Source organism: Brachycentrus maculatus, unplaced genomic scaffold (genome assembly GCF_059751285.1).
Source record: "Brachycentrus maculatus isolate JH-2025_06_01 unplaced genomic scaffold, ASM5975128v1 h1tg000126l, whole genome shotgun sequence".
NCBI lineage: Eukaryota > Metazoa > Arthropoda > Insecta > Trichoptera > Brachycentridae > Brachycentrus > Brachycentrus maculatus.
In genome coordinates this window covers 1,429,126-1,501,214 of record NW_028280879.1, presented here as the reverse complement: position 1 = coordinate 1,501,214, position 72,089 = coordinate 1,429,126, and the positions used below count along the sequence as shown (strand labels likewise).

The 72,089-nt window shown below is 32.6% G+C and overlaps 2 protein-coding genes across 2 annotated transcripts; one reads left to right on the top strand and one right to left on the bottom strand.

Annotated features, from left to right (window-relative positions):
- The first annotated feature begins 15,052 nt into the window (after nucleotides 1-15,052).
- t (C45 family peptidase tan) lies at nucleotides 15,053-60,407 on the top strand. The gene is made up of 8 exons (XM_088260167.1): nucleotides 15,053-15,199; nucleotides 41,038-41,235; nucleotides 45,415-45,522; nucleotides 46,913-47,014; nucleotides 49,869-50,001; nucleotides 57,044-57,275; nucleotides 58,349-58,545; nucleotides 59,787-60,407. Exons 1-8 carry the CDS (start codon nucleotides 15,107-15,109, stop codon nucleotides 59,882-59,884), a joined length of 1,161 nt encoding a protein of 386 aa, XP_088116293.1. The 5' UTR covers nucleotides 15,053-15,106; the 3' UTR covers nucleotides 59,885-60,407.
- A 2,193-nt stretch (nucleotides 60,408-62,600) lies between these two features.
- On the bottom strand, nucleotides 62,601-66,714 carry LOC148309383 (selenoprotein K-like). The gene is made up of 4 exons (XM_088260168.1): nucleotides 66,544-66,714; nucleotides 66,358-66,442; nucleotides 65,495-65,572; nucleotides 62,601-63,973 (listed from the first exon to the last, which is right to left on the bottom strand). The coding sequence occupies exons 1-4, from the start codon at nucleotides 66,560-66,562 to the stop codon at nucleotides 63,886-63,888; spliced, it is 270 nt and encodes an 89-aa protein (XP_088116294.1). The 5' UTR covers nucleotides 66,563-66,714; the 3' UTR covers nucleotides 62,601-63,885.
- Between the last annotated feature and the right edge of the window lie 5,375 nt (nucleotides 66,715-72,089).

Here is a 72,089-nt window from a genome sequence, read left to right as displayed (position 1 = left end):
TACATGCATATATTTAATAAAACATTATTATTTTTAGAAGTTATCATTTATTCAGACATGTACATAATTATTTATGTGTAAATACTGATTAAAATTCAAGTAAAAACTACTTATCAGTTACGTTTTGAATATTGAAAGCATTAACTTTGTGGATCATATTGATATATTATTTTGAGAAATAAAAAGACTTTTTTTTTATCCACTCACATTTTTATTAACCAACTAGTTTGGGCAACAACCTGTTGCCTTCTTCAGGGTTTAATTTATAAATTACCCTTCCCTTACCAAAAACTTCCACGCACTCTGTACACCATATGAAAATACGATTTAAAAAATATGATTAAAAAAATAGTATTTAACTCGTAAATGTTGTTTTTATTGTGTATTGCGTAGCGAAAACGTCAACTCCAAAACAAATTATCTGCGAAAAACATTAAAGAAATAATAAATAATATATTATTTTAAAAATCCTCACCTTTGTTTTACATGTTCCCGTTATTCTCAAACTCCACCCCAAACTCACCCCTCCTCTCATTAACGGCACAGATAATTAATCCAGATAATTGATAAGATAATTGATTAATATAATCCTTTTATTGCTTTAGTTTATATTCAAACTCGTAGATGGAAGCATCTGTAGCTTTCGAAACTAGTCGTTAAAAATAAAAATAGTACTCATGTGGTAAAAAAAACAGTGTTTTCGTTTACAATTTAAATATATCGTAGTCATACAGGAGAAAGTGACCAACTGCAGTTTTTACCAAAACGTGATTATTAACTATTTGACATCTTACTAGCTTCATACTGCCCTGAAAAAAATCCCAGAGCGATTTTGAACTTGGAAGTATAATATTTTGACTTGTTAAAAATGACTGACTGCATTGATGTTTATTTTCTTTACAAGCAAAAGTGACCAAGTGACAGTTGGACATTATTGCTTGTTGTAACAATTTTCAGCGTCATGAAGTTAGTTAAAGTTCTGTATGAAACATTTGACATTTAAATGTTTTCACACAAAAATAATCACATTCGTGAATACATTATTTCTTTGTTTTTAATTGATGACAAAAGTGTAAAAACGGTTAAATGGCCCTCCTGAACATTTTACGTTTTGTCAGTTGGTCACTTTCTCCTGTACGAGTACGATATTTCAAATGACGTCGAAATTCAGTGCAGGCTGCAGCGCCGGGGATCCTTGCCTAGATGATTCTGCATCAGATCCGGGAATGCAGTTAGGACAGCTTTCAGTGTAGCGCTGGGACAGTCTCTCGAGACATCGCAGCAATTCCTGGTCAAACCTCGACGAAGGAATTTCTAGCGAGATACGTGTCAACGTCGTTAGAACATTCTTTCGCCCAGGCTGAACCAGCGAAAATTTATCAGTCCAACACCATCCGCCTTTGGTCACCTGCAAACGTCACCACTTTAGACAATGGATCACTTCCGTTCCAACACCGCGAAATGGACAAAACAGATAATTTAAAGCCTTCAAGCGAAAGGCCTACTCCTGATTACACAAATCAGTAACTAGAAGCCGCACGCTTCGAGCGAAGAATCTTCTCGCTCATATTTACCCGCTATAGGGCAGAAAGTGTTGTTTTTGCATTTTGAAGATTTTGATTTTTTTTTAAATAAACTAAATATTTTTCAAATGGCGATAAAACCTTCAGGTTTTACCTAAAAAGATCTGTTGCAATGTAAAAAGTTTAATAAGTGCCTTGATATTTGTTTTCAATACATTGTATTACATTTTAAAACTTTGAAAACGTTCTCCTGAAAAATCAAGTTTTTTGATTTATGACGTTCTTGAAAGGACTCACTCCTTTCACGATACGTGTACATAAGATTAAAAATAAGTATTTATTCCTTATTATACCCTTGGTCTTCGTCAGGACAAGAAATACCATAACTATCAGATGAAGTCCCCATTTAGTGTTGGTTGGAGTGCCGATGCTCCCCGCCCAGACGTATCTGTACCAGATCCGGAAATGCAGTTGGGACAGCTTTCAGTGTACTCCGGGGCAGTCCTTCCAGCCATCGCTGCAATTCTGGTCAAACCTGGACGACAGAATTTCTAACGAGATACGTGTCAACGTCGTTAGAACATTCTGTCGCCCAGGCTGGACCAGCGAAAACGGCTTGGTCCAACACCATTTTCCCTCGGTTACCTGCAAACATTTATTTTTGTATTTTTTATTTTTATTTATTTCAAACATATTACATACATAAGTCATATAGTCATAAGTCATATAGTTATATACATATAATATTCCCGATGAGTAATTTCTATTTCTCATTTTGGGACATGGGATTAAGGTTAACAAGACTGGAACACAAATAATAAAATAACCTTTTTTTTAAGTAACTAAAACTAATACTAATATATGGCAAAATATTAAAACAATAAACAGGTATAATAAATAGGCACAAGAAGCATATTTAAAAGAAATAAATGAGAAAAACGTAAGGTAAGAAGCATATTTAAAATAAACAAAAGAGAAAATACAACAAATGAGAAAATGTAAAAAACGTTTAAAAATGTAAGTTAAGAACAAAATAAGAAAATATGACTAATCACTACATATATATCTTTTCATAAAGTACCTTCTCAGATCATTTATTTTGGATCCCTGAATGGGTTTTATTTTATATCTGTTAGGCAGCTGGTTAATTGGGTATTGGCAATATAATTTAAGGAGCTTACTCCAAATTTAGTAGTGTTCATCGGCTCCACATATATTTTGTTATGTCCTCGTGTAACATCACTTTAGACAGAGGAACACTTCGCTCACTGCTTTCAAGAACATCATAAATCAAAAAAACTTGATTTTTCAGGAGATCGTTTTTAAAGTTTAAGAATATAATAAATTGAATTAAAAATAAATATTAAGCTTTTGAAGTTTTTACTGTGCAACAGATCTTTTAAGGTAAAACCTAAAGGTTTTTTCTCCATTTGAAAAATGTTAAGTTTATCAAAAAAAAATAATTAAACAATACCTTTTCTTCAAAATGCAAAAACAACACTTTCTGCCCTGTAGCGGGTAAATATTAAGTTTAAAATATGCATCTTTTCTTGGGATATAGTACATTTTCTGAGCATTCTGAAAACATGCACAACTGAAAATTGTCGATTTTTGAATTATGACGTTCTTGAAAGGAGTGAGCGACTTGCATTCCAACACCGCGAAATGGGCGAAATAGAATTTCATAGACAGGTATTTTGTGCTGGATAAGTAGTACAAACGACTTATTAATCAATACAAAAACGGTGTTTTAATAAAAAAATTAATTACGTTAAATATTACTTAAGTTTAATGAATATTAAATCGCGGACTATTGATAACTGGGCCATAACAACATAATTAAAAAAATATTTTTTATTAAAAAAATAAAAACGGAGTATGATCATGTTTCTAAGTCTGTCTGTGTCAGTTCGTGTGGAGTTGTATTGTCTGAAGGCTGGTTGCAAACACAAAATGAAAGCATATTGAAAAAGTATTACGGAATAGGCATACTAGAGATGTCGCTCACTCCTTTCAAGAACGTCATAAATCAAAAATCGTCAATTTTCAGATGTGGATGTTTTCGGATTGCTCAGAAAATGTGCTATATCCCAGCAAAAGAGGTATATTTTTAACTTAATATTTACCCGTTACAGGACAGAAAATGTTGTTTTTGCATTTTGAAGAAAATATATCGTTTAATTATTTTTTTAAATATAGTACATATTTTTCAAATTGAGAAAAAACCTTCAGGTTTTACCTAAAAAGATATATTGCACAGTAAAAATTTCAATAAGTGTCTTGATATTTATTTTTAATACACTGTGTCATATTTTTTAACTTAAAAAACGTCCTCCTGAAAAATAAGGTTTTTTGATTTATGACGTTCTTGAAAGGAGTGAGCGATGTCTGAAAACTTATTTCATTTTCACACGGCTGATTCGTTTTGTGCAACGTCGGCCACATCTGGCACACGAATTTGATATTCGATTCGAAAAGTTATATACTTACATTATACGATACGAATATGTGTGGCGTAATCTGAGAAAAAATTATTAAATCATTGATATCTCAACATACGTAAAGAATATTATGGAAGGCTGGGAATTTACAGGGCTTGTAGACGGTCATGATCAGGTTTTTATAATCATTTTATACACGTGTGACATTATTTTTTGACATCTCATCAAAGATGAAGAAGAATATGGAAGTCTGGGCATTTACGGGGCTGACGGCCGTCATAGGCTGGTTTAATTGATCACTTTACACACGTTCACCAATTCTACCCATTATTGACAACCACACTACTCAAGTTCTTGGAAGTTCTATATATATGAACCAATTTTGAAACATTATTATTGAATCACTAGAACACTAAAACTATAGACATCTATTGGTGAGATGTAAAGAAGCTTTTTATTAAGCAGAAACTTTCATATTAGTATGTGAAGTCCGAATTATGAGATTATTATACACACATGAGAAACGCCAGAAAATATCTTTTTCATTTTTATTATTTAAGCTTATAATTTGACCAGGTAATTTATTTACAACATTTTGAGTGTGTCCAAATACTTGTTCACAAAATCTGCATTATCTCCAATTACAGGAGTTAGTTAAGATGAGATGTCGAATATAATATGAAAATAGCTCCTGTAATTGGAGATAATCCAGATTTTGTGAACAAGTATTTGGACGCACTCAAAATTTTGTAAAGAAAACAACACTACTCGAATTTCGTTGAATTTGTGCTTTGATGATAACTTCTTTGCTCTTTATCTTGGCTTTGGACAAGAAAAACACTTTAAAACGACTTCACCATTCAGTCCAGGCTGCAGCGTTGGGATCCTCGCCTGGATGTTTCTGTATCATATCCGGGAATGCAGTAGGGACAGTTTTCAGCGTAGCTCTGGAGCAGTCCTTCCAGCCAACGCTGTAATTCCTGGTCAAGCCTGGACGACAGAATTTCTAACGAGATACGTGACAACGTCGTTAGAACATTCTGTCGCCCAGGCTGAACCAGCGAAAACGGCTCGGTACAACACCATCGGTCACCTGCAAACGTCACATTAGACAAAGCAACCCTTGCATTCCAACACCGCGAACGGACGAAACAGTTAATTTTCATATATTTTGCGCTGGATACGTATACACGACTAATTACTTCCTACGTATACATTTCATGAGAAAAAATCACTTATATGTATTTATTTGAACCCCCCCCCCATCCTGGGAATCGAACCCGAGACCTCCAGAACGGTAGCCGAGCGTGCTGACCATTACACTACGGAGCGGACTAAATTAATTCAATCGACAACAAATCAACAGCAATTCAACAACATAATCCGAAACAAATACAAATTCCGATACCTTGCGGGAAACCCGCCTGGCACAGCGCGGGTGTAAACTGTGCACCTTCGAGTGAAGCTTAGACTATGATGTTCTCTGCGTTAATCTTACCATGATGTTTGTGTGAAAGCACTTAAATAAAGAATTGATATGAAGTCAAGGTCCCGTAAAAAGCCAACAAAATGAGGTTGTTTTTTTTTTAAATACTTCAATAAAAAAAGTGTTTAGATGTAGATGTCATCATTCCCAGATTTTTAAATTAGTCCAACCTTTTGTGTTGATTCTACGTCTTACATTTGTTTGGTATTTTCAATTGGAGTGAAACGGGTGTTATGTGGTTCAAAATATGTTTTTCCATCAATATGTATATAAAATTAATTTAACGTAAATTTTTCAATTTTGTCTGTACCTACATTTGTAATTGAACACTCTGGTTACGATGAAGTAAGGTTTCTGAAACGCACACATATGTGCACTCCGACGCCTTATCGTTGTGTTGGAGTATGCCTGTTGAACATTTGGCGGCTTCCAGCACAGGCCCAGACTCAGGGCATTGAAGTATTTCATGAAATACAAACATTAAAAAATTAAACAGATGATTATTTGTCGATGTTATGCGAAAAAGATTGTATTTAACAATTAATGGTATATTATAAAATGACTAAAAAAGCATTTTCTTCATGGCGACGTTTGCGAAGAAAAGCCACCCCTTGAGATGGATTTTGACTAGGCAAATTCCTACACAAGATTCAAATGCAATTCACCCTAATAGCCTCAAAGGTATTCCATCAAACCATCTTAAATTCGTGTTTTAAATGTTTTCCATCTCTTCAGATATAAAATGTACTTACCATCGTGCCATCTTCTTATACAAGTGCTTGCATCATCCCACCCCTAGCGGTCGAATAGTGAAAAAAAGACTAGTGCGCACCCTTACTGTGCAGAAATATTGATCGACCGTTAGATAACGTAGGTCGATTGGCGCCTTGTTTGCGCTAATTTTAGAAGAGCGATCATAGGATATAAATAGAGAAATAGGTCGGCCTCACAAAACCTGGAAAAAGAGGCCTACATCCAGCAATGGCGAGACGGGTGACAAAGAAGAAGGTATATATATAAATATATATATATATATATATATATATATATATATATATATATATATATATATATATATATATATATATATATATATATATATATATATATATATATATATATATATATATATATATATATATATATATATATATATATATACATATATCTTTTTTACACATTTTTAATATATATCTATACCGAGATGCACAACATAATACGAAAAAGATACAATGTACTAATATCCATCTATATCCATCTAATAGCCATCTTCTCTATACAAGTTTTTGATGTATATCTCTTTTATATTGATAAATATTTCCTACGTTTTATTTAGTTCATCCCTCTAGCGGGCGAATCGAGAAAGAAAAGACTAATCCCATCCTTACTGTGTACGAAAATCGATGAGTTGTTAAGGCCAAGGTCTCGAGCGTTCAAATCACAACGCGCTCGGCCGCGTTGTATGCACACACACACACACGCACACACACACACACACACACACACACACACACACACACACACACACAAACACACACACACACACATTTTTAACAATTTATTATTATTTATTCTATCGGACACTGGATTATTCAACCTACGGAGGATGCTCAGACTTCCATATTTTTTTCATTTTAATGATGTTTTATCTCCAATTGAGAGACCTATAATATTGATATGCTATCCGTAGAGTGAATTATCCAGTGTCTGATAAAATAAATTCTCAAAAATATGCTATTGGATTCCTGTTTAAAATATAATAAAATGAAACCCTTATCCGCACCCCAATGGTGCATAGGGCACTGTGTCATATAAACGCAGTGTTGTCTTGATCGTTTACACATGAAGGAAAGGTGATCAAGTCTCCGCTTCAGGTACCAGTCATGGTAGTATTGAATAAATATTACAGTGAATAAATCACTTATATTTATTTTACCCCCCTTGGGAATCGAACCCGGGACCTCCAGAACGGTAGCCGAGCGTGCTGACCATTACACTACGGAGGCGGACAAAATTTACATCTCCTTCTTGGATTCCTGTTTACATCTCAATATTATATAACTTATATTATAATACTCTTATATTGGTCATCTTGTAAGCACTTTTTCCCGTTTTGGTTCTCTGTCTTCCTGAAATTTAGCTCATGGATGGTGGTTATAAGAGACACCTGTGTGTTTACGAAAAACGCAATGTTAGCAAATGCCGAGTTGTAACTACGTTTCTGGATCTTAATTGCCACACCTTGTATTCATATATCGCTCACTCCTTTCAACAACGTCATTTATCAAAAAACTTCAATTTTTAGGATATCGTTTTTAAAGTTTAAGAAAATAAAATGTATTAAAAATAAATATCAAGCCATGTATTGAACTTTTTACTGTGCAACAGATCTTTTTAGGTAAAACCTGAATGTTTTTTCTCCATTTGAAAAATATTTAGTACAATTAAAAAGAATAATTAAACAATACATTTTCTTAAAAAATGCAAAAACAACACTTTCTGCCCTGCAGTGAGTAAATGTTAAGTTTAAAATGTGCCGCTTTGGCTGGGATATGGTACATTTTCTGGGCTTTACGAAAACATGCCTAACTGAAAATTGTCGATTTTTGATATATGACGTTGTTGAAAAGAGTGAGCGATATGTTAGTTTGTGCAAAAAATAACGGCTTATGCAACGCCGCTTATCATGACCCTACTCAGACTTCAACTTTTTAAGTTTCATAGCCTATGCCTACTCGTGAGTGGATTTACTCTTTATGTTCAAATTTACTATAATTTCGTGTAATTCATGAGTGAAAATTCTAGGCGAAAACACTCGCCTTCGTTCTCGAATTTATAGTTACATACCTCTCAATAATCTCTACCTCTGATCGGCTGTCCAAACTCAAAACACAGTAAGAGACATTTTTTTGTAGTACGTTTTTTTTTGTATTTTTGGACTAAGTAGATTCTACTTAGTCCAAAATGCAATAAAAACGTACTATAAAAAATGTCCCTTACTGTGTTTTAAATTTAGACAGCCGTGATGTTTGCATTGAAAATGCTAACGCCATCTAGCGGTACTTCTTATAAGCGTTAATAAATGATATTTTTATATTTGAACTCCTAACATCGCTGTTCAACATTTTATAACTTAAAAAATAACTATTATAAATTTAGTATTTAACTTATTATAACATAATTACAATATCGACCGGTTTCGCGGTAGTTAGATTTCTTTCTGTACACTAAATAATAAATTTGTTCACTACTTCAATGAAACAATACATTTTAATTGCAATAGATGGCGTTGCTTTGTATAAGATAAATTCATAAAAATTATTTAATATTTTTACTATCATACTACGGGATTACTGAGTATATGTTTTGAATATTGAAAGCATTAACTTTGTGGATCATATTGATATATTATTTCGAGAAATAAAAATACTTTGTGTTCTGATCCACTCACATTTTTATTAACCAACTAGTTTCGGTAACAACCTGTTGCCCTCTTCAGGGTTTATTTATTACTGAGTATAGTTTGATAATAATTAAACACACTTGCAGACAGAAATACAAATTTGAAAAACATAAAAGGGTTTTGACTTCAAATAGGACGTTTTACAGACCAAATTGGACGCCTTACAATGCCGTTATATCGTATTTCATAATAAAAGTTACAATTAAAACAATACATTCATATAAGTACTACATACTTATACCATAAGTGTGAATACCTGCCCATATATTTTATTCTTAAGACTAGCAACTGCTTTAGTAGTCATGTTGGCAAGCCTGCACGGCGCGCTGTCATAGTCTATGCGCGCGATGTGTACAGATGTTTTCAGGCAAGATTTTCAAAACTGCTTTGAATATGAATACTGAATTTTAAAAATCCAACTTTTTTTTAAAATACAGTAAAACCTCGATATAACGGGCCTGTATTTAACGAATTTCGGATATCACGAACAAAAAAAAATAGTCAAATTTAAAAATAAATTATAAACGTACTGTTAATATTATACTTGCTTAAATTTAAGTGCCGCCGCATATAAACAATTTTTAGAGGTTATTTTTTTATAACGGACTGAATTTTTGTTTCAATTGCGACATATTGTGTTATATGACCATTCCAGATAACATACTTCATGTGATAGGTATGTTTAAAAAAACACCTATTTTCGGGTATAACGAGCAAATTCAGTCTGTCCCTTCATCCTCGTTATAATCGAGTTCGACTGTATTTACAAAAAACTTCAAATTTATTCTATTTCTGTGAGCCTAAGCGGTTCATTATTAGACATAGGTATCAAAATTGTGGTAGAGTGGGTTCGAACCGAGAAACTCTAAATCAAAAGTACGAGACACTAACCGCGAGACCACAACCCGATATTTGAAGTGAAAAACCAGTATATGATGAAAATTTGAAATGATTAGTTATGTAGTTCGGATAAAATCCGCTAGGTGTGCATGCAGAACGCGCCAAACGAAGGTATGTCAAAACTTAACCGAATCAAAACCGACATTAACTGCGACCTTAGGTATCAAAAACCGACATATCCATTTGTGGATAAAACGAGTTATTAATGCAGTTTTGTAGAGTGAAAAACTTAACATTGCACTTAAAGGTTGCTTTGAACAGATAATTGAAAATAAATCAAGATATATCGCTCACTCCTTTCAAGAATGTCATAAATAAAAAAAACTTGATTTTTCAGGAGAACGTTTTTAAGTTTAAAAATATAATACAATGTTTTAAAAATAAATATCTAGCCACTTATTGAACTTTTTACTACGCAACAGATCTTTTTAGGTAAAACCTGAAGATTTTTTCTCCATTTGAAAAATATTTAGTTTATTTAAAATAATATTTAAACAATACATTTTCTTCAAAATGCAAAAACAACACTTTCTGCCCTGTAGCGGGTAAATATTAAGTAAAAATATGCCGCTTTTGCTGGGATATAGTACATGTTCTGGGCAATCCGAAAACATGCACAACTGAAAATTTACGATTGTTGATATATGAGTTGTTGAAAGAAGTGAGTAATATGTATATGTATAAAATAAAGGTTTTTTTTAATTACCTGTACTCTGAAATCTAGCTAAGGTTTATGCAACACCCTATTTAGGCTTCAACTATTTTAAGTTTTATAGCCTGAGTGGATTTACTCTTTATGTTTAAAATTAATATCATTTCATCTCGCTAAAGGCATGAGTTTATACATTTTATTGATTCTAAGTTAACAGTGAAGTTATTTGTGTATGATTTAATTCTATAATTTAACATGTGAATTTACATAAGATGTTAGTTCCGGAAAGCCGGAATGATCGGCCGGCATGTAAGACGAGATACATGAATGTGGAAGAGACGAAGAATGTTCGCGTAGCGTTCTATTCTATTAGCCTACGGGGAAGCCATGTGTTGCTTTTTAGTTATTAAAATATCACTAAAATAGATTTGCCAGCTTTTGAAATATACAGACACGATTGAATAATGCGTTTGATACATGTATACAAATAGTTTTTAAAATGGTAATTAAATTAGGTGAATCATCATATCGCTCATTCCTTTCAACAACGCCATATATCGAAAACCGTCAATTTTCAGTTATGCATGTTTTCGTAATGCCCAGAAAATATACTATATCCCAGCAAAAGCGGCATATTTTTAACATAACATTTACCCGCTATGGGTCAGAGAGTGTTGTTTTTGCATTTTGAAGAAAGGGTATTGTTTAATTATTTTTTTTAATATACTAAATATTTTTCTAATGGAGAAAAAACATTCAGGATTTACCTAAAAAGATCTGTTGCACAGTAAAAAGTTCAATAAGTGGCTTGATATTTATTTTTAATACATTTTGTTTTATTTTCAAACTTTGAAAACGATCTTCTGAAAAATCAAGTTTTTTGATATATGACGTTGTTGAAAGGAGTGAGCGATATGTAGTCATATAACAATACTACTGCAAATTCTCGGAAAATCCTTCGATTTCATTGGCTTCAAACATTTTATTTATTTCGTTCTTTTCTTCCTCTAACTTTTTCCGCAATTAATGGTACATAGGGCACTGCACGTATTTAAGCTGTGTTATCTTGATCGTTATTCACATTAAGGCAAGGTGATCACTCCAGCGCTTCAGGCACCAGCCCAGGTTAATATTAAATAAATTTTCGAGTGTAAAATCACTGATATTTATTTTCACCCCCCCCCCCCCTGGGAATCGAACCCGGAACCTTCAGCACGGTAGCTAAAAACTCTTACCATTACACAACGGAGGCGAACAATATTTATATATTTCTTTGACATCATGCAAATTACAAATATTTCTCAATTGTTAATTCATTTGTCTTTAAAAAATAAATAATTCCAAATAACTATGTATTTTTTGACATCTCGACATAGATGAAGAAGAATATGGAAGTCTGGGTTTTAACAGGGCTTATGACCTGTCATAGGCTGGTTAAGTGATTACTTTACACACGTGCAACTTTTACTCTACCCATACTTATTATTCTACCCATGATTGAAAACCACACTAATAATTTTTTTGTAACACCCAGATATATTGACTAATCTCGTTAATCAACACACATGATTTTTTAATAGATTTATATTATCCACTGACACTTCGTGATGGAATTGCATTTTTAATTTATTATTAGATTAAAACCAATATTTTTAGCTTTTCCACTTTTTTATTTGACCGGGTTTCGTCGTTACCGACATCATCAGACTGGTGAGAGGCTATACAAATTGTTATGTTATATATAAAAGAAGGCAGGAGTTGATAACCATGATTTGATCTCATAAAATTATATCAAATCATGGTTATCAACTCCTGCCTTCTTTTATATATAACATAACAATTTGTATAGCCTCTCACCAGTCTGATGATGTCGGTAACGACGAAACCCGGTCAAATAAAAAAGTGGAAAAGCTAAAAATATTGGTTTTAATCTAATAATAAATTCAATACACATGAGTTCACAACAGCCATATATTAGATTGAGAAAAGCTTTTATGTATTTAAAAGAGACTCTTTTATTTGTATGCTAAATCTGAACTCCGGATTAAGTTCACATACTGAGACCCGCCTGAAAACATAATAATATGTATAATTTGAACAGTTATTTTATTTACAACATTTTAGGTGTATCCAAATATTTATTAAAAATCTTGATTGTCTCCACTGAGGAGCTATATTTTTTAAAAAAATGATGTTGAATAAATTCCTGTCCAAGCACAAGAGGTCACACTCTTTTTTTAAGAGGCTCAAAGCAACTAAAATTTTAAGATAGTATTAAGTTGAAATTTACATAAATTGTAATTAAAAATGAAATTTTATTAAATAAAACTTAAGTGGAAATTTTTCGGATTTTTGAACTAGTATTTGAACAGATGGTTTGGACATATGGAGCGTATGAGTGAAGAAAGAACGGTTAAACAAATTTATGGGGCGAATGTAGTTGGAAAAAGAAGCAGAGGACGACCGAGGAAAACTTGGCACAATCAGGTATGTCAAATACTTGAAAGCGGCCGGGTCAGGAGTCGTAATAATCGTCGGGTATGTATGAGGAGATGCATGAATGTAGAAGAGGCAAAGAATGTTTGCGAAGACAGAGTGGTGTGGCGTTCGATTCTCTCTGCCTACCCCTGCGGGGAAGCGGCGTGGTGGTTAGTTAGTTAGTTAGTTAGCATTTACTTTGTTGGAAGACATGTTAAAATGATTAAGGAAACACTTAATCATTTAAGTATTTGGACATTCAAAATATTGTAAATAACTGTATACAATTTTTTTTTTTTTTTTATTTTTTATTATTTTTTTTTTAACATCTCATCAAAGATGAAGAAGAATATGGAAGTCTGGGCATTTACGGGGCTGACGACCGTCATAGGCTGATCTTCTTCTTCATCTTTGATGAGATGTTAAAAAATAATATGAAAATAACTCCTGTAATTGGAGATAATCCAGATTTTGTAAACAAGTATTTGGACACACTCAAAATGTTGTAAATAAATTATCTGGTGAAATTATAAGCTTAATAATAAAAATGAAAATGGTATTTTCAGGCGTTCCTCATGTGTGTGATTATAATCCAGGATTCGGACCTCACATACTAATATAAGAGTTTCTGCTTAATAAAGCTTCTTTACATCTCACCAATAGATGTCTCTAGTGAAGTTCTAGTGATTCAAGAAAAAGGTTTCTAAATTGGTTCAACTTCCAAGAATTTGAGAAGTGTGGTTGTCAATAATGGGCAGAATTGGTGAATGTTACACGTGTGTAAAGTGATCACTTAAACCAGCCTATGACGGTCGTCAGCCCCGTAAATGCCCAGACTTCCATATTCTTCTTCATCTTTGATGAGATGTTAAAAAATAATATGAAAATAACTCCCTTAATTGGAGATAATCCAGATTTTGTGAACAAGTATTTGGACACACTCAAAATGTTGTAACTGTATACAACTTGTTTTTTAAAGAGAAATCAACATAAATTTTGTATTATGTATTTACTTAAGTATAAATATAAATAAAACTCGAGTGGGTAGCGAATTTTCATCACATTTCTTGCACTAATCGCATTAGGTTGATCCAATTATGTCCTTGTATGAGGTATAATACCGTTTGATGTTGCCTATTATCGACGTATGTTGAGACTTCTATAATTAGTAAGAACGAGAAACATTTTTTTTTTAAATAAATATATCGGAGTTTAAATTTACAGAAAAACAAACGCTAAAATTGAGTGTTCTCGGAAATATGTGACCGTTGTATTTTACCTTCAAGAAACAAAATTGGGCATCGCCTTTTGAAAGGTGGCATTATAGGTACCTAGCTGATTTTATACTAATTGGCTTTATATTTTATGCCAATCTAGTAATCGATAAATATTATATTCACGATCTATTTCAAATGATTGCAACATAATATATTTACAGTCAAACACATGCAAAAAAAATGATTCACAGCCAATTCTTTTAAGGTGAATTACGAAAATTCAGTATTAAAAGATAACGTGTTTATCAAAACATTTTATTTACATCTAAGCATAGAAGATGAAAAATATGGAAGTCAGGGCTTACGACCTTTTATTGTCTGGTTTAAGTGATCACTTTACACACGTGTAACATTCACCAATTCAACCCATGATTAAAACCACACTACTTGAATTTCGGACGTTATATTCATGTTTCAATTGACAACTTCTTTAACATACTACTTTTCATCAGAATCTTACATTCATAATTTATCACAGTCATCTTAAGCTTTAGAAGCTATTCGTAACAATATAATACTCAAGTGGTAAAAAACTAGTGTTTTATTCATAATTTAATTATGTCTTACCACAAAGTGAATGCCGAAACAATAAATAACATCTTCATACAAAGATTTTTCTTCAAAATCTTTTTCGGATTTCTTGACGTTAAATATTTCCGGAGTTCCACTGTAATATGAAATTAAAAATTCCTACTATTTTCTTACCTCCCAACTTTCTCATACCGAAGGATCTCTGCAGATAGTAAAACAGGTCGATATTAGGAAAAGTTACCCTAACTGTGAAGTTATTTGAGATTAAACTTACTATCGTGGCGTTGAAGTGTTTCTCTAACATTGTTATTTCTGTCGCGATAGTGGACGCACGAACCACTCACAGTCCACAGTCATGCAGGCCAACTCCACACAACCTCTCGGCCGGCGGCAGTCTATCCCCGTGATCTACGTCAGAGGAACGCACTACGAAGTCGGCTACGATGTGGTTCGTAACTAACTTCAAAAATATTCTGCACCATATAACAAATTTTTCTTTCAAATATTTGTGAAACGTCATTAAAATAAATGTACCCACTTATTTTGTTAATAATTAAATATAACGAGCTACTTTTAAAAATCTGATCTATTCAAAATTATTACAAGTCAAATTATAATTGATAAATATATATATATATATATATATATATATATATATATATATATATATATATATATATATATATATATATATATATATATATATATATATATATATATATATTTATATATATATATATATATATATATATATATATATATATATATATATATATATATATATATATATATATATATATATATATATATATATATATATATATATATATATATATATATATATATATATATATATATATATATATATATATATATATATATATATATATATATATATATATATATATATATATATATATATATATATATATATATATATATATATATATATATATATATATATATATATTTATAAGAAATACGTGTTATAAGATTTTAAATAAAAAAATATTAAGATACTTTTAAAACATTACATATCAAAAAATTTAAGTCAAATATATTTTGAGTGTGTCCAAATTGAATATAAAATAAAAAATGGAAAAATTCTATAAAAATGATAAATGTTTTATTTTTATCTTATTATGTGTAAAATATGGTAATTCTGTAAAAATCTTACATACACATATTTTATGAAGAATAATGTTAATTAAAAATTGCCCATACTTATTCTTCATCTTTGAAGAGTTGTCATGAAATAATATGAAAATAACTCCTATAATTGGAGATAATCTCGATATGTGAACAAGTATTTGGACTCACTCAAAAACGTTGTAAACTAAAAACCCATAATTTGAAAACAAAAAAATTGGACTCATTTGAAATGTTGTAATAATATTTAACATGCGAAGTGTGTACCTTACAAAATAAACCATACTCAGATTCATACGTTGTTTACTCAGCCAGGATAGAATTCGTAATGAATTCATTGTGGTGACACAAAAAAATACATCGCTGACTCAAAACTATTACTTAAAAAAAGATTCTCGAAATGGAACCCGTGACCCGCTATTGTCTAATTTTAACACCTACATACGTGTATAACATATCGCTCACTCCTTTCAAGAACGTCATAAATCAAAATTCGTAAATTTTCAGTTGTGCATGTCTTCGGAATGCCCAGAAAATGTACTATATCCCAGCAAAAGAGGCATATTTTTAACTTAATATTTACCCGCTACAGGGTAAAAAATTATGTTTCTGTATTTTTAAGAAAATGTATTGTTTAATTTTTATTTTTAAAAAAACTAAATATTTTTCAAATGGAGAAAAAACCTTCAGGTTTTACCTAAAAATCTGTTACACAGTACAACGTTCAATACGTGGCTTAGTATTTATTTTTAATACATTGTGTTATATTTTCATACTTTAAAAACGTTCTCCTGAAAAATCAAGTTTTTTGATTTATGACGTTCTTGAAAGGAGTGAGCGATATGTACATTAAACGTACTATTTAAACAATAATTAACATTTCGTACATGGTAGCGTCTAACTTCATATTACGCTGTTCGTTTGACGATCAAATATGTCGTAAAAATTAAATTCAACTGCTGAAAATTTAGTAATGGACCTTTGTCAGACAGGAGGAATATCTTATTTAACATACTCTACCTATAAAGGATTGTGTAAGACTCGTTTTGCGATTATAACAGCCGATACAATCAAAATTTTCATTCTTCATTTTCATCACTTTGATCATTTAAAACAGCCTATGACGGTCGTCAGCCCCGTAAATCCCCAGACTTCCATATTCATCTTCATCTTTGATGAAATATCAAAAAAAAATTTTTTGTTGCATAAATTCTAAGCATTATTTTATTAAAAAAAAATTTGCTGAAACCTACCAAGCCACCTTGTATGTATTGTTGTTGGAGTTGTTTTTTTTATTGTTTTTATCTATTTTAACTCAATATGCTCACAAAACAGAACAAAAAATAAAACTAAAAACTATTTTACAATTTTCATAGAATTAACTCTTGGTCATTTACCCATTCCTTTATTTTGCCTTTTGTTCCATATTTTATTTTGACATCATACCTCCCTCCGTCGGCAACAAATTAAAATGTTATTTTTTGACATCTCATCAAAGATGAAGAAGAATATGGAAGTCTGACTTCCATATTCTTCTTCATCTTTGATGAGATGAGATTGTCAAAAATAATATGAAAATAGCTCCTGTAATTGGAGGTAATCCAGATTTTAAGAAACAAGTATGTGGACACACTCAAAATGTTGTAAATTAAAAATGTTAGGAACGATATACTTATTGAAGTGCTCTACTCCCATATTTATTGTTTATTCTTAGGACTATCACCCCTTCGTTGTGGGTAAATCGGGTTAAAAATATATGTAAATTATTTTTGATGATTTATTTGATATCCTGGCATACATGAAGAACTGAAAACCGGTGAGAATATGGAAGACTTGGCATTTACAGGGCTTGGAACCCATCATTTTCTAGCTCATAATTGTGTTGCCCACTTTCAAAATCCGCCAAATCCATGTGGGTCGATTTTACAAAAAATTCAAAATTCTCCGGGTAACGTTTATGTTTCAAAGAGATGTCTATCTTTAGATAAAATATTATGAAATAGAGAATTTTCAATTTTTTTAGATTTTTGTTCAGTATTTAAAAAAAAAACACGAGACACAAACCAATAATGACGTCATCTTAATTTTTTACCTATCCCCGCTCTCTGATTGACCGATACGGGTCAGAAGGCAAGTTCCATGAATATAGCGGCATTTGAAATGCAACGACGTTTTTAAGTAATTTTTAGCATGGTTTTCAAGTTTATAAATATTTTAAACAATGAAACCCACAATTGGCATTCAGATAGAGTATTTATTTAAAATCTTATAAAATTGGATCTTGCGGATTTTGAAAGTAAGCGACACAATTGACGAATAAAATTCCAAAAAGTTCTATTTGGACTCCGTTGTGTACTGCCAGTTTAGTTTTCGCTGATAGGTTTTTATTTGCTATGCTTTTTCATTGTAGCATTCTATCTTCATTTTATATATGTATCAATCTTTAATGTTCCAACTGTGACGTATGGAAGTGAAGCGTGAAGTTCGCAAAAAAATTATGAAAGTAAATTGAATACAATCGAAATGTGATATCCCCGACACGTGTGTGAAGAAGGAATGCAAGGCCGAGATATGTATTTCAGATAAAATTAACCCTTACTGGTCCAATGTCGAATCTCATACGACATAGATTTTTCCTGATTTTTCCTCTTAGGTTCTATGTCGGATGTTATTGGACATTTTTTTCAATATTATTATTTATTTCAATTCCAAGCTTACATTTTTGTCACTCGTATCTATTACAACAGTATGTGGAGCAGAGGACAAAAGATTTTTCCAATTGGAATGTAACTGTCTACCTATTTGTTTTTTAATTTTGGGGGACCGGAAAGGGTTAAGAAAGGTATGTTGTGACGGTTGGGAAAGTGAAACAAAAGATTGAGGAAAAAACGACAAATGTAGTGAAACAATAGATAATAGATAGATGTGAGCAGATGAAGACCGAGGAAAACTCTGTCTTGGCATGATCATCTTCTTCTTCTTCTTCTTCTTATTGTAGGCCTTACGGCCTGTTTTTAAGAGGGATTAGCCTCGTGCGACGTCGATTCCCAGCTATCGGCCCATCTCTTTGGTGGTCTGCCCGGGAGTCGTCTACCATGGGGTTGGCCGTACAATGCGATGTGGGGGAGTCTGGATGGTTCCATTCTCCTTACATGCGCATACCATTGTCTTCTTCGTTGCCATCCCCACCTAACGACATCTTCGATCTCGCATATTTCCCTGATCTTGGCATGATCAAGTATTTTAAATACTTTAAACTGGTCTGGTCAAGAGGCAGAATAATCGGCGGATATGTATGAGGAGATCCATAAATGTGTAAAAGGCGAATATTGTTTTCAAATGTAGATTGGTGTATTGTATTCTCTCTGACTACGCCTGTAGAGAAACGGCGAGATAGTCATTTGACTGCATTCAATTTACTTTCATCCTTCTTTTGCCAACTTCATGCTTCACTTCCATTCATCACGGTTGGTACTTTAAAGATTGATACAGATGTGAAATGGAAAGTCACTAGTGCACTGAATCATTTTTAGCAAAAAAAATGTATCAGCGAAAGCTAAATTTACAGCATACAGCGATGTCCATTTATACAACTTTTTGAAATTTCATTTGTCAATTTTAAGTTATCAAATGATAGGTTACAAGCCCTGTAAATGCCAAGCCTTCTATATTCTCATACTTTTTACGGGGATACAACGAAACACATAATTCAATCAGCGGCCGACCGCCGGAGAGGTAACACGTCTTTACACTCTCGATTTTTTAAAATAATATATATCACTTTTATTTATTTTTTAACTCCTTTCCTTTCTATAAATCTTTTCTTTTCAAAACCATACAATTATTTCGAAGAAAAACATATCTTTTCAATGCAAAAACAATGTTCTAAGAAATAAATAGATTATTTAAAAACATTACTGGGATTTAGAGAAATTTCAGCTGCGACTTAACTAATACTGGGCCCTAATCTGTAAGGGAATTCCAACTAAATCTTCAGAATTTTATTAAATGTGTCTGCCCATAACTTAAGAACTTCTATCTATTATACATTGTTTTGCTACTACTACTACTACTACCATCACGCCGTTTCCCCGCAGGGGTAGGCAGAGAGGATGGAACGCCACACTCTTCTGTCCTGACATACACTCCTCGCCTCCTTCACATCCATACATCTAGTCATTCATGCCCTCCGATTACGCAGACTTTTAACACCGCCAGATTTCAGGTTCTGATTGATCTGATCGTGCCATTTTCTTCTAATTTTCGTCGTCCCATTTCGACTGCATTCGGTCTGCTTCAATCCTTCTTTTGCCAACTTCATGCTTCACTTTCATACAATACGTACAATTTGAATCTATTTTCAATGTCACGCCTGACATTATTATATTAAACCATATCCGCTTCCTAAGTGAAACATATATAGTCCTAAAACTGTCTCCAGACTTTTCTGTCGGCTGCCAGCTCCTTTGCATCCTCGCAAGTCAGATCTGCGTCCCGAAGTTCTGATGGGAACTGCCGACGAATAGTCAGCAGTGGTCGTCCTGGGCGGCGCGAACCTGATGCCTTGTAAAAGAGGCAAGCTCGATTAAGGAGGCATGCGGAGTACATGGCTAGCCAACTGAATCGCCGTTTCTTGACGACAGTTGTAGTCAAACAAGGAACATTTTATGCATCAGCAATAAAAAAAACTAGTGCTTTTTTTAGGTAGGAAGCAAAAATATTATAAACGCTTTTTTTCATAGACTGATCGTATTACACCAACCGGAGCAATGAAAAATGACGCCATATTGTTTCCTGATTGAAAGACACAAGAAGTGTTAAATAAACACTCAATTTTAAACCAAATAAAAATACTAAAACAAGTAAACAAGGAATTAAAAAGAAACTTGTTCACGAATCTGGATTATCTCCAATTATAGGAATTATTTTTCATATTATTTTTTAACATATTTATTTTCTGGCGTTTTTCATGTATGCGATTATAATCCAGGATTCGGACGTCACATGCAAATAAAATAGTTTGTGCTCAATAAAAATCATCTTTTCATCTCATCAATAGATGTCTCTAGTGAAATTCTCGTGATTCAAGAACAATGTTTCGAAATTGGATCATATACATATATAGAACTTCCAAGAATTTGATTAGTGTGGTTGTCAATCGTAAGTTGAATTGGTGGATGTTACACGTGTGTAAAATGATCACTTGAACCAGCCTTTGACATTATCCGCCTTTTCCACATTCATGCAGCTCCCTACACATACTAGCCGATTATTCTGACTCCCTCCGGACCTGACCGCTTTCAAATATTTGACACACTTGATCAAGCCAAGTTTTCCTTGGTCTTCATCTAATCCCAACTACATACGCCTCATGAATTTGTTTTACCACTCTTCCTCACTCATTCATTATTAACTACTTAATTATGTGTAAATTTGTATTTCAAGTTTTTTCAATATACTCGCGTGATAATTCTGTTCATTAAACGATTACAACAGTATTATATCGAAAACGTGATATATGTTTTTATATAAAAAACCGAATTAAAAAATACAATAATGATTTGACTAGTATAATACCCCTATTGTGACACATACATTGTTATATTGAAACCGATATAAATAAAGTTTGATTACGATATTATCTTTTATCATGCGAACATGATAAAGATATTATTTAAAACAGGATGGTAATAATAACATTGTGAATTGTGTTCATGTACGATATTTGTATTTAAAAAATCACTTTTTCTTTTTCTTTAGTATTTACGTACTACGTTTTCCTATTATCATATATCGCTCACTCCTTTCAAGAACGTCATAAATTAAAAAACGTCAATTTTCAGTTGTGCATGTTTTCGGAATGCCCAGAAAATAAACTATATCCCAGCAAAAGCGGCATATTTTAAACTCAATATTTACCCGCTACAGGGCAGAAAGTGCTGTTTTTGCATTTTGAGGAAATGTATTGTTTAATTATTTTTTTCAAAAATACTAAATATTTTTCAAATGGAGAAAAAACGTTCAGGTTTTACCTAAAAAGATCTGTTGCACAGTTAAAAGTTTAATAAGTGGCTTGATATTTATTTTTAATATATTGTGTTATATTTTTAAACTTTAAAAACGTTTTCCTGAAAAATCAAGTTTTTTGATTTATGACGTTCTTGAAAGGAGTGAGCGATATGTAAAAATATTATTTTCGCAAAAAAATGTTGTTATGCATATTATATATTTACATTTACCGTATTTACGGACTTTAAAACGCACCTTAATTTTTAAGCAATTAAAAAATATATTTCCACCTTTTCGTTCTCTAAGGTGGTATGACATGTCGCTCACTCCTTTCAGCAACAACCATTTCCTACCAAAAAACTTGATTTTTCAGGAGATCGTTTTTAATGTTTAAAAATAGAATAAAATGTATTAAAAATAAGTATCAAGCCACTTATTGAACTTCTTACAGATCTTTTTAGGTAAAACCTGAATGTTTTTTCTCCATTTGAAAAATATTTAGCATATTGAAAAAAAAACAATTAAACAATACATTTTCTTCAAAATGCAAAAACAACAATTTCTGCTCTGTAGCGGGTAAATATTAAGTTAAAAATATGCCGCTTTTGTTGGGATATAGTACATTTTCTGGGCATTCCGATAACATGCACAACTAAAAATTGACGATTTTTGATATACGACGTTGTTGAAAGGAGTGAGCGATATGTCCAAATACTTGCCCACAAATCTGGGTTTTCTCCACTCCGGGGCTCGGATCTTGCATACAAATAAAAGGGTCTCCATCCATCTCAATCCAATATAGATGGCTGTTTTGAACTCAAATGTACTGAGCAGTTACATTGAAAAAATTGTGTTTGTCAATCATAGGTAGAATGGTGAATGTTGCACGTGTGTAAAGTCATCACTTAAACCAGACAATAAAAGGTCGTAAGCCCCGACTTCCATATTTTTTTTATCTTCTATGCTGAGATGTAAATAAAATGTCTTGATAAACATGTAATTTTTTAATACTGTATTTTCGTAATTCACCTAGTCATAATCCCACCTAGCATATTCTTCTTCACCTTAAAAAAGTGGAATTTGAAAAAAAATCATACATATGCATACCAGTATTTTAATTAAAATATAAAATTACGATTTAAATCCTTAAAAAATCAGCTCGTTCAAAGACATTAATATTATGGTTTAAAATTATATACATAAATAAATAAAACTTACTTTATTTCATCTAAGATACTAATTTATAATGAATTTTAAAACTTCTTTTAAAAATTTGCACATAAGTATACATATTATGTTAATTTAAAAAAAAAATAATTAAACCATTCAAAGATTTATAAGATTAATATTAACAGATATAACTTAAAATAAGAATTAAATTTTTTACTTCACACTATAAACAAACGACTTATTCCGGTGTTTTTTTTTTATTAAATTTCTAACATAACTTTCTAAAATGCCTCAGGCGCATACATGCAAGTATGTAAATAAAAATACAAATACAATGTATAATTAATTAAATCTATAAAAGGATAACTACTTCAGACATATGAACAACGTTACTTAAATGCATTAATTTCCTGGATAGTTTTTTTTTAAATATGCAGTTTGTTTTTTAAAGATAAAGGTTTAAAAATGCTACGTTTATTATTATATCTTTTTAATGGACATGTGCAGTAGTAAATACAGAAATAAGCACGTGACATAACAAGGTCAGGATCAAATAAGCAATAATTATCATAATATTCAATAACGAATCTCATACATGACTGTTGATACATAATTTCCTATCAAATAACATATCGCTAACTCCTTTCAAGAACGTCATTAATCAAAAAAACTTGATTTTTCAGGAGACCGTTTAAAAATATAATACAATGTATTAAAAATAAATATCAAGCCACTTATTGAACTTTTTACTGTGCAACAGATCTTTTTAGATAAAACCTGAAGGTTTTTTCTTCATTTGAAAAATATTTAGTATATTTAAACAAAATAATTAAACAATACCTTTTCTTCAAAATGCAAAAACAACACATTCTGCCCTGTAGCGGGTAAATATTAAGTTAAAAATATGCCTCTTTTGCTGGGATATAGTACATTTTCTGGGCATTCGGAAAACATGCACAGCTGAAAATTTACGATTTTTGATTTATGACGTTCTTGAAAGGAGTAGGAGATATGTAAAACATAGTATATATTATTTGAAAGGAAATAAATCATAAACATATCGTAAAAAGTGCGCTAGGCACAAAAAACGTGAGTGAATACGAGTTATAGTAAATTTTTAATTGTAAATTCGACATATGAAATAAATAAATTTATTCCACCCATAAGTGATACGAGTATAGTATACGTACATCGTTGCTTAACAATGATTTTTATTGTTAGTAATTAAAATTAACACATTAAGGACGGGTATTTTTGGGACCGGACCGCTGGCGACAGGATTTTTTAAATTATGTACATATAGTTTAGACTTTAACATAGAGATTGGTAAATAGTATTCGTATGAAAACATTGGAAAATAATTTTTTTCTGCCTTTGAAATAAGGTAAAAAGACTCTTCCCGTCTTTAAGCATGAATCGACTTTGCGGGTAGAAATACCTTTCCCGTCCTTAGTGTGTTTATTTATTTCTAACCATAGGTAAATAGTAGAAACATATCGTAAATAAATAAAATAATAATAATAAAAACCCTTATCCGCACCCCAATGGTGCATAGGGGACTGCGTCATATGAACGCAGTGTTATCTTGATCGTTTACACATGAAGGAAAGGTGATCAGCCCTCCGCTTCAGGTACCAGTCCAGGGTAATATTGAATAAATATGACAGTGAAAAAATCACTTATATTTATTTGATCCCTAGTACTATAATAACTTTGTCCGCCTCCGTAGTGTAATGGTCAGCACGCTCGGCTACCGTTCTAGAGGTCCCGGGCTCGATTCCCAAGGGGGGTAAAATAAATATAAGTGATTTTTTCACTGTAATATTTATTCAATGTTACCATGGACTGGTACCTGAAGCGGAGGGCTTATCACCTTTCCTTCATGTGTAAAAACGATCAAGATAACACTGCGTTTATATGACACAGTGCCCAATGCACCATTCGGGTGCGGATAAGGGTTTTATTATTATTTATACAGTAACTTTAAACTTCATGACACTATACGCAAAGTGTCGAGTATGTAATGCGGTCAAACTCCGGTAAAAACGATGTGCAAAAAGGATTTTTTATTAGAGTTCAATAACACATCTATTGTACGTACTTACTTATCCATATGCGCTCCATATCGCTCACTCCTTTCAAGAACGTCATAAATCAAAAATTATCAATTTTCAGTTGTGCACGTTTTCTGAATACCCAGAAAATGTACTATATCCCAGCAAAAGTGGCATATTTTTAACTTAATATTTACCCGCTACAGGGCAGAAAATGTTGTTTTTTTCATTTTGAAGAAAAGGTATTGTTTAATAATTTTTTTAAATAAACTAAAAATTTTCAAATGGAGAAAAAACCTTCAGGTTTTACCTAAAAATATCTGTTGTTCAGAAAAAAATTCAATAAGTGGCTTGATATTTATTTTTCATACAGAGTTATTTGATGAGATATGTTAGGTCCGAAATGCCAAATATTTCTGGCTTCTAGCAAAAAAAGCCTGAAGGGCCAATCTTTGGGCCTTCGCAAATCCGACATTATGACAAGATTCTTAGCTGACTGTTGTCTACTTAGTTAGCCGATTGAAAATTGTATGTCATTACGAGGTAAAATTACAGTATTCTATTTGTAATTATAGAAACGTGGACTGACGTATAAATTAACATTTTTAAATACGTGAGCTGAGATCGTGAATGATTTATCTATCCATGTAGGTAAGTAAAGTCTATGAATACGAGTCTATTTCTGGACTTATATTTTTAATGGTTTTTCAAAACCATTCGGTCATCGATCTGTGTTGTTTGGAAGATTTTGTTAGAGGTATCTAAAATAAAATAAACAGAAATCAAGAAAACACTATGTTTATATGATGCAGTGCCCTATGCACCATGGTTCGGATGAGGATTTGATGATAAATTTATCATCGTTATTTATTCAATCAAGATAAAAATGTACGTATTTTATTATTTTATTAGATGCTCTTCAAAAAAAAGGCACACTTATTTTAATTAATTTACACGCTGTAAAATTATTGATAAAAATGGACGTATTTTGTTATTTTAGATGCTCTTCAAACAAAAGGCACACTTATTTTAATTAATTTTCACGCTGTGAAATTATTGATAAAAATGGACGTATTTTATTATTTTAGATGCTCTTCAAACAAAAGGCACACTTATTTTAATTAATTTACACGCTGTAAAATTATTGATAAAAGGGGACGTATTTTATTATTTTAGATGCTCTTCAAAAAAAAGGCACACTTATTTTAATTAATTTACACGCTGTAAAATTATTGATTATCGAATCGCCACCAAAGAAAATTGTTTTTTTTGTTGTTATTAACATAAATTGTAAACATTTATTTATATCACAATTTTAAACATATTTAAAAAAAATTGCAAAGACCCACTAAAAGCCACCTTGTGTGTCTTGTCGGTGGAGTTCTTTTTAAATACATTTTTTATTGTTTTTAACCATTTTAACCTAATAGACACACAAAAAGAGAGAAAAATTAAGAATGTATACATTTTACAATTTTAATAAAATTAACTCTTGATAAATTACCCATTCCTTTATTTTGCCTTTGTTCCATATTTTATTTTGACCTCTAACATCCGTCGGCAACAAATTAAAAATGTTCGGAACGATATATTGCAGTGTTCGACTCCCATATTTATTCCGAATGACTTATAACTTACAAGTCATTCGGAGTTGACGTTTTCGCTACGCAATGCACAATAAAAACAACATTTAGGAGTTTTTAAATCATATTTTTTAAATCACATTTTTTAAATCGTATTTTCATATGGTATACGGAGTGCGTGGAAGTTTTTGGTAAGAAAAAGGTAATTAACTATAAATAATATTTAATGTTTTAGAATTAGGTACATAAACCCCGATGATGACAAAGTTCTTGTCGAAATCGGTTGGATAAATTGTACCAATAAAAAGTGGTTAAAACAAAAAAAATAATAATAAAACCCTTATCCGCACCCCAATGGTGCATAGGGCACTGCGTCATATAAACGCATTGTTATCTTGATCGTTTACACATGAAGGCAACTGAAGAAAGGTGATCAGCCCTCCGCTTCAGGTACCAGTCCAGGGTAATATTGAATAAATATGACAGTGAAAAAATCACTTATATTTATTTTACCCCCCTTGGGAATCGAACCCGGGACCTCCAGAACGGTAGCCGAGCGTGCTGACCATTACACTACGGAGGCGGACAAAAAAAACTTTTTGGTTAAAGTTGTTTTATTTTATACAGTTTATAAAATGTGCCACAATTCAAGAAACATTCAAGAAATCCATATTTATTGTTTATTCATGGGACTATCAAACCTTCGTTGTGTGTAAATCGTGTATCACGGTTGTGTACTAGAAGATTTCGATATTTTTGTCTAAATCGATCTTATGTATATTGTTTATTTTTATATTTACAACTCTATAAAGTTAATCATATATCGCTCACTCCTTTCAAGAACGTCATAAATCAAAAATCGTCAATTTTCAGTTGAGCATGTTTTCGGAATGCCCAGAAAATGTACTATATCCCAGCAAAAAAAACATATTTTTAACTTAATATTTACCCGCTACGAGGCAGAAAGTGTTGTTTTTGTATTTTGAAGAAAAGGTATTGTTTAATTATTTTTTTTAAATATACTAAATATTTTTCAAATGAAGAAAAAACCTTCAGGTTTTATCTAAAAAGATCTGTTGCACAGTAAAAAGTTCAATAAGTGGCTTGAATTTTTTTTTTAATACATTGTATTATATTTTTAAACATTAAAAACGGTCTCCTTAAAAATCAAGTTTTTTTTTATTTATGACGTTCTTGAAAGGAGTGAGCGATATATTATAATGAGCTAAGCATTAATTGCTATATTGTACAGTAATTATGTACGAATGTGCTGTGCCCACGGAAAGATTCATGCTCCCTTGGCCGCTGATAAGTTAATTAGTCAGATTACGAGGAAGTCGAGTGTCCGTGACACACTTCGCATTCCAGGTATTAAAAATTATTTTTCTATTAAATAATATTATATAATTATAATTTATTTGCATATTTTGCATCATAACTAATTTATGACGGCAAACTAACTAACTTCATCGAGAATATCATTAACTAACCAATCATCAGATTTGTCCGCCTCCGTAGTGTAATGGTCAGCACGCTCGGCTACCGTTCTGGAGGTCCCGGGTTCGATTCCCAAGGGGGGTAAAATAAATATAAGTGATTTTTTCACTGTCATATTTATTCAATATTACCCTGGACTGGTACTTGAAGGGGAGGGCTGATCACCTTTCCTTCATGTGTAAACGATCAAGATAACACTGCGTTTATATGACGCAGTGCCCTATGCACCATTGGGGTGCGAATAAGGGTTTTATTTTATTATTATTATTAACTAATCATCACGCCACTTCCCCGCAGGGGTAGGCAGAGAGAATACAACGCCACAATCGTCTTTGCACACAATATTTGCCTCTTTTACATACATTTATAGATCTTCTCATACATACGCGCTGATTATTCCGACTTTTGAAGTTTTCCCTCGGTCTTCCTCTGCTTTTATCACTATACACATTCGCCTCGTAAATTTGGTTTAATTATCCTTTCTTCACTCATACGTTTCACGTGCCCAAACCATCTCAACACACCTTCCTCAATTTCTCTTCATACATACACGCAGATTCTTTCGACTCCTGAACTCACCATTTTCAAGTATTTGAAAAACTTGATTATACCAAGTTTTCCTCTGTCTTTCTTTACTTCTATTAATAATAATAATAATAAAACCCTTATCCGCACCCAAATGGTGCATAGGGCACTGCGTCATATAACGCAGTGTTACCTTGATCGTTTTTACACATGAAGGAAAGGTGATCAGCCCTCCGCTTCAGGTACCAGTCCAGGGTAATATTGAATAAATATTACAGTGGAAAATCACTTATATTTATTTGAACCCCCCTGGGAATCGAACCCGGGACCTACAGAACGGTAGCCGAGCGTGCTGACCATTACACTACGGAGGCAGACAAATATAACTTCTATTACTGAACATATTCGCCTCATAATTTTGGTTAACTATCCTTTCTTCGCTCATTTCATTCACATGCCCAAACCACCTCAACACACGATAATGCTTATCTGCGCGAAGACCTGCGTGGTCAAACGGATCTGCGATGTGAAGTTAAGGGGGAAGTGAACATGGCCGCAGTCATCTCAGGATGCCTGAATTTTCTTTATGGAAAAACCCTGACACGAAGATCGGCAGCAAAATTAAAGTACATACATAAAACTAGTGTGCGACCAATCCATCACGACATATTTTTTAAATATTTTATTTTTATTTATTTATTTATTTTTTAATCCTTTAATATATTTACATTTGATTACATGAATACATTACATTTGAATCATTTATACATACGGAGAACTTTTATATTTCGATTCGCTGTGCCTCTCCATAAAAGAGTCTGTGCTCTTGTGCTTGGAAAGGGACTTACACTCGTGGTTTAATGTTATATAATAAAAGATATAATAGTTTTTCTTTAAGATTTAAATGTATAGAGCTTTAATTTTTTTCTTCAGGATTTTTATATCATCTATTTTTTTTATTTCTATAGGGAGTTTATTGAAATGTTTGATTGCCAAATATTTGAAGTTTTGCTGAATTTGCTTGGTGTTGCATTTTGGAGTAGAAAAATCGTTTGAGAATCTCGATGATAAATTTTTTGTTAAATTTAAATAGTTGTCACCCTTTAGTATTTGAAAAACTGCCGTTTTTTTTATAAATGGATTCTATGTATATTTGGGACTTGAAATTTTTTAAATAATAATTTTGTTGGAAAAATTTTTTTTTTCAAGATGACTTTAATTATGGTTTTCTGTACTATTTTCACTGAGTTCAGTATGCTGTTGTATGAGCCTCCCCATCTTATAGCTTTAATTAGCTTATATTTCACTTATATAAACTATTATTTACATATATTTATATATATTTACATATTTTTACAGTAAACAAAATATTTATTTTTAAATTCTTTCAGACTCTTTTCATTCTTCATACATTCAGGCATCTCATCATACATTTTCAAACCCTTATAAATTAAACAATTTTTTGACTCGATTTTTTCCTACAATGGCAGTCTTATCTTATCCTTATTTCTAGTAATATGTTCATGAAAATTTTTGTTTAACACTATTTTATCCTTAAAGTATTTGGGTAATTTATTGTTTAAAAATTTATATATAAAGATCAGCATGTCTCTTTTTTTTAAATATGGGATCGAATGCAGAGCGGACACCGCAGTAACAAAAAAACCCAAACAAAAATGAAGGCGAAAAAATATGCGAGATCCAAGTCGTCATTAGGTGTTAAAGACAACGAAGAAGATCACGGTATGCGCATGTGAGGAGAATGGAACCATCCAGACTCTCCATATTGCCCTGCGCGGCCAACCCTACGGTAGACGACCACCAAAGAGATGGATAGACAGCTGGGAATTAACATAGCTGGAGGCTAATCCCTCTTTAAAACAGGCCACAAGGCCTACAGAAGAAGAAGAAGAAGAAGCTTATCTCGTTTCGCATTCTTTCCTTATACCATCATTCGAACGTCTATAAGTACAATAAAATTATAGGAACATCAATTATAAGAATATCATTGAATGCATGAAATAGTGAATGAAGATGAGGCCTGCGATAAGTAGAAACAATATTTCTAGGTATAAAATTACTTGATCTTGGTAGAATCGATAAGTACATTGTAAGGATGCTACTTTATACAGGAATAAGCTGTTGTCACGATGTTGGATTATTGGCTAATAAATTAATGTGAAAAATCACAAGAATATCGGTAATATTAATATTGAAATATGTAAGGAACTATGGGCGATATTAAATTTTAAACTTAAGTTAGATATTTGAATAAAACGAAAAACGTGCGTTCGCAAACGTCATCAAATTTCCGTCATCGAACGTTTTATGACGTCATATGGTTTATTGTCCATGGTTTATAGAGATGTTTTAGTAGTAGTATGGATTGTTTGTTTACCACTGCACTACCATTTGTGTTATACAAATATGAGGAGAGGGGGGTGGGAGGGTGGATCATAGACATCAACAAACGTCATTCATTGCCAACTTATGAAAATAACGTTTTTTCAAAGGCGAATTTCCCAAAAAAAAATGACGAATGAAAATATTAAATATCGGCTCTTATTAACACAAAACGAATCTAATACAATCCTTAATAGGTTGAGTATGTTGAATTAGATATTCCTCCCGTCTGACAAAGATCAACAATAGAGCCGCCAAAATTTAGCAATGACACCAACATTAAAATAACTACATCGTTTTTGTGACGTCATTCATTGCCAACTTACGAAAATAACGTTTTTTCGAAGGCGAATTTTCCAAAAAAAAAATTACGAATGAAAATATTAATTATATCGGCTGTTATTAACACTTCACGAGTCTTATACAATCCTTTATAGGTTGAGTATGTTGAATGAGATATTCCTCCCGTCTGACAAAGATCTATTATAGTTGCATTCGCATTGCAGTCCGTCTTTGGCCGACTACACAAGGCGCGTGATGACAGGCATGACTAACCAGTCCATGCAAAAAACACGTTGCAACGAAACCATAAATTATCGTCGCTCTCTATCCCATGTGCTTGAAACTAATGTAAGCGCAACCCAGTGTCGTGAAACTCAATGAAAATTTCAAGGAAAAAAAAACACATTAAAAATTTAATTTTGTGTCGGGTTATGGTCCCGTGGTTAGTGTCGCAGACTCTGAAGTCAGAGTTTCTCGGTTCGAACCCACTCTACCGCAATTCGATACCTAGTTATAAAAATAATAGCCTTGGCTCACAGAAATAGTATGAAATTGAAATATTTTTGTAAATAATAAAAACACATATATTTCTCTTTATTTAAAAAAAAGATTCGCTCGATTCATTATTATCTATCTTTGAATATGCCAGTCATATTTTTCTTCCTCGGTTCCAATTATAATAATTTAAAAGAATATGTACGTTGACACTTTTGTTGAGTTTATTAATGTAAACACGAATGTAAACACACGTTTTGAGAACTGATTCGGAATTGAGAACTTTACGAAAATATAAACTGTACAGTTTGTATTTTCGTAAGTTGCCTCTATCAAGTTATGTTTTGTATAAATTAAAGTGAAGTCGCAACCTGATTTTTCTTTACACCTACGTTTTACTACTAACGTTTTCGTTCTAACATTTTACTATTACATTTTTTTCTTAAAATACCGTTTTAGCATTGAAAAAATATGTTTTTCTTCGAAATAATTACACGGTTTTGAAAAAAAAGAGTTATTGAAAGGTCAGGAGTTTTACAAATTCTGTAATTTAAATATATATATATATATATATATATATATATATATATATATATATATATATATATATATATATATATATATATATATATATATATATATATATATATATATATATCTCAACAATATTCTTTAAAAATCGGGAGTGAACAGAAATGTGACCTCTCCGGTGGTCTCCGGTGGAATGGATTCTATGTTTGCGAATATCCCCTTAAGATCATCTGATATATAGCTCACTCCTTTCAACAACGTCATATATCGAAAAACTTGATTTTTCTGGAGATCGTTTTTAAAATTTATTAAAAATAAATATCAAGCCACTTATTGAACTTTTAACTATGCAACAGATCTTTTTAGATTAAACCTGATTTTTTACATTTGAAAAATATTTAGTATATTTAAAAAAATAATTAAACAATACTTTTTTTTTTCAAAATGCAAAAACAATACTTTCTGCCCTGTAGCGGGTAAATATTGAGTTAAAAATATACCGATTTTGCTGGGATATAGTACATTTTCTGGGCATTCCGAAAACATGCACCACTGAAAATTTACGATTTTTGATATTTGACGTTGTTGAAAGGAGTGAGCGATATGGCACAATATTCTTTATAAAACGTATAAATTATTTATTCATTTTATATCTTAGTTATTTGGTTTATATAATTTATATAATAAAAATAAGGATAGTAGGTGTAAAAGGGTTCTTAATCAGACATAAAAATTAATTAATTTAAATTAATTAATTAAAATTAACTAATTATTTAATCATATTCTGGTCACATGTAGAACAAGGTTAATTTTGTGTATATATTCGCGAATAAGTTGCATTCCTACTTTAACTACAAACCGACACTTCGATTAACCCATACATGCCCATGAGTCCACCAACGATCACTGCTACTTACCATAGGCTTATTTGCTAACTTACTACATCAGTATTGTGTGCCAGTCATGTTACTTACCAAATTTGTCCACTATTTGAAATAATTCTTTTGAAACAATTTTTTTTTCAAATGCACTTACAGCATTTAGATAAAGAAGAGAAGTTTCTTAAAAAAAATAATAAGATATATTTACTGAGAGAGACAAAGAGAGATAGAGGGCATCTCACTCCTTTCAACAACTTCATATTTCAAAAATCGTAAATTTTCAGTTTTACCTGTTTTCGGAATGCTCAGAAAATCTACTATATCCCAGCAAAAGCGGCATATTTTTAACTTAATATTTACCCGCTACAGGGCAGAAAGTGTTGTTTTTGCATTTTGAAGAAAAAGTTTTGTTTAATATTATTTTTAAACATACTTAATATTTTTCAAATGGAGAAAAAACATTCGGGTTTTACCTAAAAAGATCTGTTGCATAATAAAAAGTTCAATAAGTGGTTTGATATTTATTTTTTAAACATTGTACTATATTTTTAAACATGAAAAACGATCTCCTGAAAATGTTTTTTTGATATATGTGATGTTGTTGAAAGGTGGGGCGATATGTTAGAACTTCCACATTTGCAGTTTAATTTGTAGATACCACTGTAAATATGTAATATATTTTTAATTTTTGAGATTGTTTGTTTATGATGCTGAATATATCGAAACACGTGTCATAATAGATTTTAAAGAGACAAAGATTGAAAAAGTGTAATCCATTATTGTTAAACTCATGCAGACAGTATCAGAAAAATCGAAAACAAAAATAGTTTATTGTAACTGGAGACAGTTGGTACAATTAAATATTGAATTGTTGAGTAATGTATTCAAAATTACACACAGTTATTGGATTGAATTCTACTTTTTAATAAAACATTATCAAACACGCATGAGTGTCACACATTATCATAAATTTGTAAATAAAAGTAGAATTCAATCCAATAACCATGTTTTATTTTGGATATATTCTTCTTCCTTCTACTAACCCATATCCGCACCCAATGGTGCATTGCGCACTGCATAGTATAGAAGTAGTGTTATCCTGATGGTTAAATACACGAAGGAAAGGTGATCAGTCTTCCGCTTCAGGTATCAGTCCAGGGTCATGTTATATAAATATTAGACTGAAAAATCACTAATATTTATTTTGACTCTCTTCCTACCTATACCTTCAGCATGGTAGCCTAGCGTGCCAACCATTACACTATAGAGGCGGACAAAAATTCAATTATTTTTACCGTATTGGGAATCGAACCCGGGACTTCCAGCATGGTAGCCTAGCGTGTTAACCCAACAAGAAAATTAGCTTCAGGTATCAACGGGTTAATAATCCGTAATTCGAAAGAAAAATAACTGACGGTTAGTTAATATTTAACTCAGAATGATACGGAAAACCACGGAATAACGATTTTCCCATTTATCATTGACATGTACAAGGTAGTACACACTTTATAATATTATGCATATATACGTCGCAATGATTATGTATGAGAATCCACTATTACCATTTTACTTGTTTATTTATGCCATTAAAGCAGTAATTTTATGCGCATAGGCCATTCTTAGATTCGAAGTCCAACGCAACTAACAAATTACCGTGTTCAATTTTATTTGTAAAGAATATAAATGTTTATTTAAAAAAAATAGGTTAATATCTTCAAATTTGATTAGCAAGTACATATTTTAGATATTTGTTTAGTACTCCTACAATCCGTTTTTTTGTTCAGTTTTTAAGTGCATATTCCATTTTATACCATACCCTTAGCCTCTTACTCCCACCCTCACACTCACACTCACACACACACACACACACATCCTCACACACACACACACACCCACACACACACACACACACTCACACACACACACACACACATCCTCACACACACACACACACACACACACACACTCTTCACTTTTTTTATCTCGTAATAATGTTTTAATACTGTATTAATTATAACATAAATGTGGAATTGTTTAGTTGGCTTTATATTATTAATGTAACTATTTATGTTATTGTAATGTAATGTTTATTAATGTTAACGTAACTATTTTTTTTATCATATTTTTTTTAATGTAATCTGTACCGTACCTACAATTCCCGAATAAATAATAAAAAATAAATAATAAAAATTGGCCTGGATCAGACGAAAAAGTGAAACGCTTCCCTTTTTTCCGAATTCAAGCGGTAGTTGAAAGGAATGTGTGGGAGAATTGTTTATGATCTCACCGTCGCATACGTCACATATAGTCTAAGCGCATGATGCGCTGCGTATACTTTGTTAATACGTAGCGAAAGGAACCAGTAGACACTTGCATATAATTGATTTATTTAAACTTAATGTACAGAAAATAAATAAGTACATTAGCGGGCTTATTGGTAAAAAGCAATATCTTACAACCAACTAAAAACAGACTAGTGATATTGATCAAAACGTTTGATAACATATATCGTAGTCGTACAGGAGAAAGTGACCAACTACCAAAACGTAAAATGTTCAGGAGGGCCATTTAAGTCACTTTTGCTCGGCTAGAAAATAAACACCAATGCAGTTAGTCATCTTTATCGAGTCAATATATTATACTTCCAACTTTAAAATCCTTTGGGACGAAATGCGATCTCTCAGAAGAATTTGTGACAAAACGATATATGATAGATGTGCGAATAGTGAAATAAGGAAGGAATGCAAAGCTGAGATAAGCATTATCGAAAAAATTAAGAAAGGTGTGTTGAGATGGTTTGGACATGTAGAACGAATGAGTGAGGAAAGAACGGTAAAACAAATTTATGAGGCGAATGTTAGCGGGAAAAGAAGCAGAGGAAGACCGAGAAAAACATGGCACGATCAGGTATGCCAAATACTTGAAAGTGGTCAGGTTAGGAGTCGTAACAATCGGCGGGTATATATGAGGAGATGCATGAACGTGGAAGAGGCGAAGAATGTTTGCAAGGACAGAGTGGTGTGGCGCTCTATTCTCTCTGCCTACCCCTGCGGGGAAGCGGCGTGATGGTTGGTTTGGTTAGTTATATTAAGATAATAAAATATCAAATAGTCAATGATGAAATTTTTGTAAAACAATGCACTTGGTCACTTTCTCCTGTATGACTACGATATAGCTGTTTGCAATCAGAGGGTAGATAGTACTTCAACATTTAAAAAAACATAAATTACAAATTAACATATAAAATAAAACATCAATTACAAAAGATGATAATAAGGAGGGCAAACGAAAGGGGAGTTTAAGGAAGGAGGTAGAAGGAAAAACTAAGGGAGGAGGTTTGATGGACAGTTAGGATTCTAATGATAAATAGTCATTGTACATCAGTTGAACACGTTTTAATATTTATAAGTCAACAATTTACACTATTAAAAGTGAAGCATTGTTGGGAAAAGAACTGGATAAAATGACAGTCATTCTAAGACGTGATTTTGATATTAACTTCAACTCGGACGAAGCTCAACCATTGATAAAATTTTTAGATGAAAATTTTAAGTTAAACTTGAACACTGTCAACCAGGGTTTTTTTTCATGTAACGCGGTGGAACGGCGTTCCGGCGCCTTTTTTCACAAACATATTTTTTAAAATATTTTAAAATCAATTAGACGAGACAATATTTGTGATAACGTAATTATAATTTATTTTATATTATTTTATGTAATTATATTGTTTCGGCATTAACTTTGTGGTAATAAGACATGTTACAATAATTAAAGAAAACACTTCGTTTTTTACCACTTGAGTTTTATTATAGACTACATGTTTCAGAAGTAAAACTTCCATCATTCAGGTCTGTATAATAACTGTTATGGATGTTATTATACAGACCTGAATGATGGAAGTTTAACTTCTGAAACATGTAGTCTATAATAAAACTCAAGTGGTAAAAAACGAAGTGTTTTCTTTAATTATTATCATTTATATTGTATTTATATAATTCGTCCAATTGACAAAATATGGTATTGTTGCGCGGTATGATCGATAATCCTGAAATTATCCGGAGCATTGGTCTGTATGTTCCCGATAGTTACCTAAGACAGCGTCGGCATAGATTGTTTCAAATTCCTATACACAGGACCAACCTGCCAATGGTTATGCCTGTAGGAAGAGCTACCGCTATGTTGAACAATATCACATTGGATATTGATCTGTTCCATGTGTCCGAAGGAGTCTTCCGAAGCGGGATTCTTCTTCACATTTAACAAGAGTCTTTTTGCTTGCTTTTTAATTTGTTTTTTTAATGCCTTAAATGTTAGTTTGTAATGTATATATTAATTATTGAATAAATTGAAATTGAAATTGTTATGAATATTTAAATCCCTCACAAAATTATCATAAAAAAATATTTACAAAAGCATTAGGTTACTCTTCTTCTTCTTCTTCTTATTATAGGCCTTGCGGCCTGTTTTTAAGAGGGATTAGCCTCCTGCGACGTCGATTCCCAGCTATCGGCCCATCTCTTTGGTGGTCTGCCCGGGAGTCGTCTACCATGGGGTTGGCCGTACAATGCGATGTGGGGGAGTCTGGATGGTTCCATTCTCCTCACATGCGCATACCATTGTCTTCTTCGTTGCCTTCCCCACCTAACGACATCTTCGATCTCGCATATTTCCCTGATCTTGGCATTTCTCAGTCTATCTCGAAGACTAGATAGATTAAGAAATGTTAATTAGGTTACTCGTTACATTTAATTTTTTTATTTTTAAATTATGCATACCATAGGTTTCTAGTTTTTATAAGACCCGACCAAACTATTGTATTTATTTTTCATTATGATTTTTTTTCGTTCTGTAATTTCTCTTGTACTCGTATCGTGTTTGAATAAGCTTATTGAATCGGCCATTGAACTTCACAAGCCTTAAACATTTACACTAGTCTTTTATAAGTTGGTTGGAAAATATTGTTTAGTAAAACACAACATATGTACATACCTATTGTACGTTAGTAGGTCGTTAACACAAATAAACAAATAAATATTTAGATTAAAAAACAAATAAGTAAATAAAACTCGTCTCATAGATTAATGCTGACTCGGAAGATATTCATGTTCGTATATGATAATAAAATAAACTCACATTATAATAAACCGTACTTAGAATGTCAGAAATATAGAGTCAAAGGAGTATACCTGGCAATAGTCTACGAGACAGAATAAGGAATGCCAGGATAAGGGAAATATGCGAGATTGAAGATGTCTGTAGGTGGGAAGGCAACGAATGAGACAATGGTATGCGCATGTGAGGAGAATGGAACAATCCAGACTCCCTGCACGGCCAACCCCAAGGAAGGAGATCACAAAAAAAACTGGGAATCGACATCGCAGGAGGCTATTCCCGCTTAAAAAACAGGCCACAATGCCTACACAAAGAAGAAAAAGAATAAGGCTTTATAATAAATTTTATATTATTATAATCTATCGTTTGTATGTTTAAGTTAAACTTCTTACACGGTTATTCTATAATATATAGTATGGATGAGACTGGAGTCCAGAATCCTAAATAGAAACCGCTGAAATGCGAATGCTTAGATGGTCAGCTTGAGTTTCCCTTATATGTAATATATGTATACAGTTTACAATTCGTGGAAGCCTGGGTGTAACAGACATCAATAGTAAGGTAGAGAAAAGGCAATCGAGAAAGTATGGGTACATAGGACGCAGAGAACTCGAAAATTTTGTGAACCAGGCAATCGACATAGATCAACGAAAGAAAGACATCTGGAGGAAGACCAAAAAATCATGGATGCTACAGAAAGATAACAGGATTCGAAGGCATGGTCTAGGTGTTATTCATGATAGAAGAACATATAACTGAGGACTAGGAGAGTTGACCCCAACGGTCTAAAAAGACAATAAGCTGAGATGGAGCCAGGAAGAAGTTTGTTAGTAGAAGTTTATTGATTCGAAGGCATGGCCTAGGTGACGTTGTCCATGATAGAAGGATCTACAGCCTGAGGACGAGGAGAGCTGACCCCAACAGTCTTCAAAGACGATAAGTTGGAATAGAGCCAGGAAGAAAAATACTTAAAAAGACTTTAATTAATAATATTATTAAATGTATTATCTTGATTTATTGTATGATTACGTAATAATATATATTACGGAGATAATTAGTTATTAAACGTAATAAAATACGATCGACTTAATTAGAGAAATAATCGTAATAATTAGCATATTATACTTACGCAAATCTACCATATTAACGCATTTAGTTATCTTATAATGAGTTGATAATATCACGCGTAGGTTTGGACTTGTTTGCTTTGGGTTAGCTCAAAACGAGGACAACAGAGTACCTACTTAGGACCAATTCCATCACAATAAAGTTTGTAAACTTATCATTGTTTGCACTTCTTAACCATCCGTGCGTTCCCCTTCTTTCAATCATACTTTAGTTTTTAATTCGTTTGTAAACAATTGATCAAATTAAGCTGAAAAATATCTCTCGCATTGACGCGGATACGATTTTGTTAAGTTGGAACATGAATTATGTCACGAAAGGCGTAGACGTCACGCCAGACTCTCCAGTCAAACTATTGCAAAATAATTTCATTTATTAATCCACTTCATCTTCTCACATACATTAGGATTGGTATCCTAATGTATGTGAGCCTGTAAATATTTTTTTTCCATTTCTGTAAATTATTTACGACAAAAATTATCATAGGAAACAAGATGGATGTCTGATCATTTGTTCACAAATATCCATATACTTCACAAATTCTCAACAGAGGGTAGCAACGACAGCTAAAATTCCACATGTATTTAAAAAAAAACTGACATGGATATTTCGGAAACCAATGAAATGTGATGGGCAGAATGGGAAAGGTGAACGAGTGTATAAAGTGATCACTTAAGCCATCCAAATGCCAGGTCGTACGCCCTAAAATGCTCACACATTAATCTTCTTTTATATAAAAATGATAAATTCGTCGTCCTAAGTTGAAGAACCTTATATATAATATCGTGGGTAGCAAAAAACGTTAACTCAAAAATATACAATTTTGACTTCTTTGCCCATTGTCTTAGTTAATCTCCTGTGATTGATATAGGACTCTTCCCCTTCTTTCCATTTACAGCCAGTTTTTACCCCCCACAGCGACAATATCGTCAGACCATCTCTTTTTGCTTAATGATCCAGTATTATAAAGTTTTCAACCTTCTTGAAACTAGCAAAATACACTAAGTATTTTGAAATGTCATATTTACGTAGTTTTAAAAGAAAATTCAACTAGCAGTTTCATAACGAGATTATTCAAACAGGGATTTGAGAGTTAACGATTTTTGCCAGTATACCCACGATATATATTTTATTTATGTAACTTTTCCAAAGGGTGAATAAATATTTAAATATCTTACTTACTTATAACCCTTATCCGCACCCAATGGTGCATAGGGCACTGCATAGAATTGACGCAGTATTATCTTGATCATTACTTACATGAAGGCAAGGTGATCACTCTTGCGCTTCAGGAACCAGTCAAGGGTAATATTAAATAAATATTACAGTGTAAAATCACTAATATTTATTTTCACCCCCCCTGGGAATCGAACCCGGGACCTCCAGCATGGTAGCTAAACACGCTGACCATTACACCAGGGAGACGGACATTTAAATATCATTAAATAATTAATCAGGGATTTGTTTCAGGGGAGAACATTTGGCACCCTTATCAAGACGCTGTTGGACGCTTCAGGCCCCCTGAACGATGAGTACCTACCGCTATGGGGCACAGCGCCTGGGAGACGGGTCTACGACGAGACCCTAGCAGCCGTGAAGGTGAACTTCCCGCAGTACGTGGCTGAAATTCAAGGCACAGCTGATGGCGCTGGAGTTCCTTTCCACAAGGTAATAATATATATTTTTTAACATGTTAACATAGATGAAAAAACGCGCTTAGAGTATCAGAAATGAAGACTCTAAAAAGCATATCAGGCAAGAGTCTTCGGGATAGATTAAGAAATGCCAGGATCCGGGAAATATGCGAGCAAACTATTGTATTTTTTATTCATAATGATTTTTTTTAAATTATTCCAACTGTAATTACTCTTGTACTCGAATCGTGTTTGAATAAGCTTATTGAATCGGCCATTGAACTTTACAAGCCTTAATCATTTAAACTAGTCTTTTATAAGTTGGTTGGAAAATATTGTTTCGTAAAACACAACATATGTACATACCTATTGTACGTTAGTAGGTCGTTAACACAAATAAATAAATAAATATTTAGATTAAAAAACAAATAAGTAAATAAAAATCGTCTCAAAGATTAATGCTGACTTGGAATATATTCATGCACGTATATGATAAGCACTATAAAATAAACACACATTATAATAAAAAGTGCTTAGAATGTCAGAAATATAGAGTCAAAGGAGCATACCTGGCAAGAGACTACGAGACAGAATAAAGAATACCAGGATAAGGGAAATATGCGATATCGAAGATGTCGTTAGGTGGGGAAGGCAACGAAAGAGACAATGGTATGCGCATGTGAGGAGAATGGAACCATCCAGACTTCCCCCACATCGCACTGTACGGCCAACCCCATGATAGACGACTCCCGGACAGACCACCAAATAGATGGGTTGATAGCTGGGAATCGACGTCGCAGGAGGCTAATCCTTCTTAAAAACAGGCCTACATAAGATGAAGAAGAAGAGAAGAAGAAGAACATAGATGAAGAAGGATATGGATGTCTGGGCATTTACGGGGCTTACGACCGTCATAGGCTGGTTTAAGTGACAACTTTACACACGTGTAACATTCACCAATTCTACCCGTGATTGTCGTAAGCCCCGTGAATGCCCAGACTTCCATTTCCTTCTTGATCCTTGTTGAGATGTCAAAAAATAATGTAAAAATAACTCTTAATTAGAGATAATCCAGATTTGTGAACAAGTATTTGGATGCACTCAAAATGTTGTAAATAATTCATAATTAAATTTTTAGCATCGCAACATTTGTTGTGTGTTTTAAGACAGTGACTTGTGTGTTTGCTTTTATGTCAATAAAATTTTTACTTACAAGATTTTGAGACTTTAAAAATACTGTTTACAAATCAGGATTATCTCCAATTATAGGAGATGGTTTTTCATATTATGTTTGACATCTCAACATACATGAAGGATGAATATAAAGATAGAATATGGAAGTTTTTGGTCTCACTCAAAATGTTGTAAATAAATTATGTGGTCAAATTGTAAGCTGAAATAATAAATTGAAATATGACATTTTCTGGCGTTTCTCATGTGTGTGATTGTAATCCAGGATTCGGACCTCACATACAATTGAAAGAGTTTCTGCTCAATAAAAAGCTTCTTCATCTCACCGATGTCTAGTGAAAATTCTAGTGATTCAAGTGCAATGTTACGAAATTGGATCATATACAATATATATATATATATATATATATATATATATATATATATACACATAATTAAGTAGTTATATATATTTATATACATATATATATATATATATATATATATATATATATATATATATATATATATATATATATATATAGAATATATAGAACTTCTAAGAATTTAAGTAGTGCGGTTGTCAATCATGGGTAGAATTGGTGAATGTTGCACGTGTGTAAATGTGACTTCCATTTTCTTCTTCTTGATGTTGAGATGTCAAAAAAAAAAGCAATTTTACTTAATCATATTAGTTTTCCTTATTTAACCGTTTAAAACATTTTTTTTGTATTTTTCTTACAATAACAAATGACGAGTTTCAGCACTAAACTGAACTGAACTGAATTAAGAGTGAAGGTTAACTTTACTCACAAATTAAGACGTAAACATTCGTATGTAATCAATGCCCTGGACTTTTTTGACTGCCCCAAGTATTAAGAAATTATAATAAATAAATTATGAGCAAATTTGAGATCTTTTAAAAATATATATTACATTAACCTCGTAAAAAGGTTACGGGTCACATTAGAAAATCTTAATCGTATCGATTTCGCGATACAAAAAAATATATAACATATGTAAAAAATGGCATAAAATGAAATTGATTCAGTAATGTTTCGCACAACGTATTAAATTCGTTCCAGGAGCAAAGTTGATAAGCAAAAATTTCGTTAATTGAAATTCGTTTTCCCGTAACAATACATGTTTAAAAAAAATCGTTTGTAGCATAAAATACGGAAATCTAACATAATAAAAACTATCTTTTTTATTGTTATTTTTCAGTCAGACTCTATCTAGATTTATGAGAGTCTACCGAGGCTAGTAGGGTCAAATCCTTTTGTCTTACCTTTGTTTTACCTTTGCTTTTTGGCTACTACTTCTTGCTTCTTCTTGAAAACCTTTCCAAGGTTGTCTGTTTTTCCCTCTTCTTCAACACTTGCTGGAAATAGCGGACATTGTGGAGATCGTTGTTCCTGTTGGCCTCAGCTGAGTTCGGATAGTAAGTGTTGGTAAACTCCTGATCCTCTTACCTTTTGTCCAGGATGTCCTCGATGGCAGCAGGTGAGATTGGTTTATTTGATTGCGCCTCCTCATTGTCAGATGAAGCTTCCCTTTGAGCTTCATCATACTGTTGGGCTAGAAGTGCTTGGAGTAGTTGAAATACGATATAGTCCGTTGTGCAAAGCGAGGCTCGTTGCGTAAGTCGTTAGAAAATTCGTTGTGCGAAGCGTTCGTTATGTGAGGCAATACTCTATCAGGTTTAGTACGTCTTAGCAAAAAATGGTAAAATAAGGTCGGTATCAAATAACTAAGGATTTTTTCGTAACAAAAGTGTCGAGCATAACAATTACTCGTTTAATCAGAATAAGGAACTGTTTAGTATGGGGAATATTGAAAGATATTATTGTTTCATAAGGTTATATTCGCCTTTCTCTATTTAATGAAAAGTTGAATATGATATTAAAGCTACACGCGACACTTGCCCTGTCGAATTATGTCACTAGATTCAGTGATCGGGGTTATGATATATTTCATGTAATATAATACAATCCTTGAACGAAAAAGACTGGTAGTCGGTGGTATTACAAACGCGTTATCTAGGTATTGTATAAAACTTTAACTTAAATTATTTTCGTATTTTTTTTCAAATCAGTAAAATTAAAGGAAAATACGAATCAACAGGACTTCTCCTTCAGGAAGTTTAACAAAAAGCAGTTTTGAATAAATATGGAAACCTAGCCTTGTAAAAGAGGCAAGCTTGATGGCGGCTCTCAGGAGGCATGCGGAGTACATGGCCTAGCCAACTGAATCGCCTTTTCTTGACTACAGTTGTGACCATGGGTTGCTGCATCCTACACCGCACTTCCTAGTTCCTCAAAATGTCAAGGATATTGTGGCCAACTTTTTTCTGAAGTAATCAAAACATACCTTTTTTATCAGGAACAAATTGGATTTTCAGCACCAAATCGATAAAATTATAATACTGTACAATAATGAAAATTATAATACTGATTTCTCAATAAAGATGAAGAAGAATATGGAAGTCTTGCTGTTTACACAATTATGATTAGAATTCTTAACTAATTACACCCTTAATATTGGAAAAATGTTCAACTTTTTTTCAATAATAATACTATTTATATCAGACACTGGATGATATGTCAATGAGTAAATACTTCAAAAATTTCTCAACTGGTGGCGCTACAATCAGCCATACTTCCAAGTCTATTGAGTTCTGCCAGCGTGTGGAAGGTAATCAAGTGGAATATATGTACATGTTTAATAATTTGCAGAATGGTGACCGTTACACAAGTGTATAAAGTGATCGCTTAAGCTAGCCAAATGCCAGGTCGTAAACCCTGGGATGCTCAGACTTCCATCTTCTTTCAATAAAAATAACGATAGATGTTTTATATCAAGTCACCTAGATTTTTTTTATTTATCATTTAGCAGAGACCTTTATGAAGCCGTTAAGTAAGCCTTGTAAACGTCCAGATTTACATTTTCTTCTTCATCTACGTTGAGATATCAATATGAATAGCTCCTAAGTGGAGAAACCCAGATTTGTACACACTCTAAATATTGTGATTTTTTTTTTCAGTTGTTCCTCCTGCAGATGGATGACATAACGACTAACGTCGCAGGCGAAATAACCGTCAACAACAAGCCAACAGGATGTTCTTCCGTTTGCCTGAACGAACCTGGAAATGTGAGAGAAAATATTTGAATACTACTATGATATCTTCTTCTTCCTACTTATAGATCCTCAATCGATAAGATTTAAGAAGAAGATATCGGTCTGTTCCGTTATCCGTCTTTCGTGACATAGACAGCCAGCTGTCACACCGTCGCTTCGGAGGTCTTCCACGTGATTTTCCATCTGGATCCTCTTGAATAGCAATTCGGGCCAGTCTGTTTTCTTGTATTCTATTGACTGTCTTCCCATTTGACCATTTTACCGTATTACACATTTTCTGAATTTCTGTGTTTCTTATTCGGTCTCTTAATATTTTTTATTCACCCGGATATGTGTATATGTATTTTTTTATTGACCCGGTTTTACATACACCAACTTCCTTTCTCAAAATGTAATTTAATATGAGCGGAATGCAAAAGAAAAAAATACACGCTGGACCATGCAAAAACTTTCATATATTCTTTTCAATATTATTGGATTTTATTTATTTTTCATCGTACATTTTTTATTAAATTCCTGTTACATCATACATTTTTTAGACTACATTATATTACATTAGCTTTTTTAATTTAATGCTTAATGTTTTATTTAATTCCGGGATACGTTCAATTGAAAATCATGCCTGTTATCGTATTTCCAACATAATAATAAATAATAATAAAACCCTAATCCGCACCCCAATGGTGCATAGGGCACTGTGTCATATAAACGCAGTCTTATCTTGATCGTTTACACATGAAGGAAAGGTGATCAGCCTCCGCTTCAGGTACCAGTCCTTGGTAATATTGAATAAATATTACAGTGAAAAAATCACTTATATTTATTTTACTCCCCTTGGGAATCGAACCCGGGACCTCCAGAACGGTAGCCGAGCGTGCTGACCATTACACTACGGAGGCGGACGTAATTCTTTATTTAAATTTAATTATACATACATACTCCGTATGGTTACAATTTACTCCGTATAGTAATAATTTATTAAGTTTAATTTTAATTTACGATAGTGTTCCCTCAGTTCTCGTTAATTGTTATTTGTATGCGGAGTATTAGGATGTACTTACTCGTATTATGTGAGAGTAATTCTTAATTGCATTTTTAAGGATTAGATTTAAGTTTTAAACTGATATTTATTGGTGAAACTGCATTTTATGTTTTAGGTGTCGGTAACAACGAAACACGGTAACTAGTCAAATAAAGAAAAAGTGGAAAAAAAAACATAAAATTGTTGTTTTATTGCAAACATAAGGATTGTTTTAGCGTATAGTTGTTTGACTTTCATACATAAGTTGTAATTTGAACCAAATTTCTCTGTGGGAGTCCGTCTAGGAAGTTTATTTGTAGATTTTATTATTTTCATTATGTTTTTTTGTTAATTCTCTTCATATTTTTTCAATGTTTTTAGGAAATTCTGGGGCACACCGAAGACGCGCTCGCTGAAGTTTTAAATAATTACTACATTCTTTCTGCGCATATCATATCTGATACACCTCAAGGAAAGTGGAAGGTAACGTATATTTAGATAAAATATTTAATTAAGAGTAAGATTGAAAGTCGAAGAGGTGTCGGAAGAAGACGGATCTCCTTGCTCCATATTATACACGAGTGGACAGGAGCGTCGAGGAGCTGTTTCGATCTGCCCAAAATAGGGACAATTCTCACAAGTGATTGTCAACGCCTTGAGAACCCGAAATGACATAAATAAGATCGTTTCATTCATTTTTAGTTATCACAAACCATTAACATCAGTTTTCACAATTGAAGCCCAAATTAAAGGCGGCATAAATATTAAAAAAAATAAACTCTATATTTTTATGTAAATTTTGTTTTGTTGTATTTTTTAAAGATGTCCTCTCTCTCTATCTCTCACCTGAATCTATCTTTTACTTTATTTCTTGAGAAGTTTTTCTTCAATTACGCGCATTGGTTTTTTTAATATTCTCCTTTCTTCCTTCTCCCTCCTGCAAAATCTATTTTTATACCATACTCTTTTTTTATCCCTTAATGTTTTTAATAATTAAGAGATAAAAATAGAGTATGGTAGGGGGTAGGCAGAGAGAATCGAACGCCACACCACTCTGTCTTTGCAAACATTTTTCGCCTCTTCTACATTCATGCATCTCCTCATACATACCCGACGATTATTACGGCTCCTGACCCGGCCGCTTTCAAGTATTTGACATACCTGATTGTGCCAGGTTTTCCTCGGTCTTCCTCTGCTTCTTTTTCCAACTACATTCGCCTCATAAATTTGTTTAACCGTTCTTTCCTCACTCATACGTTCCACATGTCCAAACCATCTCAACACACCTTTCTTAATTTTATCGATAATACTTATCTCAGCCTTGCATTCTTTCCTTATTTCATCATTCGAACATCTATCAAACATCGTTTTGCCACACATTCGTCTGAGGGATAGCACAAAATATTAATAATTATTATAACGTATTTGTAGAATTGTTTAATTGGCTTTATTTATTTTTATTAATGTAACTATTTTTGTTAATGTAAAGTAATGTTTATTATTGTCAATGTAACCATTGTTTATTATGTACTTTTTAAAATGTAAAGCCGTACAATTCCCGAACAAATAAAATAAAATGCGTTTATTTAGGTTAATCCTTCTGTGGCTTACTAACTTATATTCGTATGTGTATTCCTTTTGGAAAATATCGTCGTTCTGAGCTCTATCATTTCAATATTAAAATTGGTTTTGTTTAACAAAATTTTCAGAACTATTTTTTGTTCTATCTCAAGAATCTTCTTCTACTGAAATGTTTATGGATTGGCTGTGTATTCTTTACTTTTATCGCGGCCTCCAATAAAGCGATATAGCGGCCTCAAATCTCACAATCTTGGTGACAAATCATCATAGGTATTGACACAACTAATTCTGAGAAGAATTCGGAACTTTGATCGCAATAAATTCATAATTTCGTGCTCTGTGCCGCGTGTCGCGACAAACAACTTTTAAGGTCCAATAAACGATAAACTAAAGCATAATTTTCTTTAAACCTAGGTGACATTTGACATAATTGAATTTTTTCACAACATTTTGAGTGTGTCCAAATACTTTTTCACAAAATCTGGATTATCTCCTATTGCAGGAGTTACTTTCATATTATTTTTTGACATCTCATCAAAGATGAAGAACAATATGGAAGTTCGGACATTTACTGGGCTGACGACCGTCATAGGCTGGTTTAAGTGATCACTTTACACACGTGTAACATTCACCAATTCTACCCATTATTGACAACCACAGTACTCAAATTTTTGGAAGTTCTGTATATATGAACCAATTTTGAATGTTCTTGAATCACTAGAACTTCACTAGAGACATCTATTGGTGAGATGAAAAGAAACTTTTATATTAGTATGTGAGGTCTGAATCCTGGAATATAATCACACACATGAGAAACACCAGAAAATATCATTTTCATTTTTATTATCATTTTTAATATCATTTTAATTTTTCTGCCTAAAATACTGTTTTCGTATTGTAATGATCGTTCATCAAAATTGGTCAACGATGAATATGGGAATTTCGATATGTTCTACTCGACATTGTCAGTATTGATATCGCGTACATAGTAAGTCGATATTCATATCGTGGTGTGTCCCAATCCTCACATAATTTGTCTTGGACTTGAGCGATCTTTCCCTTGTCCCCTTATCCTCCCCCCGTCCCTCTTCCAGGTATTTATATTTATTACAAATGTGAAATTTTGTAACTGGAATATTAAAAAAAAAACCTTTTTTCTTACTCATTAATGTAAATGTATTTATGTAACTGTTGTGTAAAATTTCCATAAAAATAAAAATAAAAATAAGTTTTCCTTCTGAGTATACGTATATGTATATGGTTTTGAAACGAAGAGTATTGAAAGTTAAAAAATTATAAAATATTTACTTATGTATAAAAAAAGTAAAAATGCGTGTTGTTACTCTGGACTTGCGTTACTTCGAAACCCAGTCTCCCCTACTAAACTTCAAAATATATATTTTTTTTTCTGAGCCCACCATCCACCCACAGCAGTTATAGAGTCCTGAGGGACTCTCTGTCAGTTGCACATAGAGGAAAATCTTCAAAATATTTCTGAAGAAATAAATATTGCTCTATTCAATTAATGAGGGGGGAGGAGGATGTACGGACAGAGGCCGACACTTCTTCCCCACCCATCGGGATCCCCTCATTACCTCTAAACTTCAAAAGTACAGATTCGTAAATATAGTCCTATTTCAAAAACGGTAAAAAATTAGACCTACGTTATTCTAAACCCGGTCTCTCCTACAAACGCAATTTATGCTAAAGCGCAGTCACACTAAACAAAATGCGTTATGTATTTTTTTTCCTTTAGGTGAAGGAAGAAAAATTTACATCCCTATGTTATGCCGGTCACCTGCCCGGATATACCATGGGATTCAACCACCATGGACTGGTTTACTCCATCAACACGCTCAGTGCTAAAAAACTGCGATCAGGAAAAATTCGTAAGTATAGCTAAATTTTATATTTAAATTAAAATTTATATTTCCGCCTCAATAGTGTAGTGGCTCTAACAACGTTCTAACGTTTGGCTACTATACTGGAGGTCCTAAGTTCGATTCCCAGGGGGATTAAAATAAATATATGTGATTTTTCGCAAGTAATTTTATTATGTTAAGTATTAAAAAAATAAAAAACCATCTCTGCGTATAAAATATTGTTTAAACTAAAATTAATAGTATGTGTTTATATTTTTATATCAAACACTAATAAGCTTTAATTTGGCTAACCTGGAAATCCCTGATTCGATTCCCCGAGGGTTAAAAAAAATATATTTATAGAATTTACTTTGCGACTCGTCATTTTTACTTTTTAAATGTTAGTAAACAAAGGAGTGTTTTTTTGTATTCAACAATCATTTCATATTATCTTGGATATGTACTTGAAGCATAGGACTGATCACCTTAAGTTCATGCTATAAAACGACCTAATTAACAGTGCATTATGATGCAGTGCCCCATGCACAATTGAGTGCGGATAAGAGTTAGTGGTAGTTATATTTACAACCTAAATGCATATTAATATTGAGGAAAATTCTGAAATGTAAATTTTACGATATTGACCCCCATCCCTTGTGACCAACCATTAGATGACAAGCGAGCGAATCCTTTTTAAAATGTCTTATTTAAATCACAAAAAATCACACGCACACACAAACATTTGCGAATTATTGCACATATATATACTGTTCTTTTAATGTTTGATTTTTTTTCACGTTACTTTTTTAGTATCTAATTGTTTATCAATAAATCTTTTTACCGCTATCTGTATATTGTACAACTTTTGTTATTTGAAATTGAATTTATATTTCTGTTTTGTGTGTACGTATTTTATTGTTGTAATAGCTGACTCATTCCTATAGAATTATAGATGAAAATAAATTATTTTGACATTTTTTCATAGATCAAGAAGAATATGGAATTTATGTATTAATTTTAAATCAAACACAGATTTTTTGAGTCTACTAAGTTGTATTTTATTAACAAAAACACATAAAAAATTATATTGTGACAATTGTTTCGCCTTGTTAGGGCATTATCAAACGAATGACATTCGTTTGATAATGCCCTAACAAGGCGAAACAATTGTCACAATATAATTTTTTATGTGTTTTTGTTAATTAAATACAACTTAGTAGACTCAAAAAATCTGTGTTTGATTTAAAATTAATACATAAATTAAAATGGAGTTCTACAAATTAAACGCCAAATCAATAAAAAATAAATAAATAAAAAATAAATAAATAAAAAAAATAATATGGAAGTCTAGGTATTTACAGGGGTTACAAGCTGTCGTATGCTGGTTTAAGTGATCACTTTATACACGTGTTTGTTACATTCACCATTCTACCCATGTTTGACAACGACACTACTATAATTATATTTTTTAAATGGAACGTGTCATTTTTGCACTTTTTTTTGCGATTACACATTATTATTATTATATTATTAACCTTTTTCTTCCTGTGCTAAAATAAAACGCGCGTCCCGGTGTTGGGTAGTCACTACACAATAAAAAATTAGCGATTTTAAATCGGAAAAATACGGACATTCATAGCTCACGGAACAAGCATAGGTCCACTCTTGTCGGGAGCCCCCAAAAGCTACTGCCACCAACCCGAGAACATTGAGTTTTGAGCTCCTCACGCTTGCACAGTGTAAGTGTGCAAGAGTGAGATGTGAATATAATATCGCGGTTCCCGTATACCTTCACGCGCTGTTTATACGCGAATTTGTTTCCGATATTCACAAATACCTCCGATTTACCCGATAAATTCTGATTATTATAAATATTATTTTTTTAATTAATGCGTAAATATGTTATGGAGGAATACCTTAAATCTTAGCCTTGTATTCATTATATTTATAGAGATTTTATGGTTATTAGAAGCAATGTGTACTAGGTACACAACACCGGGAAGAGAGGGTTAAACCATATCTGCTCTCTATGTGAACCATATGGAGTTCAAAAACTGTCTACAGCTTTTCTGTCGGTTGCCAGCTTACTTGCATCCTCCCAAGGCAGATCCGCGTCCCGAAGTTCCGATGAGAACTGCCGACGAATTGTCAGCAGTGGTCGTCCTGGGAGGCGCGAATCTGATGCCTTGTAAAAGAGGCAAGCTTGATGGCGGCTCTCAGGAGGCATGCGGAGTACATGGCCAAGCCCACTGAATCGCCTTTTCTTGACGATATATCGTGGGTGTACTGGCAACAAACGTTAACTCGAAAATATGCAAATTTGACTTAATGATACATATTATAAAGTTTTTAACGTTCTATAAACTGGCAAAATACAATAAATAGTGTGTAGCTTTAAGTTTAATAGCGGGTATTTTATTCAGGCTAATAACAGGGATTATCCAAACAGATATTTTAGAGTTATCGTTTTTTGCCAGTATACTCACGGTATTAACTTGACGATTAATGATATAAATAGTTTCATCAAACGTTCTATTTTTTTTTACCTAAAGTCCAAGTGACTCTAAAATCTAGCTACGGCTTGTGTAACACCGCTTGTCACATGTCCCTACTCAGGCTTTTAAGCTTTATAATACCTACTCGTGAGTGGATTTACATACTCTTTATGTTTAAAGTTACTATAATTTCTTGAAATTCATGAGTGAAAATTCTAGGCAAAAACACTCGCAATCTAATTTTCAAATTTCGCGCAACTAAATAAATCATTTTAGTAAGTTGGTAACATTTTTCGTAAGTACGCATGTGCACGCTATCGGGATGTTGGTACAAATGCCGTTCGTACGATTTTCCACCGGCGTCATTTTCCCGCCTCCGACACGGAACGCGTCAAACGCGCAAACCCACGCGGTAGCTAACACAAACACAAAAGTAACAGGTCGTAAGTAGTGTTGCCAGGTTCGGTATTTTTTTCTGATTAATTTTTCATTCGTATAGATGCTTTGTACGAAGAGATTCGCGTTCTACAAAAAACCCTGGAAGCATTAAAAAAAACAGGCTTCTTTATCCTATAAAACGTTTCTGAAGGCAGAAGTAAGCCCCAACTTGAAAAAAAAATGTATTTAAAAGAGTATTTAGCCAGTGGTGGTATTCAGCTGGTTCGCACCGGTTCGACAGAACCGGTGCTTGAACTTTTTAGAGTTCGCCGAACCGGTCCTTAACCCTTGGTTGTCACATAATATTCCAATTGAGATCATGATGTATCAGAGCACTCTCAGTTTACTTGGTCCGCCACGTTGTAAAAATATTTGATGGTTCGTGAGGCTACGAAAAGAAAAAAATATTAGCAAGATGAAAAAAAATAGTGAAAAAAAAGTTATTGCTCTTAGTAAAAAGAATATTGTGTGAAATATATATGCTTAAAAAATGTACAAGAAAACGATGTTTTTCTTTTCTATAACTTGCCGGTCTCCCACAGGGCCAGAAGGAGATAGAAACATATCAATGCATAAAAAACGATTTTATATAGGGGGGAGGGGGAGGGGGTTGTATCTACAAAGGGGGAACCGGTTCTTGAAATTTTTCAATCCTATTACTGTATTTAGCTATATAAACCATTTGTGGATGGACAGCCGTAATATATTAAGTGTGGACATAAGGCTGAATTATGTATACGATGTAATTTCAGTCTGACATGACGCGAAATGCACGGGGCAGTTAAAGGAAATAAAACCGTGTATTAGTAAGAAAAAATATAATTTTTAAAAGTAAGGTTAGCTAGTTGCTCTTGTGCAATGGTACTTTGTATTTTAAGTTAATAATATAAATAAACAATAAAAACTTTTTTGCTCTCTGTCCGGTATTTATTTGGAAAAGACCTGGCAACCCTGGTCGTGAGGTATTGATTTCTTCGAGCGATGCGACAGGCCGGTAGAGGTGGCGGGGCGCAGGCGCACAAGGGTTTTGAAATGTCACGTGATCACAGCTGCGCGGGAAAATGTGCAGTGCGTGGAGTCTCTACAGCATGGGTGGCCAACACTTTCAGTAGCCGGGCCAGATTTTAGAAATCAGATTTCTTTCCGGGCCGTAAAACAAAATTTCTTTTATTATTTAAAGCAAACATGAAATAAACAGAATTTTTTAAGATAAATATTTAAATAAAATTTAATTAAACATATTAAAAAGGTAAGAGTTCATTCATTCATTCGAACCCTTATTCGCACCCCAATGGTGCATAGGGCACTGAATCATATAAACGCAGTGTTATCTTGATCGTTAACACACGAAGGAAGGGTGATCAGCCTCCGCTTCAGGCAGGCATTTATGCATCTTCTCATACATCTTCATTCTTCAAACCCTTATCCGCACCCGATGGTGCATAAGGCACTGCATCGTATAAACACACTGTTATCTTCACACGAAGGAAATATGATCAGCCTTCCTCTTCAGATACCAGTCCAGGATAATATTGAATAAATATTAGAGTGAAAAAAACACTTATATTTATTACACCCCCCTCTGGGAATCGAACCGGGACATCCAGAGCGGAATCCGAGCGCGCTGACCATTACACTACGGAGGCGGACAAAAAATAAGAGTTAGGCAATACAAAAAATATGAAAAATTAAAAAAAAAATGTGAGACGTCTGATTTTGTTTGTTAGAACTAAGTGTATCAATGTTGATACGTTAACGATTGATGTTGTTGCTACACGCAAATATTGTAGTTTTCCGAATGTGACTCTTGTTCTCATTTGAGATTTAATATACTTCATTCGACGAGTATCATGGCCACTGTATAACTAGCTTTTACATAGCATTTTGACTTTGAGACGCTCTAGCACTGAGTAGTCATAGCAGCTTGTATTCTTATCAATGTGTATACAAAAGTCGATCGTAAAATGTTGTGATTGTTTCTTAACACAAATATACCATAGAAGAAATTGTGACGATAGTGAGATACTTCCATATATGGGATATGATACGAACTACGCGCGATGGAATGTTCTTTTAGTGGTTTTATGTACACAAGAAAAAATGTGTGAAATGCTCCGCGGGCCGCGGGTTGGCCACCCTTGCTCTATAGCAAGCAGAGTGCGCGTGCGCGCGGTGGTTACAAATTTCAAATTTGAAATCAAATAAACACCCAGACTTCCATACTCTTCTTCATCTATGTTGAGATGTAAAAATGTAAAAAAATAAGCTTCACAAACTGTTTTTAATTTGTATATTGATGTTCCCAATATATTTTCTTATTCTGCGTGGTGTAGGCCTTGTGGCCTGTTTTTAAGAGGGAGTAACCTCCTGCCATGTCGGTCCACCTCTTTGGTGGTCTGCCAGGGAGTTGTCTACCTTGGGGTTGGCCGTACAGTGCAATGTGGGGGAGTCTGGATGGTTCAATTCTCCTCACATGCGCATACCATTGTCTCCTTCGTTGCCTTCCCCACCAAACGACATCTTCAATCTCGCATATTTCCCTTATCCTGGCATTCCTTATTCTGTCTTGTAGACTCTTGCCAGATATGCTTCTGAGAGTCTTCATTTCTGACACTCTAAGCACGTTTTTTGTGCCTACGGTGTCCGCTCTACTATTGATCTATTTAAAATATATTTCACTAATTTAATTTGACTGTTTTTAATATCTTCATCAGTGTCCGTGCAATGATTTAATTACTTCACATCTCCTTACCTGATCCTCTGCCTTCCCACCAATTTCAATCATATACAATGTTCTTATTATTCATTAATATTGCAATGAATTGCAACTTATCGTATGTTTTTTTTTCATTAATAATTTACTTATGTATAAGCATTATCTCCCCTCTCACTTCAAACAGTTTTCAAGGATCAAAAATTGACCAGTATTACTAGTCTGTTTTTGGTTGGTTGGAATATATTGTTTCTTAGTAATAAGCCTGCCAATGTATTGTTACGATTTAACCATTTCAGGATTAAGAATGGTTAAAGCGGAATTTAGTTAAAGAAATCTGTTGTAATTAAATGAAATATTTCTTTTATTCATAAATTGCTATTAATTCTTAAGGTGGAGACTTACCGGAGCATTTTGTCGTAACGTAACACGTTACGATGCGAGCATTCAGTCAGTCAGTAGACCGAGCCGAGCGCTCCATCCAAAGTTTCGGATGCTCGGTGGTGCTCGCCGCGAGCGATGTTACGACGTTATGTTACAACGAAATGCTCCGGTCATTCTCCACCTTTACTCTAAGAAAGAAATTATAGGTTAACAATAGCTACAGTACAATACAAATAATTTGGATTGCAAATGTTCTGAGATGAGAGAAAACGGTGGTGATGCCTGATCTCATGGACTGACCATTGTTAATTTTTTAGTTTTTACTTGAAATTTTCATCCAAAAATCTTAGTTGAGTTGATGTTAAAATTATCACTAATAATGATTAGCATTTTCTCCCGTTCCTTTCCCAACAATGCTGCCCCTTAGTGAAAATTTTTGACTTATAAATATTAAAACGCGTTTAGCTAATGTAGGGTATAATTTGCAAAGCTTCTACTGGTAATCTATAACAGTGTTCTGCAAACTTTTTCTGTTCAAGGTATACCTGCCTAATCAAGAACTTTTTTCACACACTTTGCGGAACACTGATCTATACCACGTATTAACATAGTATATGCAGCGCACGCTTATAGACTGTGCATGACATTTATACCGAAGAGAGTCGAAATGATTCTCCCACTCTTTTCTTTGAACTACCGCATGAATTTAGAGCAGGAGAAGAGCTTCACTTTTTCACTCTAAAAATGTTTTATTTCAAAAACTGATTGCATGCGGTGCTTATTGTCCCATTATATCTGAGCTGAATTTCCTCTCATCCAGTATTTGAAACTCAAAAACATATAGTAATCACTAACATAGACATTGTATCAGAAGTCTATACAGTGCATCATTCATCTGATGCACCCTTGTATACCCTGGGTAGATTGATGGTGATTAGCAAATAGGTACAGCCCTTTTGAAGGGAGCGCGACTTCTACCTCAAGATGTTCCTTAGTTTGTTTTGAAAAAATCGTGATTACTTGTGTTTTTCTTCTACAGCGAGAACGGTGCTGACACGTGCTTTGCTAGCCGCAGACAATTTCGCTAATGTGGAAGCCATCTTGGGTGCCGATGGATGCGGAGCAGCTGACGGCTGCTCCGTGAACTTGACTTTCTTAAAGCAGGAAGGCGACCGCTTGTTCCACAACATCGAAATGGGCCCAGGAGACGACTGCGCACAGTTGGACGTATTGACGGCCAGTCCCGGTGAATACGTGTTGCATTGTAATCAGTAAGTCCAAAAAAAACTTTAATTTACTACAGATTGGTAAAATTGTTTTATAAACAGCGGAGCATACTATTGTATGTAAGCGGAACATCGGACTTGAGGTGTTTGAGATGTGGTGCTACAGGCTTATGTTGAGGATTCATCAGTCAGAAGATTTAGGGAACAACGAGGTGTTATGCGAATAAAGTTGTAAATAGAAAAAGAGAAAGACTGAGAAAAACTTGGCATGTTCAAGAATTTCAAACACTTGACATGCTAAGTAATAATCAGCGGGTATGTATGAATGTGGAAGAGGCGAAAATTGTTTTCAAAGATAGATTTGTATGGTGTTCTATGATGATAAGATAGTTAGTTTTTACTTTTTTTTTGCATTTGAATTTTCCATTTTTCCCCATTTTTACTATCCTACCTGCAGACAAGCTCATAAAGTAATGGCTTTTCGTTTAAATATACATCTTCTTCTTTTGTTCATATCACGTCAGGTCCCCCTGAAGTCAATTGTGAGTAATTGTTCTTTTCTTGGGCAGCTCTATATACAATAAAAAACATATTCATAATATTTTGAGTGCATCAAAATACTTCATTAATCTCATAAATCTGTGTTTCTCCACTTTCATTTTCACTTTTTTGACATCTCAACATAGACAAAGAAGAATATGGAAGTCTGGGTATTTACAGGGCTTATGACCTATCATACTTTACATACGTGCGACATTCACTATTCTATCTATGATTAATGATGACACTACTCATATTTTCGGAACACCTTGTATGGATACATTTCTTGACGCAGTAAATATGAGTTCACAAAAGCCATATATGTTTGATTGAGAAGGCTTTAATTTAACAGAGACCCTTTTATTGGTATCCAAGATCCAAACCCCGGATTATTTTTACACACTGGGAAACGTCACTTGTCAATCCTTCAATCTTGGGAAAAATGGTGAATGTTGCATGTGTGTAAAGTGATCACTTAACCAACCTATAACAGGACATACCCAGACTTCCATATTCTCCATCATCCATGTTGAGATATAAAAAATGTAAAAAATATTGATCAGTTTCACATTTTCCAGATATCTGAGGCTCAAGGTTCCAGAAACAATGGGTCTCATCATAGAAAGCAGCGAGTCACGACTGGACAGCTTGAAAAAGCACGGTAAACCTCTGAAGAAGAATGACGTATTGAATATGCTGTCTGATCAGAGTGGGAAGGATTACAGAGTCTTCCAAGAATCCGGACAACGCGAGTATGTTAAAACTATAGCAGTCGGTGAGTAGAAGTCAGATTTCACTTCTTTTTCAACTTTTATTCTCACCCAATAATGCATGGGTACTGCAGCATATCGATGCTTCGCATCGATACGCTGCAGTACTAGTAAGGGAAGGTGATTAGTCCTGTGCTCCTGGGTGATATTAACACTTTTTGAGTGTTTTCAAATACTTCACTTTTTATTATACTTTTACATTTTTGACATCTCAACAGAGATAAAAAAGAATATGGAAGTCTGGGCATTTACAAGGTAAATAAACGTACTGGTAAAAATCATGGATATTTATTTTGCATTGCAGCCTAGTGTTTTTAATGTCTCAGGTGTTGATATGCCATTTTGCTTCCCTCTATAGTGTACGGGTTAAAACCTTTAGCTGGCATGCTGGAGATCCCGGGTTCAATTCCCAGTAGGATAAAAAAACTGTATAACATTAAGTGCCAGGAGGTCTTAGGAGGATTATTCTTGACTGTAACATCAACAAAAAAAGTAGAACCTATTTTTTGTTGTTGTAAACATATATATTTAAAGGATATTATGAAGACTTACCAAATATGTACACCGTGGTGTTAAATATGTTCTTTATGTTCCGTATTTTAAATTAGTGTTTGCCATAGGCTCGAAATAAGCACAAAGATGAGTCGTTTACACACTGATTTTGTATGGGCACTGATTTGTATACGAGACCGTGTAAACTCGCTTCAGGCAGGGAACCGGTTAATGTACTTCATCTTGAGATTCTTCTGTTTTGACAAATCCATTTGAATATATTTGAATCCTCCCTCGGGACTGGGATAGCAGTAAAAATAACTTTTAAAATGCAGTAAACTAAATTTACTAGACTTGTATTTCTGATGAATTTGGGATTTAGAAATGTGTTTTTGATAAGTTTTGTCAGGCAGTTCACAATTTTTCATAAAAAAATGTTTCTTTTACTGTATTTTATTTTAACAAAAGTAACATTAAACTTATCTTCCGTATGGTATCCCAATCCATCTTTGCAGCGCAGAAATAAGCACCATGTCTTCATAAAATCAACAATCGATTTAAGACCACATTGAATGTATTCAGTACCCTATGCATTATTTGTGTCCGGATTAGGATAAAAAACATATAAACAGATATCAAAATTTATTTATTGGCTATTTTATTTATTTATTTTCTAATCGCCATCAATCTATAAAATAACATTGACTGTTTATGCCTTTTATGCAATAAAATATTAATGTGTTTTTATTTTCAGGAATTTTCGACTGCTGCGCTAAAACATGGAGTTTGTACTCTGATAAACCTAATGCTAATGAGCCACTGGTAGTTCTTCCCATAATAATGAAGGAATAGTTATTTTTACCATTAACAGTAAAATCTGATATAAAAAACAATGTTGAGATTCCCCTTAAGTAAGTAAGTATATATGAATATATGATAGGGAGAATTAGTAATAAACTTTCCTTGAAAACTATCCTACTCTATAATTGGGAGAACTTCACCATATAATAGTTGGTTCTTCAGTTTTATTTCCATTATTTTCTATTTAATTGAGAAAAAATATATATCATTGACAATATTATAATGCCTAATATATAATATGTAGTAGAAGTTTAGGATAGTTAAATATGTAATATAAACACATAAGATATTATATATTATGCCTATATTATGCTTATTAAAAATGAATAGCCGATAAGAGCATTTGTCATAAATTATTATTATGTAAAAGTTTCACTTTCAAAGATCAAGTATAACCTTAGGTGATCATAGGTTTAAATACACCAATTGCAAATTATTTTAAGAAAAAACCGACCTCAGTTGTGGATGCCATAATGTATGTATTATATAATCAAATAAAATATTTCTATCATTACGTTTGTTTTATTAATTTATATAGTATTCATAAGAATAGTAAAATTAAATTAAAAACAGTGCTGTAACCTCCTCCAGTACTGATTTGACTTCGTCTGTAGAATTCATAATTTGTCCCTAGAAATGAGTTCTTTTTTTAACACATTAGTTACGGCAATGTTTTGATAAAACTGTATCTTGAGGCGGGCGACATTAGACAGCTGTCCGGAAATATAAAATATGTCAGTGAACTTCATATTTTGAACTTGAGGTTGAACTCGAAAACAATACAAAAACGGTTAAATGGTCTCTAACGTCTCAAAATAAAATCATGTTAGTCCACAAATCACAAAAGTAAAAAAAATGTTAAAAACACTAATAAAATATTAGAAAATAACAACACAGTTTAACAACCGCCGAAAACTCAAAATCTGCGAATAAAAAATGATTTATGGGCTTTCCCCACACGCGTTTATTGCTTTGTAAGTACCAACTGCCGACTTAAGTAAAGGACAATGATCTTTGTATTTTATTTCATTTTAGGACAAAGAAAAAAACGCACCGTCTGTATCCATTGTTTAAAGTTAATTTGTAACATTTCCTTCAAAACAGATTACGACCATTAGCTATGTTTTGAACCAGTAAATATCAGTATTATTTTTTATATTACAACGACATCTATCCACTACACAACAAAAGCAAAAAGGCCAAGAGATTAGAAGTTTATGACGTGTTTTTTGTATACTAAATTGAAGGTAGCCGAAATGCACAAAAATGTGCACCCCGCCACCACACAAGGTTTCTGAAACGCACAAATATGTGCACACCGTACACATTGTGTTAAAATAGATAATGGCGTTGCATATAAAATATATTGCTTTTGCCAATGTCAAGTTAATTAAATAATATTACTTAATTATAAAATATGATAGACTTATTATTAACCTATAAATTTGTTTCATTCAATTTTAAAAAAATAACAAAGTTTGTAGATAATTGGGTTCCTACCCGCCAGGATGAGATGGATATCTGTAGGGAGGGGAATAAGTGAAGCCATAGTTTTAAAAAATGTTGACATTTGGTCATTTATAAGGCAAACAAAGAATATATGGTTAAGGTCTTCCTCTTTTGAAGACTGGAATAAATGATAGTTGGGTGATAATGTCCTGCGAATATGGTGGGTAATAATAAATTTAAAAAAAAAACCCAAAATATTAGTTAATAACTTTATTTAAGAATATTATATTTCATTCATAATAATAATATTTCATTCAGGAATATGTATAATATTTTACATGATTAATTTAAAAACTAAACGATATAATATTTTTAAACAGTAAATAATTTTAGTGAGTAATTTTTACATAGATTAGATTTTCCAAGAAGTTAAAAACTATGATTAAAAAAAAACTTTTCATCATACCATATATGAAATCCTAAACCTATGTTACATATAATATTATAAATTATTAACATTGTATTCAACAATATGTAAGGGATCACTGATTATTGCAATTTAATATGAAAATTAGTAACATAATTATTTTGAGGTTACATTTGATGTGAATTTTACTTCTTTTATAAACTAGACCTAAATTATACAGGTATGCATTATTAAATTCTATAGGAAAATAATGTATTATTTTTTTTACTATTTACCTACATTAATTATTTAAACAAATATGATTTTGTTAATGGTTTCTTTACAAATTTCAATATTTATTTTTAAATGCATTAACCTTTCCCTTACGGTGCTAAAAAACTTACACATGCACCAGAGATATGAATTTTTTACACCATATGAAAATGTGGTTTAAAAACAGGAAAGATGTGAATATTCCTTTTATTGACCATAATTGAAGTTGAAATGTAACAATTTTGTTATATTAGCTCTGGTAAGTATCTGAAATTGACAAAAAAATTCATCGCAAGTAGTAGCAATAGCTAGTGTAGCGACATGACCACCGCGTAAGACGATTTGCGAACTGCTGGCGCAGTAATGATATGACATACGCGTATACACAAAGCACGCTACGCACGCACACACTGAGAAAAGTTTGTGTATTGGTGATTTTATTCCTGATTTTTGTCACAAATAATTTATTTCCGTCGCTGCCAATGAATAACTTTAAATTATAATACTTTTATGTAATATATAATTACATTACGGAAAAATACAAAAATTCTGGCCCCGTATTTTCTATTGATATTCTCATTTTGACCTTTCCAGGAATACAAAAATTGATGTCCGACTTTCTCTGGGGAGTGGGTTCTTTTTTACATGAAACATTTTTTTCCTTCATTAAATCGATGAACAGTATTATGAAGATAGAAATAATGTTAAAATAATTTTATAAAAAAAACATCTATTCGAAATATTTTTCAATTATGATAAAATTACACAAAAATATCCACAAATATCATTGCTATACAAGTTACATCATACTAACTGACAGACGGAATTTGACGTTCATTAACGTCCATACTCCTTTAAAGAAAATTCACACTGCCGTTCATTTACGTCCATACTCTCGAACTGGTTAAAAGTCGAGTTGTAGTAAATACATATCACCGGGAGGGGAAGGCTAATAAAATGTTTCAGGAATTACTGTATTTAAATTATAATTAAAGATCTAATAAATGGCATAGTAATAATTGATTCGGAAATGAATCAATATCCCGAATGTAAAATTTTAAAGATTAAGGTGAACTTCTTAGGCGACATTTGATAATCGATAATTGGATGACAGTTAAGAGCAAAATTTCAAGAACACATCATGTTTATGAGGCATATTTCATAGCGTGACAGAGAAGAAAGCTATACATTCAGACGGCACGGAAGTGACGTTAACACAACTAAACGAAGTGATAAAAAATTATTGTCTCGCATGCGCGCATTGTAGATGTATAAGTACAGACGCTTTATATGAACACAGCTGAGGTACCTCACGTTGTGCAAGTAATATTTATCAATGTGCATATCACAAACACAACGAACAAACAATAAAATCCGATAGATGCAATTTTTTCTTGCTACCTTGAAAATAAATCAAACATTAAATCTCTCTTATTCTTTTTTTAAGACGTTTCACTTTTATCACATGTGCGATGCTGTGAAATCTTTTTTAAATGTGAATTCATTCTACTTATAAAAGTTTAAAAAATTAAATAAAATGCCAAATGATATTATTGCACCCTCTTAAAAAATTATCACAGAAAACCTTTTATGAAGTTCATTGGAGTAAGAAAAAAATATTGACAAACAGAACTTTTTTCATTACATTCTGGGATGTTATTCCTTTTAACACTTTTATTGCTTTACATTTGAAATGGAGTTTATTAAAATTTTAACTTTTTAACGCAATTTTGAGTTACTAATTAAGCAAATTGTGCAAAGCAAGTTGGGCAGCCACGGTGGGATGGTGCCTCGATGTATAACTCTTGGATGATCGATAAAATTACGCCATAGACATACTGCGGATGAGTGATGGTTGGAGATTTTAGCCACAGCCACATCCAGGGGTGGGCGGAGCACCGGCACCTCCTGCAGGACCCAATCCCCGGAAGTTGCTCGGTGGACGAGGAGGACTATAAAAAAGGAAATTGTTATTATTCTACGAGGCCGAGTTTTACAATCACATTACGAAGTTAAGAAAAGGAAAATCAGATAACATGGGACTTATTTAATTTTTTATTTATTTCGAAATTGAACAGAACAGTTACATAAATACATGTACAATAATGAGTAACAACAAAAAAAATAGGTAATTGTAACATCCCATTTACAAAATTTCACAAATGTCGTTAATTTTAAACATCTGGAAGAGGAGCGGGTGACAAAAGGAAAAGGTCAAGTCCAAGACAAATTATGTTTAAATTGGGAATAAAATCCTGCCACGGGTAAAGCAACATGTGATGGACGTAAGAGAAACACACTCATACTACTCATGGCCGACTGCGTGCTTCTAGACAGATATTAAGGCTTAGAATTTTTTATGTTTTGGAATGAACAGTTGTTACATATTACTTGCCACAGCATCGCGTGGCCGGGTACAGCTAGTCCAGCTAGTCCATAAAGTTTAACTTGGTAAATAACACTATTTCTGAAAATCTATTGCAAATGTTTCGATACATCATTTTCAAACACCATATAATGAAATGCAAAATGCATCGAAGAAATTGCTACAATAGATTTGAATAAATAGTGATATTTACTGAGTAAAGATTTAATTAAAAATACAACATAAATATTATGTTAAGACAGTATACTTTCAAGCCACTTGACTCATTGTTTTGAGTCATATGTGATTAGTGTGTATTCTGCACTGGGGGAAATGTTAGATCTTTGTACCCAATCTGTTAAGACATTGTTTGCGAGAAACGCTTAAAGCGTATTTTACATACTGTTGGTAGAGGTTGGGAGACGCTTATAAGCATTCTATTTGCTTACTTTTGGTAAGCACGAGAGACGCCAAATATTAGGCAAATGGGAATAGGTTTACGACTACTTGTGATTATTATACAGAAGGTTGAGTGACAGACTGTCTGAGTATAATTAGGATCGGGGTTAATAAAAAAAACCACTTGACAACAACATGTTAACTGAAGCAGTCGTAAAATAAAAATACTTGTATTACTATACTCCTGTTATCTATTTTTCATATAAACAATGATGGACCGATCAAGTCAAGTCAGCAGCAGGTACCTCGGTGGTTGGAGCGCTACGTGCAGCGCAGTCAAGTGATAACTGGAGAAGAGTCATTGCTTCCACAAGGGTCACAACCCTCAGTAATGAGGAATAAGACAGAAGAAGAGGAAGAATATAAACAACAAACCATCATTGGGTTTATACATTATGTAATTATATTTACTATAAATATTCTCCCAACTAAGTAACTGCGTAATCGACTATAATTCACTCTCCTGTTTTGTGTATGATAAGTGTTTGATAATGTCCTAAGAAGACGAAACGCGTCACGTATTAAGATATACATAAATAAATGTAGAACTCAATCCAACAAAAACCTTGTTTTATTTTGGATATATTACCCAACAATTGTCCTACAGATTTCTAAGGTTTCCCTTTTATATAATAAATAATTATCTTACCCAGATCCTGGGGGACGGTAATCTGTTGAGTATCGGCTGTCATGTCTGCTCAAACTGGGATTCATCAAGGTGCGAACGCTGAAATTACATAAAATTGTATGTGAGTGGATGGAGTGAATTACAATATAATTAGTAGAATTCTTTAGAAAGTCTCAAGAACCACTGTTACAAGCTGGGCATTTTTCCCATGGAACTAGGTGGATGCCTGCCAAGAGCTTTATTCGTCAAGCTTGCCTCCTTACAGAGATATCAGCTTCCTGTTGTCCAGGACATCCACTGCTGACAATCTGTCAACTGATTTTGTCATAACTGCAGAGCGCGAACCTGACTGGGGAGGATTCAAAAGAGCTACTAGCAGACAGAAGGCAGTTTGTGGACATATCGCTCACTCCTTTCAACAACATCATATCAAAAATCGTCAATTTTTAGCTGTGCATGTTTTCGGAATACCCAGAAAATGTACTATATCCCAGCAAAAGCGGCATATTTAAAACTTAATATTAACCCGCTACAGCGCAAAATATACGAAATATTTTTCAAATAGAGAAAAAACATTCAGGTTTTAACTAAAAAGATCTGTTGCATAGTAAAAAGTTCAATGCAAGTGGCTTGATATTTATTTTTAAAACATTGTATTATATTTTTAAACTTTAAAAACGATCTGAAAAATCAAGTTTTTTGATATTTGACGTTGTTGAAAGGAGTGATCGATGTCTCATATAGGGAGCGGATGTGTATAATTAGTAAGTATACCCAGTACGGTAGTGTTACAATATACTAAAATAATCAGATTTACAATTCGCATTATCATATTTAGCCTTGAATCTAATCGTGTCATGATATATCATGGGGAAATCACTTACAACATATAGAAGAAATTGATGATTCCCCAAAACCATCTCGTTATTGTGGAAAGATTAAAAGGCGGACGGTCGCACACGGTGCCATCTGAAAATACATTAGTTTTTATTAAAATCCAATAAACGAAAAAACAGAGGAACAAAACAGAAAACATCCATAATAACTTAAACAACTAAGCCGTCACGTACCAGAATTTACGTACACCATTTTGGTAACTTTTTGGATCGTAGGAAAACAGATTTAGTGAAATAATTATGATAATAGAGACAGTAGTAACTTAATTCACAAAAAAATACGGATAAAATGTCACAATTTTTTTTCTCTGTGAATACACGTCAGATCTCAAATTACGAAGTGTTGCCAACCGTTGCCAACTACAAACACAACAAAATAATTGTAACCAGTTGTAGGTAATTACTGTTTGGTAAATACAGTTTATCGTCGGCGTACTGGAAGAAGTTGCTAAGAAAAAAAGTGGCCATTTTAGAAATAAATGTTATAAACTCGGCCGTTCATGTATGTGCCCATACTCCTTTGAGAAAAGTTTTGTTTGTGTGACCATGTCGGCCACACTTTCAGGCAGGATTAAGATATCAAAAAGTCGACAAAAAGGGAATTATTGTTCTTCACCTCTTCTACATTCATGCATCTGCTAATAAAACTTTATATAATCAAGTATTTCAAATAGTTTATCATGTCAAGTTTTTCTCGTTCTTCCTTTACTTATATAACCAACTACATTCACCTCCTAAGGTTGTTTCACTCTTCTTTCTTTACTGATTCGAACCAAAACCCCGAAACATATTTTCGTTAACTTAATCGGTAATGCTTATCTCAGTTTTGCGTTGTTTACTTATACCAACATTGGAAGATTTATCGTACATCGCCTTGTGCACAGTCGTCTGATGGTGGAGACTGACCGGAGCTATTTCATCGTAACGTAACACGTTACGATGCGACCATTCGTATAGTCAGTACAGCGAGCCGTCCATGGTCGGGGCGCTTGCCACGAGTGACGTTACGACGAAATGCTTTGGTCAGTTGAGAGTTTTTTGCATTTTGACTGGATTTAGTTTTTTTTTTAAAGGTTTATGTGTAAGGACCAAATTACACCGAGCGAACTTAATAGGTATTAAATTTTGCCTGCTGTTTCTGGTTTCCGTGTTCCTGATCTACAAGATTCTAATTTTTATTTTAAATTAATCGTTTATAATTCACAATAATGGATCAATTTCATGATGTGTTATTATTGGCTAATAAATTCAAATGAAAAATCACAAGACTATCGGTAACATTCTTACTGAAATCTATAGATAAATAAGGTAGATATTAGGGTTTATACTTTAGATATTTGAATAAAACGAAAAACGGACACCGCTATACGTTATCAATTTTTACGTCATTGGGTGTATTATGGGGCTTATCCCTTTATGTATCTGCTTTATAGATCTGTATTAGTAGTACTGTGGATTCGTTTCTCTGACGTCATTCGTTACCAACTTACGAAAACAACGTTTTTACGAAGGTGAATTTTGCAAAAGAAAATGATGAATGAAAATATTGATTATATTGGCTGTTATAAACACAAAACGAGTCTTATACAATCCGTTATAGGTTGTGTATGTTAAATTATATATATTTCCCGTCTGCAAATGATCTATTAAACGAAGTGAAATCGCTGATTCTCGCGAATCAAATAAACTAAAATTGTTTGCTTTTTGTTGTGGTATTTTTGCTCTTTTTTCTTTTAATTATACTTAAAACACATAAATTGTAGATAACTACAATTTTAATATTGTCTTTGTTATATTATTCCAGATGATCATGTATTTTTAAAAATAAAAAATCTTTTTACTTCGAATAAAACTTTTGTTAGTGACTTCTTGACGTGATATGACGATCTGGATTAAGCCTACCCACACACGCACGTTCTTTGAAACGTTTTTCATTGAAATTTGCTATGAATATTACGAACGCAATTTATCGTTCGCTTAATTTAACATAATATACGAGTATATATAAATAAATAAAAATATATTGAATTCAGCATTGTCATATAATTATTTTATAACCATTTTTTACTTGTTAATATATTTTATAATTACAATGTAATTTTTTGATTAAAAAAACGTTATTTATTTGTTTTTTTTTTAATTATTTATTTGGCAGTCAACCAGAGAAAGGATGTTTTTGCAAGTGTCAAGTATTATTTTTATTTATGAACAAAAATAATATAGAACAATTAATACAAAATTTTATAGTTTAAATGCGTTTAGCTATATCATTTTAGAAATTATGCCCGCAATTCTAGAATTAGTTTCAGAAAGAAGGGTGGGTTCTTAGGTGGGGAGTTGGATTCCTGCCCGTGTTAAGCTATTTAGAAAGTTCTCCTCTGTTGTGAGCGTACACTGAAAGAACGCATGGTTTGCATCCCCTATATCTTGTCCGCATTCGCAATATGGAGATGTAAAGCACTTTATCTTATAGAGATGCACAGGCAGTGAGCAGTGGCCAGGCGACATAACATCGAGATAGAAGATCTAGACAAAGATAAGTTCCAGTGCCATCGTTTGTATGGGATTTCATCTTGGATGTTGGCATAATATGCTCCTCGATGCTGTTTGGATTCTTCTCAATGTTTGTCCCAGATTGATAATTTGTTGTTGTAATTATTGGTATCAACTAGAAATAATTTTTGTTGACGTTTTGTTGCACTTTAGTCCTTGCATTAATTATATCTTGATAATCCGTTTACAAATATGGAACATTGAACGGATTGCAACCTCGAACGAATCTCTTCGTAAACACATTTTAATTGGAATATGCGCAATACATATTGCTACTTTTTGTAATAGTTACCAATTGGAATTAAATGCATTAAATCATAATTCATCAAAATCAAAATCATACAAATTTCAAGCTTTGCATTATTTAATTTCGATACACGAAGTTCTCTATATCGCTCACTCCTTTCAAGAACGTCATAAATAAAAAATCATAAATTTTCTGTTGTGCATGTTTTCGGAATGCCCAGAAAATTTACTATATCCCAGCCAAAGAGGCATATTTTTAACTTAATATTTACCCGCTACAGGGCAGAAAGTATTATTTTTGCATTTTGAAGAAAAGGTATTGTTTAATTATTTTTTTTAAATACTTAATATTTTTCAAATGGAGAAAAACCCTTCAGGTTTTACCTTAAAAGATATGTTGCACAGTAAAAAGTTCAATAAGTGGCTTGATATTTATTTTTAATACATTGTATTATATTTTTAAACTTTAAAAACGTTCTCCTGAAAAATCAAGTTTTTTGATTTATGACGTTCTTGAAAGGAGTGAGCGATATGTGTTATATTTCAAAATCCGCCTGATCCATGTATGTCGACTTTACAAAAAATGCAAAATTCTCCGGGTAACATTTATGTTCAAAAGATTTGACTGTCTTAAGATTAAATTAAATTATGAAATAGAGAATTTTTCCATTTTTTTTAGATAATTATACAGTATTTTTAAAAAAACACGAGAAACAAACCGATAATGATGTCATCTTAATTGTTTACCCATCCCCACTCCCTGATTAGCCGATATGGGTCAGAAGGCAAGTTTCATGAATATAACGGAATTTGAAATACAACGCTGTTTTTAAATATTTTTAACAGGGTTTTCAAGTATACAAATATTTTAAACCATAAAACCCACAATTGGCATTCCGATAGAGTATGTATATATTTTAAAATCTTATAAAATTGGATCTGGCGGATTTTTAAAGTAGGCGACATATATCGCTCACTCCTTTCAACAATGTCATATATTAAAAAAAATTGATTATTCTGATCGTAATTCAAGTTTAAAAATATTATAAAATGTATTAAAAATAAATATCATTGAGCTTTTTACGGTGCAACAGATCTTTTAAGGTAAAACCTGAATGTTTTTTCTCCATTAGAAAAACATTTTTTTTGTTTTTTCTCCATTAGTAAAAAAATAAAAAAAATAAAAACAATATCTTTTTAATAGATTCATATTATCCACTGACACTTCGTGATGGAATTGCATTTTTGATTTGTTATTAGATTAAAACCAATATTTTTAGCTTTTCCACTTTATTTGTATTTGACCAGCGACCGGGTTTCGTCGTTACCGACATCACCAGACTGGTATATTACTGATATTACAATATCTTTTCTTCCAAATGCAAAAACAACACTTTCTGCCCTGTAGCGGGTAAATATTAAGTCGAAAATATGCCGCTTTTGCTGGGATATAGTATATTTTCTGGGCATTTCGAAAACACGCACAACTGAAAATTGACGATTTTTGATATATGACTTTGTTGAAAGGATTGAGCGATATGTCCTATTTTTTTATAAGTATATTTTTCATTATGTATGACCTATGACTAAATGGGAATTGTAAAAATAATGTTACAACGAATACGTCACGTATACGAGAATATCGTTATTCAAAATCATACCTTACTGTTTGTTTTCAATGAGTTATTTTTCTAACCTTACGAGCAAGCTTTAGTCCTCTTTCCTATCGATGTGACCTAATGTCGTTTTTAAATTAAGGTGACGGAAACATTGATGGACCTTTCATCGTGTTTATGCAAATCTTATACACAAGATTCTACAGAAAAGATCCATAATATAGATAAAGGCTTTTTTAAAATAACTTGACATCTGTGCGGGTCATGTATGACGCCACATTCAGAAACTCTTCATGGCCATGTGAACAAATCGGGATGATTTCGTTTCTGATGTACATAAACTCTTGAAAATGTAGTGATTTTTCCAATTTCATTAATCATTTTTTTATCTTTATTTTTGCCGGGTTATAAGTATACAGGTTTAACAATTAAAATTTTATATATATATATATATATATATATATATATATATATATATATATATATATATATATATATATATATATATATATATATATATATATATATATATACATATATAAATATATATATACATATATATATATATATATATATATATATATATATATATATATATATATATATATGTATATATATGTGTGTGTATAATAAAACCCTTATCCGCACCCCAATGGTGCATAGGGCACTAATTCATATACACGCAGTGTTATCTTGATCATTTACACATGAAGGAAAGGTGATCAGCCCTCCGCTTCAGGTACCAGTCCAGGGTAATATTGAATAAATATTACAGTGAAAAAATCACTTATATTTATTTGACCCCATCTGGGAATCGAACTCGGGACCTTCAGAACGGTATATATATATATATATATATATATATATATATATATATATATATATATATATATATATATATATATATATATATATATATATATATATATATATATATATATATATATATATATATATATATATATATATATATATATATATATATATATATATTTATATATATAAATTTATATACATATATATATATATATATATATATATATATATATATATATATATATATATATATATATATATATATATTATTTAAAAAAAATAGGTCTGACCTAAATTATTCTTAATTTGTTTGGGATATTAATATTGATTTTATCAAATATTCATCATAGTATGATTGCATACGCATGCAAAATTCAACTAATTGCCTCAGATTTTATTCCATTTAATGAATGTTTATGAAATAGTTTGACAAACATGATAAGGACCTATATTTTCTAAAATAACTAAGTATTAATTTTTCTTTAAAGT

Excerpts from the sequence above, each read along its gene's own strand:
- t (XM_088260167.1), top strand. The coding sequence starts at position 15,107 with ATGCAGGCCAACTCCACACAACCTCTCGGCCGGCGGCAGTCTATCCCC. Across the intron at positions 50,002-57,043 it reads ACTGCGATCAGGAAAAATTC|CGAGAACGGTGCTGACACGT; the intron begins GTAAGTATAGCT and ends TTTCTTCTACAG. Across the intron at positions 58,546-59,786 it reads TGTTAAAACTATAGCAGTCG|GAATTTTCGACTGCTGCGCT; the intron begins GTGAGTAGAAGT and ends TTTTATTTTCAG.
- LOC148309383 (XM_088260168.1), bottom strand. Across the intron at positions 65,573-66,357 it reads ATCAATTTCTTCTATATGTT|CGTTCGCACCTTGATGAATC; the intron begins GTAAGTGATTTC and ends ATGTAATTTCAG. Across the intron at positions 63,974-65,494 it reads TACCGTCCCCCAGGATCTGG|TCCTCCTCGTCCACCGAGCA; the intron begins GTAAGATAATTA and ends CCTTTTTTATAG.